The sequence below is a fragment of the Polypterus senegalus genome, chromosome 11 (genome assembly GCF_016835505.1).
Source record: "Polypterus senegalus isolate Bchr_013 chromosome 11, ASM1683550v1, whole genome shotgun sequence".
Lineage (NCBI taxonomy): Eukaryota > Metazoa > Chordata > Cladistia > Polypteriformes > Polypteridae > Polypterus > Polypterus senegalus.
In genome coordinates this window covers 14,624,302-14,696,390 of record NC_053164.1, presented here as the reverse complement: position 1 = coordinate 14,696,390, position 72,089 = coordinate 14,624,302, and the positions used below count along the sequence as shown (strand labels likewise).

The window sequence follows — 72,089 nt, the reverse complement described above, 5'->3', positions numbered from 1 at the left end:
CCGTAGTGGGTGGGTGTGTGTGTGTGTGTGTGTGTGTGCGCGCCCTGCGGTGGGCTGGTGTCCTGCCCGGGTTTTGTTTTCTGCCTTGCACCCTGTGTTGACTGGGATTGGCTCCAGCAGACCCACGTGACCCTGTAGTTAGGATATAGCGGGTTGGATAATGGATGGATGGATGATTAAATGTACTGCTTTGGAAAAGATGGTTGTTTTTTTTCTTTTTGCTGTCTGTGCTAAACAGTTGTTGGAATATTAATTAATTAATCAATTAATTAATAAATATTAATTAACAATATAATTTAATATTGTTGTTTTATTAGTATGCTTCAGTATGTGATTTTCCCCTTGGGATTAATAAAGTATCTATCTATCTATCTATCTATCTATCTATCTATCTATCTATCTATCTATCTATCTATCTATCTTTTCATTTTAGATATGATTATGTCATTGTATTCACTTTATGAAGAATTATGAAAATACAATTTCATTTTCAGCATGCATATATATATATATATATATATATACAGTGGAACCTCGGCTTACGAGTAACTTGGTTTACGAGTGTTTTGCAAGACGAGCAAAATTTATTAATACATTTTGACTTGATAAACGAGCGATGTCTTGCAATACGAGTAGTATGGATACACTTTGTCTGCTGAGCGTCATTTGATCACAACTGAGCTGATGGTTCTTTTCTCTCTTGCGCGCGTCTCTCTCTCTCTCCTTATCTCGCTCGCCCAGCGCATCTCTCTGTTTACTACAGCATTGTGACTGTGTGTGTGTGCTCTGTGAATTGTGAGTCCCCATCTTGCTCCCCAAAACACGAAGCTGAGTCTCAGTACTTTAACACCAGCTTTATTCAGCTTGAAACAGCAACAGTGCTGTTATTTATTGTAGCGGGATCTTTATAATGTTTCTTGTATCACCCATTGACAACAGGCGCTTATAGCATGTCTGCGATTTTTTTGGATGCGCTTATACGGCGAACTGCTACAGCGCTGGGAGACTGCGATTGCTTTGGGATGCTCTTCCACGTGTCAACCCGTTGGGTGGAATCCCACATGAGTTTAAAAACTCACACCAGCCATGATTCTTTTTAAAGGTAAAGTGCAGGTTAATTTGTTTTATGTATTTTACTTTATATTTTGTATTAATCATTTTTATTTGAATAGTTTTGGGTTGTAGAATGAATCATCTGAGTTTCCATTATTTCTTATGGGGAAATTCGCTTTGATATACGAGTGCTTTAGATTGCGAACACTTTTCCGGAAAGAATTATGCTCGCAAACCGAGGTTCCACTGTATATATATATATATATATATATATATATATATATATATATATATATATATATATATATATATATTGATTGTGATATTTGCCCGGACACCACCAGTCAGAAAGCACATCTTTATAAAAGCACACATTTATTTCTCTGCAAATAAACACAGGATCCAGTCCCAAACACTACACAATGCATAAAGCAAATAATCCCCACAATGAACCTTCTCTTCATCTCAGTCCTTCGCCGCCTCTATTCTCCTCCTGGGGGCTTCGTCCTACTCCCACTCCCAACTCTGGCTCCCAGATTGCTGGAAGGCGGCGCCTTTTATTCCTGCCCGGATGTGCTCCAGGTGTCTAATGATGTCCTTCCGGCAGCACTTCCTCGTGTGGTGGAAGTGCTCCCTTTGACCCGGAAGCACTCCGGCCGCCCCTGGCAGATTCCTCTGCCATCCTGTCAAGTGTGGCGGAAGTAACTATTTCTGAGTCCTACGAGGTTTGAGACACCCCCTGGCGGTGGCCATGGGTCCTAACAGGCCAGAAGCTCTTTGTTCTTCTCCCATGGTCTTCTCCTGCTCTAAGGCGGTTGCCCCCTCGTGGCCCTGAAGCTATTCTTGTGACCTTCCGGTCCTTTCAGGCATCCCTGCCGAGTCAGAACCCCAGTCGTCTGTGACATATATATATATATATATATATATTTTATTCATGGCATTCGTAGTCTGAATCACAATCTGATTGTATGGGTGGTTACCTACCAGTTAACGCTTGTGGTTGGTCAGCAAGTCAGCTAACATCCGCCACGGTGCCCTCTTTCAGTTGCGAGAAGCAGATCATAGAATGGTTGAAATAGTTTTACTGTCAAATAATGCAAAGAGTACGAGACATGTGTTTCACCCTAATTCTGGGCTCATCAGTCGTATACACTCACTGCACACCCTCTCGGGGATCGAACCTCGGACGTTAGCATCAGAAGCGAAGCCGCTTAACATTGCGCCGTGTGGCGTGTGGTTCATTTATTTGACAGTATGTAGATTGGGGTAATTACATTCATGCCATTCGTAGTCTGAATCACAATCTGATTGTATTGGGTGGTTACCTACCAGGTAACGCTTGTGGTTGGTCTGCAAGTCGACTAACATCCGCCATGGTGCCCTCTTTCACTTGCAAGAAGCAGATCAGAGGTTCGATTCCCAAGAGGGGGTGCAGTGAGTGTGTACGCCTGATGAGCCCAGAATTAGGGTGAAACACGTGTCGCGTACTCTTTGCATTATTTGACAATAAAACTATTTCAACCATATATATATATATATACATATATGACCCGGACACAGACAGACAGACGCATTAGTATTACCCCACACACGCTTATTGTGGTCTTCCATCCTTCACAACAAGTACTTACAAGCCCCCAATACCCCTCAGTCCAGGCCAACACAATGCCTTCTCTCTCTTTCCTTCAGACCACCTCCTTCTCTCCTCCAGAGACCTTGTCCACTTTTCCACCCGACTCAAGTCCAACTCTGAAGGGAGGTGGTCTCTTTAAATAAGCACCCAGATGTGCTCCAGGTGTGTTCCCGGTAATCTCCCACCGACACGCCCCAGTGTGGCGGAAGTGCCTGCTGTCTCCCCGGAAGCACTCCGGGTGTCCCTGTTCCTCTTCCCCCCAGCACTTCCTGGTGTGGCGGAATCCTCCAGGTATTGGGGTCCCCCTGGCAGTGACCATGGGCCCCTACAGGGTCGAGCTTCCCAGCTCTTTACCCGCGGCGCCCAGTGTGGTCGCCCCCTCAAGGTCTGGAGGAGTCACTAGCCCTCCTCTGGTCTTCTCGGGCATCCCGGCTGGGTACCAACCCCATCCGTGTACCACAATATATTCTTTTTTTTTGCACAAGTATACCTCTGTTGACCTCCTCCTTCTTTACCCCACTGACTCCTCGGTCCCACATACCCTTTTTGTCTGGTTAGATAAGTTCACCGGGGCTTTGACAAGAATTAAAATGTAACAAACTCTGTTGTGTAAAGTGCCCCTTCCTCCATTATGAGCCCCTGACCACCACTGTTCTTTTCTGAAGGCATCAGAGGAGCTCTTGAGAGCGATGCCATAGGGGAACCACTTTTAGTTCCTTATAAAACCATCCTCATGAAGATTCCAGAACGATCCTTTATTTATTTAGATCATCAGTAAGAAGCCCCATAAAGAGCCATGAAGAGATAATGGCAGCTTTATAGAATGCAAGAAGTTCCTGATTGTAAAAGGACTATTGGTGCGTATATAACACAGGCTAAATTCAGATTTCCTTGATTCGTTACCGTCTTGCTAGGTGCCCTACACTCTTAAAAATAATAGGACTTTAGAGAGACACAACTTTATTTGTCCTCAGGGGGAAATCTGACATTTTTACAGAAGTTCTTTAAATAAATAAATGAATACACAAACACGTGCACTGTGGTCTGAATGGTCCCCAAAAGACCCATCCACGTTAACATCCCAGAAAGTCCTTTTATTTATTTAGATCTGTAACAGGCTCCATACAATATTTGCCATGAACTGACAGGAACAGATTTGTGAAATGCCAAAATGATTTTAAATTAACTCTCACCACATAGAATAAATAACGCAGGTTAAGTCCAAGTTTTCATAATCTGTTAGTGTCCAGCTAGGTAGCCAGCCAAACATTAAAAAGCTCGTTTTCTTTCCTGCATATTAGGACGTTTTTCAAAGAACCTTCCCAGAATGAAATGGTGCTTTGATAAGCAATGGCTCTATGAGAAACCACAAAATATCATGAAAGAGCCAACAGCCTGTTTAATACATTGAAGACGAGAACCTTCTTAAAACCCAAAGCACCCTCCTTAGAATGAAGCGGCACTTTACCAGCCGCTGGTTCAATGAGGAACCAAACCACCCAGTTAAGTGCCACTGCAGAACCTTTAAGAGTGCGTGATTATGATCTTTATTGGCACTGAGGGGTATATTCAGTGCACTGTGCCGGGGGCCCAGTGTTCGTGAGTCCTGTGCCCTTACAGGTGGCACCGTGCGTGTGTTTGATCGCTGAAGCCTCGACACCCTGAGGCCATGCGCTGCGTAGGATGAAGCTGTGTTCGCGCTCGTCTGTTGCGTGTGAATTCTCAGCCTGATCCAAACGACTGGGGTTTTATGTTGCACTGAAATCACGAAACCGTCCACCGATGACTACACCACCGACCCCCCTCTCCCGAGTTTCCGCCACCCCATCTAACATAGCCCTCAGACAGATTCCAACACTGCTACTTCAGTGGTTTCATCCCTGACCCCATAAGCTTGCGTGTTACGTTGATCGGAGACTCCTAACAGGCACAGACGGGTCAGCTTATATGAGAAGAGCTTGAACTTTTCAGACAGCTTGCATATTTTAAATATTTTCCATCAATCGTTAAAAACACCCAAGACTAAATAACTTTTAGTAAGCCCGCATACGTAATCAGACAGATATGCAATCTCAAAAAAATGTTGTTTTATTTCTGTGCTTCCCACATTAATCTGCACACTCCACCCAAGTCTTCATAACATGGAAACTTAAAACAATTGGACAAAATTGTCTGAATCCGGGTTGAAATTACTGAGATGTGGCTCGCCAGCGAAGCTGAAAACCTCAAAACACACGCGCCTTTTTGTTTTTGGAGATGGGTGTCTATAAAGGATGAAGTTATATCGCCTTTCACGGTGCATTGTTAGAAGTTGGCACAATGGCATTTAGCGGAGAGCGCACATCTGACGTCTTTTTCTTTGCGATTCTGCCTGATCAATCCCCTTCTGCTATATATATATATATATATATATATATATATATATATATATATATATATATAAAACATGCGCGTCTCCTTTTTACCTTAAAATGTTGCAAAGTGGACCTAATCGATATTTCTATCTGGCGATTTCGTCGCACATTATGGGACCTTGCCAACACTAAAAATACCTGCCAATGTAAACTCGTTTTTATTGTAATCGGTGGCCCAAGATTAAAAGTTTTGTGTTATTTTCTAAATGACAATTACTGCCGACTGCTTTAAGTAGCGCATTCCACTGTGAGCAGCGCGCGCCGCAAAACTGTCAACGAAATGGTAGAATTTGGCACGACGACATCTCGGTTAGTTCGGTGGGCGTTGAACTGCAGCCAACTGCAATCACTTTCTCTGTGAAATCCCCGCGATCTCCACCCTAACACTTGGCTGGATATACAAAGGGAAATGGACGCAGCTTTTTTACATTGTAAAAATGACTTCCAAAGTGCATTTCTGTTCTGAGTATTTCAGGAATCGATGCCAGTGAAAGCTTTCTTCAATTCAGCTTGTTGACATAAAAACTAAAAGCTTTGTATCGTTTTCCCATAGGATCGAGCTTTATAAGTTTGAAGCCCGCTTTGAATCTCAAAATCTTCAAAAGACATGATACTTGTCATAATCCCATACATCTCAATCGATTTATTCATTTATTCTTTTTTTTTTTGCCCATTGATGATTGCTATTGATGACATTTTGAAAATGATTTCTCACATAAAGAGAAGCACATTTTAAGCCAAATCATGAAAAGCTTATCTGAAGAATGTTAGTGGTCTTCCATTTCACCTTTTGCCCTTAAGAAGAGCTGGCGTGGGGTCTCTCCGACATCCTGTCAAGCTCAGTACTGCATGGGATTGCGTGGAGCCCTCAGGCGGTTCTGGAACGCTGAGTCTGTCAGAGTTCAGGCGCTTCTCTGAATGCCTCCAGGCTAACGATCCAAAAAACACGCCAGCCAAGTTCTGAGAAAAAAAGAGGTGAGGATAAAAAATGAAAATGGGTTTAAGACACGGGCGGCATGGTGGCGCAGTGGTAGCGCTGCTGCCACACAGTTAGGAGACCCAGGTTCGCTCCCCGGGTCCTCCCTGCGTGGAATTTGCATGTTCTCCCCGTGTCTGCGTGGGTTTCCTCCCACAGTCCAAAGACATGCAGGTTGGATGGACTGGCAATTCTGAATTGGCCCTAGTGTGCGCTTGGTGTGTTTGTTTGTGTCCTGCGGCGGGTTTGGCACTCTGCCCGGGATTGGTTCCTGCCTTGTGCCCTGTGTTGGCTGGGATTGGCTCCAGCAAACCCCCGTGACCCTGTGTTCTGATTCAGCGGGATGGATGGTTTAAGACACGATATGGAAAAATACAAAGTAAGGTGTCAGCTGAAAAAGTATTGTAATTGTTATTTTCTAAATGATAATGACAAAAACTGCCGACTGCTTTAAATAGTACATTCCACTGTGAGCAGCGCACGGCGCAAAACTGTCAACGGTCTGTTAGAATTTGGCACGATAACTTCACGATTAGTTCAGTAGGCGTTGAACTGCAGCCAACTGCAGTCGCTTTCTCTGTGAAATCTCCGCGATCGCCACCCTAACGCTTGGCTGGATATTTAAAAGGAAATGGACGCAGCTTTTTTACATTGTAAAAATGAATTCCAAAGTGTATTTCTGTTCTGCGTATCTCGGCAATCGAAATGGATTTAAGACACGATATGGAAAAATACAATTACAATGAGAACTTAGACAACAGAGATGTCAGGCGACAGAACTTTTCTCTCGGGGGGGCTAATATGCGAAGCAAAATCGAGATTTACCTGAACAGGCCTCATTTCAATTTATAGGGGAATATTTTGGACACAATTGACTAAATAAATAATAAAATAATTAAAGCGAGATGAATGTTTCACATAATACATATTTTTCTTACTCATTCCTTCATTTTTTCAATTGTCTCTTTATTTATTATTATTTCCCCCCAGAGGGGACTGGGTGGTCTCATGGTCTGGAATCCCTACAGATTTTATTTTTTCTCCAGCCGTCTGGAGTTTTTTTGTTTTTTCTGTCCCCCCTGGCCATTGAACCTTACTCTTATTCGATTTTATTGTTGATTTATTTTGGTTTATAATTGTGTCTTTCATTTTTCTATTCTTTAATATGTAAAGCACTTTGAGCTACTGTTTGTATGAAAATGTGCTATAGAAATAAATGTTGTTGTTGTTGTTGTTGTTATTTATTGATTTGTTTCACAGACAATGCACACAGCATAAGATAAGCGAGGATATGTAAAGTGTCACTCTCACTCGTCAAAGTTGAGAGGGCGGGCTCTAGCAAGTACTATTGTTTGATTGGTGAATCATCCACCAAGTGAACGAGTGTGGCTCATGCGCATGCTCAACTTTGTGACTCTGCGAGTTGGAGACGAGTGCAATAAAAAGAAATTGCCCAAGAAGAGTAGAGAAATCTAAAAATGGTTAGAGCAACAGGAGAGCAAGGAATAGAGACAGATAAAATGGAGCAGAGCATGAGAGTAATGGAGGCCCAAAGAACTGCAATTGTGGGCCATTCCCAGAACTTGTTGAGAATAGTCTCTGGTGCATCAAGGGACCACTGGTGATAGAGCTAAAACATTCAGGAAAACCATTCTAAGGTAGTGGTAAACTCTATTAATACCTTTATATTGGATGTGTTGATGATTGGAATTTCTGGAGGAATTTTTTATGTTTTTGAAAATTGTGCTCCAGCACAATGGAGTTGTCAAGGACTGGTCAGTGATCCATTTCTGAGAGATGGCGATAGATCTATCCATTCATCCATTTTCCAACCCTCTGAATCCGAACACTGGGTCACAAGGGTCTGCTGGAGCCAATCCCAATCAACAGGGTGCAAGGCAGGAACCAGTCCCGGGCAGGGAGCCATCCCACTGCAGGACACACACACACACACACACGGGGATAGATGTAATTATTAAATCATGAAGCAACACAGATACACACATATATCTATCTATCTATCTATCTATCTATCTATCTATCTATCTATCTATCTATCTATCTATCTATCTATCTATCTATCTATCTATCTATCTATCTATCTATCTATCTATCTATCTATCTATCTATCTATCTATCTATCTATCTATCTAGCATTCATACTCACCCCATAGTTAACTTAAACTAGTTAGCCGATGATGCCCTTAAATAATTGACTTTATCACTTCCATGATAATTAAAGTAGGTTTCAGCATGGGGGTATGAACCAAAATGTTGAGTGTGTGTGCTGTCAGGCTTAACCTACTTGAAGGTGGCCTCTTTGGCGTCTTGTTGTCCTTTTATTATAAGGGATGTGCTTTTGAGTCACTCCTCAAGAAAGATAAGGCTACTAAAGATATAAAACCTCTTCACTGTGGCAGTCTCCAAAGTGAACCAAAGCATGCCATTTTCATTTTGTAAGTTATGTTTTCCCATTATAGTTCTACAGAGAACTTATGTGACACATTTTGGGACTATCAGGTACAATACAGGATGTTACCCTGGATGAGCCACCTCATCCATGGGAGTACTTAGAGCTGACCTTACACAGCTAAAGGAAGATACCAGAGTGCCTTGAGGAAACTCAAATGGACATAAGGGGAATGGCCAACTTCTACAATGATCAAAAGGTCAGTAGTTTTCATTCTGGTATCTTTTATTGGGATGATACTTCCCCCTAATAACTGTAGCCACCAGGGGACATTTTAGCTCCCAAAACCCCTGACACAATGGCTTGGGCACAAGTATAAAATGAACAAGAGATAATGCACAGATTTAGAGACGACTATAAGTCCTTATATTATACTCAGTTTAAAGAAGACAAGACACAATGTATTGTGTTTTTAATACATTACAGATGCCACAGCTAGATACTCTCAGTACAAAGGAATTGGATAAACCTCAGACATTATCAGAATTACTAGACGTCAGAGTGAGAAAGCAGCAGACCTTGATGGGTACCCTGTTGAATTTTATAAAAAATTTTCAATTAAGTTAGCTCCCCTTTTATTAGCAAAATTTACAGAAGCCGGAGACAATAAAATTCTACCTTTCAGCCATAATTAATCGCCACCTTTCCCAATAAAAGACTTATTACAATTTGCGTCATACAGACCAATCTTTCTTCTGAATAATGATGTTAAAATACTCTCCAAAGTTCTAGCTAGAAGGATTGAGAAAGTGTTCCCTTCAGTAATATCACAAGACCAAACCAGTTTTTTTAAAGGTAGACACTTAGCTTCTAATCTTCGATGCCTGTTTAATGTAATATAAAATGATAAAATCTGACACCCTGGACATGATATTATCATTGGATGCAGAGAAAGCATTTGTTATGGCTGACTGTAAATATATTATTTCAGACTACTTCAAATTAGAATGCAGTACTAGACAAGGATGCCTCCTGTCACCACTGCTACTTGCAAATGCCATTGAGCCACCTTCAAATGTGATTCTGTTACAAAGTGGCCTGTAATCAATATTCCTATCTGGCGATTTTGTTGCACATTATGGGACCTTGCCAACACTAAAAATACCTGCCAATACAAACTCGTTTTTATTGTAATCTGTGGGCCAAGATTAAAAGTTTTGTGTTATTTTCTAAATGATAATGACAATTACTGCCAACTGCTTAAGTAGCGCATTCCACTGTGAGCAGCGCGCGGCGCAAAACTGTCAATGGAATGCTAGAATTTGGCACGACGACATCTCGGTTAGTTCGTTGGGCGTTGAACTGCAGCCAACTGCAATCACTATCTCTGTGAAATCCCCGCAATCTCCACCCTAACACTTGGCTGGATTTTTAAAGGGAAATGGACGCAGCTTTTTTACATTGTAAAAATGACTTCCAAAGTGCATTTCTGTTCTGTGTATTTCGGCAATCGATGCCAGTGAAAGCTTTCTTCAATTCAGCTTGTTGACATAAAAACTAAAAGCTTTGTATCGTTTTCTCATAGGATCGAGCTTTATAAGTTTGAAGCCCGCTTTGAATCTCAAAATCTTCAAAAGACATGATACTTGTCATAATCCCATACACCTCAATCGATTTATTCATTTATTCTTTTTTTTTGCCCATTGATGATTGCTATTGATGACATTTTGAAAATGATTTCTCACATAAAGAGAAGCACATTTTAAGCCAAATCATGAAAAGCTTATCTGAAGAATGTTAGTGGTCTTCCATTTCACCTTTTGCCCTTAAGAAGAGCTGGCGTGGGGTCTCTCCGACATCCTGTCAAGCTCAGTACTGCATGGGCTTGCGTGGAGACCTCAGGCAGCTCTGGAACGCTGAGTCTGTCAGAGTTCAGGCACTTCTCTGAATGCCTCCAGGCTAACGATCCAAAAAACACGCCAGCCAAGTTCTGAGAAAGAAAGAGGTGAGGATAAAAAATGAAAATGGGTTTAAGACACGGGCGGCATGGTGGCGCAGTGGTAGCGCTGCTGCCACACAGTTAGGAGACCCAGGTTCGCTCCCCGGGTCCTCCCTGCGTGGAGTTTGCATGTTCTCCCCGTGTCTGCGTGGGTTTCCTCCCACAGTCCAAAGACATGCAGGTTGGATGGACTGGCAATTCTGAATTGGCCCTAGTGTGTGCTTGGTGTGTTTGTTTGTGTCCTGCGGCGGGTTGGCACTCTGCCCGGGATTGGTTCCTGCCTTGTGCCCTGTGTTGGCTGGGATTGGCTCCAGCAAACCCCCGTGACCCTGTGTTCTGATTCAGCGGGATGGATGGTTTAAGACACGATATGGAAAAATACAAAGTAAGGTGTCAGCTGAAAAAGTATTGTAATTGTTATTTTCTAAATGATAATGACAAAAACTGCCGACTGCTTTAAGTAGTACATTCCACTGTGAGCAGCGCATGGCGCAAAACTGTCAACGGTCTGTTAGAATTTGGCACGATAACTTCACGATTAGTTCAGTAGGCGTTGAACTGCAGCCAACTGCAGTCGCTTTCTCTGTGAAATCTCCGCGATCGCCACCCTAACGCTTGGCTGGATATTTATAAGGAAATGGACGCAGCTTTTTTACATTGTAAAAATGAATTCCAAAGTGTATTTCTGTTCTGCGTATCTCGGCAATCGAAATGGATTTAAGACACGATATGGAAAAATACAAAATAAGGTGTCAGCTGAAAAAGTATTGCAATGAGAACTTAGACAACAGAGATGTCAGGCAACAGAATATTTCTCTCAGGGGGCTCGTACGCAAAGCAAAATCGAGATTTACCTGAACAGGCCTCATTTCAAAATATGGGGGAATATTTTGGACACAATTGACTAAATAAATAAATAATAAAATAATTAAAGCGAGATGAATGTTTCACATAATACATATTTTTCTTACTCATTCCTTCATTTTCTCAATTGTCTCTTTATTTATTGATTTGTTTCACGGACAATGCATACAGCATAAGATAAGCGAGGATATGTAAAGTGTCACTCTCACTCGTCAAAGTTGAGAGGGCGGGCTCTAGCAAGTACTATTGTTTGATTGGTGAATCATCCGCCAAGTGAACGAGTGTGGCTCATGCACATGCTCAACTTTGTGACTCTGCGAGTTGGAGACTAGTGAAATAAAAAGAAATTGCCCAAGAAGAGTAGAGAAATCTAAAATGGTTAGAGCAACAGGAGAGCAAGGAATAGAGACAGATAAAATGGAGCAGAGCATGAGAGTAATGGAGGCCCAAAGAACTGCAATTGTGGGCCATTCCCAGAACTTGTTGAGAATAGTCTCTGGTGCATCAAGGGACCACTGGTGATAGAGCTAAAACATTCAGGAAAACCATTCTAAGGTAGTGGTAAACTCTATTAATACCTTTATATTGGATGTGTTGATGATTGGAATTTCTGGAGGAATTTTTTATGTTTTTGAAAATTGTGCTCCAGCACAATGGAGTTGTCAAGGACTGGTCAGTGATCCATTTCTGAGAGATGGCGATAGATCTATCCATTCATCCATTTTCCAACCCGCTGAATGCGAAAACTGGGTCACGAGGGTCTGCTGGAGCCAATCCCAATCAACACAGGGTGCAAGGCAGGAACCAGTCCCGGGCAGGGCGCCAACCCACCATCGGTCACACACACACACACACACACACACACACACACACACATACACACGGGGATAGATGTAATTATGAAATCATGACGCAACACAGATACACGTATATATCACTTCAGGTACAATACAGGATGTTACCCTGGATGAGCCACCTCATCCATGGGAGTACTTAGAGCTGACCTTACACAGCTAAAGGAAGATACCAGAGTGCCTTGAGGAAACTCAAATGGACATAAGGGGAATGGCCAACTTCTACCATGATCAAAAGGTCAGTAGTTTTCACTCTGGTATCTTTTATTGGGATGATACTTTCCCCTAATAACTGTAGCCACCAGGGGACATTTTAGCTCCCAAAACCCCTGACTCAAAGGCTTGGGCACAAGTATAAAATGAACAAGAGATAATGCACAGATTTAGAGACGACTATAAGTCCTTATATTATACTCAGTTTAAAGAAGACAAGACACAATGTATTGTGTTTTTAATACATTACAGATACCACAGCTAGATACTCTCAGTACAGAGGAATTGGATAAACCTCGGACATTATCAGAATTACTAGACGTCAGAGTGAGAAAGCAGCAGACCTTGATGGGTACCCTGTTGAATTTTATAAAAAATTTTCAATTAAGCTAGTTCCCCTTATTCCATCCATCCATCCATCCATCCATCCATCCATCCATCCATCCTCTTCCGCTTATCCGAGGTCGGGTCGCGGGGGCAGCAGCTTAAGCAGAGAGGCCCAGACTTCCCTCTCCCCGGCCAATTCTTCCAGCTCTTCCGGGAGAATCCCAAGGCGTTCCCAGGCCAGCCGGGAGACATAGTCCCTCCAGCGTGTCCTGGGTCTTCCCCGGGGCCTCCTTCCGTTGGGCGTGCCGGAACACCTCACCAGGGAGGCGTCAGGAGGCATCCTGATCAGATGCCCGAGCCACCTCATCTGACTCCTCTCGATGCGGAGGAGCAGCGGCTCTACTCTGAGCCCCTCCCGGATGACTGAGCTTCTCACCCTATCTTTAAGGGAAAGCCCAGACACCCTGCGGAGGAAACTCATTTCAGCCGCTTGTATTCGCGATCTCGTTCTTTCGGTCACTACCCATAGCTCATGACCATAGGTGAGGGTAGGAGCGTAGATTGACTGGTAAATTGAGAGCTTTGCCTTACGGCTCAGCTCCTTTTTCACCATGACAGACCGATGCAGAGCCCGCATCACTGCGGATGCTGCACCGATCCGCCTGTCAATCTCACGCTCCATTCTTCCCTCACTCGTGAACAAGACCCCGAGATACTTGAACTCCTCCACTTGGGGCAGGATCTCTCCCCCGACCCTGAGAGGGCACTCCACCCTTTTCCGGCTGAAAACTGTTCCCCTTATTATTAGCAAAATTTACAGAATCCAGAGACAATAAAATTCTACTTTTCACCCATAATTAACTGCCGCCTTTCCTAAGAAAAGACATATTACAATATGTGTCATACAGACCAATCTTTCTTCTGAATAATGATGTTAAGATACTCTCCAAAGTTCTAGCTAGAAGGATTGAGAAAGTGATCCTTTCAGTAATATCACAAGACCAAACCAGTTTTATTAAAGGTAGACACTTAGCTTCTAATATAAACCAACAAAATCTGACACCCTGGACATGATATTATCATTGGATGCAGAGAAAGCATTTGACACGGCTGACTGAGACTATATTATTTCAGACTACTTCAAATTAGAACGCAGTATTGGACAAGGATATCCCTTGTCACCTCTGCTATTTTCAGCTGCAATTGAGCCACTGGCAGGTCACTGTTGAAATGCTTATGTGATAAATGGAATTATTAGAGAAGAACTTGAACATAAAATATCAGTATATACAGATGATATGGTGTTCTATATATCAGATCCACAAAATACTGTGCCTGTAGTTCTGGCAGCACTAGCAGAATTTCAAAAATGTTCTGGACTCAGAATTAATTTGAATAAAAGTGTGCTCATCTCTAGCATACAATATTAGACTGGACACCTTCCCTTTTATCATCATAGATCAGTTTAAATACCTAGGGGTAAACATCACAAGTAAACATAAAGCTCCTTTTCAACAAAAATTTTGCTGTCTACACGGAAAAACTTAAGCAAGACTTGTATAGATGGTCAACCCTTCATCTCACTTTAGCTGGAACAATTAACACTGTCAAGAGGAATGTCCTTCCTAAGCTTCTATTTCTATTTCAGATCATCCCCATACACATTAACAAATCATTCTTAAGACGTTAGAGTCAATCATAACCTTATTTATTTGGAATTCAAAACATCCATGCATCTAAAGGGTGACCTAAGGCAGAAGGTGGGGTGGCTGTTCCTAACTTTCAATTTTAATACTGGGCAACAAATATACAAGCTATAAAAATCTGGACATTGACAGAAATAGATGGACACACCCAGGCTTGGTTTGCAATAGAAATAGAATCCTGCAGTACTTCTTCATTTTCCTTGCTTTGTACCCCAATAAATACAAGTCATCATCAATATAGTAAGAATTCAATAGTGCTTCATTCACTCAGAATGTGGAACCAATGTAGGGAGTACTTCACGACAGAGAAACTTTTATCTGTGGCATTTCTGCACAATAACCACCTTTTTCCACCTTCTTGAACGTTCAAGTCCACAGCAATTTAATTGGTGTTAAGGGTGGGATTTGTACTCTGAGCGGGTGGAGTGTAAAGGCAATGCTAGGCAGGGAAGGATAGGACTGTGTGGAAGAAAGCGAGACAGAAAACAACCCAGGCAGGAGGAAGCTTGTCAGTGCTTGTCATGGGAAGGGAGCACCCCTGTAGACAGCAGTGTAGCGGGTGGGATAGTCCCTAGAGAGGGACGAGAAACTCTTAGGGATTCTTTGAAGACCCTAAGAGATTCTTTCAGTATTTTAGTAGTAAAAGAATAGTCAAGGAGGAGGTGAAATGCATCAGAAATAGTAGCTTGGAATTAAAAAATACAGACAATGAAATGGCAGATACCCTAAACTTACATTTTTCTGAGGTCTTCAAAAGTGAGGAAGCAGATAACCTGACAGTGGTAAACTTGACAACTGGTACTGAGGATTTAGAAATTGTAGAAGGAGAAGTGCTTCTTAGATTAAATAAGCTGAAATCATACAAATCACCAGGAGCAGATAATATTTATCCTCGAGTTCTTAAGGAGGCTAGTAATTACAGATATAAACCCTCGACACGTATTTTTAGGAAGTCACTGCGCACTGAAGAGATTCTGAAATATGGGAAAATTGCAAATATCATCCCATTACATAAAAAGGGTGACAGGGCAGATCTAAGCACCTATAGGCCAGTAAGCTTAACATGCATCACAGGAAAATTAATGGAAGGAATTATTAAGGATAAGATTGAGCAACATCTGGCAAGGACAGGAGATTTACTGAACAGTCAGCATGGGGTCAGAAGAGGGAGGTCGTGTTTTACTAACAGGCTGGAATTCTATGAGGAGGCAACAAAAGGATGCGACCAGAATGGAGCAGATGATATTATTTATCTGGACTTTCAGAAAGCATTTGATAAGGTGCCACATGAGAGGTTGGGCATCAAATTAAAAGAAGTGAGAGTTCAGGGTGATGTTTTCAGATGGGTGCAGAATTGGCTCAGACACAGGAAGCAGAGGGTGATGGTGTGAGGAACCTCATCAAAACTGGCTGATGTTAAGAGTGGTGACCAGCAGGGGTCAGTGCTGGGGCCGCTGCTATTTTTAATAAATATAAATGATTTAGATAGGAATGTAAGTAACAGGCTGGTTAAGTTTGCAGATGATACCAAGATAGGTGGATTAGCAGATAATTTGGAATCCGTTATATCATCACAGAAGGACTTGGACAGCATACAGGCTTGGGCAGATTTGTGGCAGATGAAATTTAATGTCAGTAAATGTAAAGAATTACACTTAGGAAGTAAAAATGTGAGGTTTGAATACACAATGGGCGGTCGGAAAATCGAGAGTCCACCTTATGAGAAGGATTTAGGAGTCATAGTGGACTCTAAGTTATCAACTTCCAGACAGTGTTCAGAAGCCATTAAGAAGGCTAACAGAATGTCAGGTTATATAGCGCCTTGATGTTTGAAGTACAAGTCACAGGTGGTTCTGCTCAACCTTTATAACACACTGGTGAGGCCTCATCTGGAGTACTGGGTGCAGTTTTGGTCTCCAGGCTACAAAAAGGACATATCAGCACAAGAAAAGGTCCAGTGAAGAGCGACTAGGCTGATTCCAGGTCTACAGGGGTTGAATTATGAGGAAAGATTAAAAGAGCTGAGCCTTTAAAGTTTAAGCAAAAGAAGATTAAGAGGTGACATGATTGAAGTGTTTAAAATTATGAAGAGAATTAGTCCAGTGGATCGAGACGGTGACTTTAAAATGAGTTCATCAAGAACACGGTGACACAGTTGGAAACTTATGAAAGGTAAATTTCGTACAAACATTAGGAAGTTTTTCTTTACACAAAGAACGATAAACACTTGGAATAAGCGACCAAGAAGTGTGGTAGACAGTAAAACGTTAGGACCTTTCAAAACTGGACTTGATGTTTTTTTTTGGAAGAAATAAGTGGATAGGACTGGCGAGCTTTGTTGGGCTGAATGGCCTGTTCTCGTCTAGAGCAGGGGTCCTCAATCACAGTCCTGGAGGGCCATAGTGGCTGCAGGTTTTTATTACAACTAGTTTCCTAATTAGAAAGCAGTCCATGCTGATAATGAAACTTGGTATTGAACTGTTTGCCTTGTTAATGCTTTCATTCATCCAAAAGAAATTTTAATTGCACTGTAGAGTTTCCTTCTTTGAAAACATTATCCATGTGTTTTGTGGATCAGAATAGATTTAAACTTAATGGTCCTTCCAATTTCCCTTTCATTCATTTTTAAACTTTTTTTTTTATCAGAGATACTTCATGGTAAGCACGTTTGCTGGAGAGCTGCTGGGTTATTGGTTATCTGCATCTCATGATTAACTAATGTCTGATTAAGAAAACCAGCAACAATTAAATCTTAAATGCAGCTGCTCAAATCTAAAATGGGCAATTAAGGGCTCTTAATTGTAACAGGAAAGAGAAATAAAATTAAGCCCCAAAAACATATTGCTTTAGTAGTAAATAAAAGGGTTCTAATTAAGAAATTGGTTAAAGTGAAAACCTGCAGCCATAGCAGACCTCCGGGACTTTAATTGAGGACCCCTGTTCTACAAAGTAACTAAAATTTGTCTTTGATGAATGAAAGCACCAACAAGAATAGAGTTAAACACCAACTATCATTATCAGCAAGGACCGAGTTCTAATTAGGACACTGGCTGGAATGAAAACCCGTAGCCACTGCGGCCCTCCAGGACCGTGATTGAGGACCCCTGGTCCAGAGTGTTCTAATATCCACTTTGTTATCAGAATAGGCTTACATGATATGAACGTAACATTTTACTGATTGATTCTTTCAGAAGTACAATACTTTAGTGATTCACTTATTTCTTACATGCTGATTATGCTCTGTCCACTTTATCTCCTTTATTCTAAAGGGTTAAAGTCCGGACAGCGTACGTGTAGTTTAACATGTTTAGCATTCCATTCTTTCTTATCTTGTACATGTAAAAGACGGCTGGCGTCCTTACCTGGCTGGGATGCCCTCAGGATGGAAGGCCATGGGGAAACAGCTTATACAGGGCTTTATCTCCTCCAGGATGTTAGATGGCAATAAGCTCAGGCTCAGATTCCCACGTGGGTGCCCACACAGGACATGCTGGGTATTGTAGTCCCAGAGGACAGCCCTGTTGGGTCCCATGGGAGACCCGGATGGGGTTTCCGCCTCACACAGAAGTGCTGACAGACTCCGTTTGCGGGGCAGCTAAATTAAATGAAGCTGCCTGCCTCACGTCAGGGATCCTGAGTCAAGAGGAGAAAGATGAAGCTTGCGAGAGGAGCAGAAGAGGCAGTGGGAGACAGAGAGAGGAGAAGACAAAAGAGTGTGCTGTATTGTGCTTACTATACTTGTGGCTGAGGTGGTGGGAAACCCTTATAAAAGAAGAGTTTGCCTTTTAACCTGTGTCCGGACCTATTTGTGTTGGATTTGGGCAGTTGGAGCACCCCTTACTGTCCACACACAATACAATTCACGGAGACATTACATGTTAACCTTACAATTTCTTAGAACCAAACGAATTGACGTCTCTCACAGAGGCGACTCCACCTGGTTTCACTTTATATACAGAACCACGCAGTTCTAGATAAGGAGGTGGGCTAGCGGTAATTATCAGAGCAGACTTAAATATCAAACGAATCCCAATTGACTGTCCATTGTCTTTTGAGTGCCTGGCTCTTAAACTAATAACTGAAACAGGTCCTGTCTCACTCATCATTCTTTATTGTCCTCCAAAATACAATGCATCCACCTAAGCTCCTACTCTCAGAGAATTATCCTTCTTGGTGATTTCAACATCCATATTGACATTACTACATCTAAACTGAGAAATGAATTCCTATCCTTACTGGACTGTTTTGACTTGACACAACATGTTGATTTTCCCACCCACTCTGGTGGTCATATATTGGATCTGATCTGCACTTCTGGACTATCTGTTGCCAACATTTACAGCACTGATTTGGGACTCTCTGACCATAAAGCAGTATTCTTCACTGTCTCATTTCTCCTCCTCTTACCTGTAAATTACAAATTTCTTACAGAGACCTTAAAAATATCTGTCTCTCTATCCTTTCTGGATCCATTTCTGATCTTTTACTGTCTTCACCTATTCCGTCAACACTAGATAGTCTTGTTGACCACTATAACTCAGCCCTTCATTCAGCATTAGATAAAACAGCTCCTTTTAAAACATAAGGAGGTTTCCTTTAAACGTTCAGCTCCTTGGTATAATTCAGAATTGTGATCTATGAAAGCAGCTGGCCGACGCCTTGAGAGAATGTCACGTAAGACTGGCCTCACCGTGCACATCCAGGCTTTCTCTGACCACCAAAGAGCTTACAGAGAAGCACTAACTGCTGCTAAGAACACCCACTATGGCAGAATAATAGAAAGTGGCCACGATAACCCAAGGGTTTTGTTTTCTGTAGTTAATAAACTACTCAACCTGCATCTGGCCCAACTACCTCTTCTACTGAAGTCTGTGAGGAATTCCTCCACTTTTTCCGTAACAAAATTAAAGATCTAAATAATTCAACTAACATAAACACATCATCTGTTTCCCACTCCATCCTGCTCCTTCGCTAAGTTCTCACCAGTCACATCTGCTTTGTTAATAACCTGCTTTGTAAGATGAGGCCACTACTTGTGTACTGGACCCCATCCCAGCACACTACTTAAATCCTGTCTTCATGCCATAATCCCGACTGTTACAACAATAATAAACTCATCCCTTGACACTGGCTCTGTGCCTCTCACTTTTAAAATCGCTTCTGTAACCCCAATGTTAAAAAAGTCTGGTCTTGATGCTGACAATCTTAACAATTTCCGGCCTATTTCCCACTTACCTTTCCTGTCAAAAGCTCTTGAGCGTTTGTAGCTCCCAGCTCACCAAATTACTTAACCACTAATAATTTGATGGAACCCTTTCAGTCTGGTTTCAGGGTGCAGCACAGCTGTGAAACTGCTCTGCTACGGGTAACCAATGATTTGCTTATGGCAGCAGACTCTGGACAAACCAGCATATTAATTCTGTTAGACCTCAGTGCAGCATTTGACACTGTCAGACATGACATTCTACTGTCCAGAATGGAGAACATGCTGGGTATCTCTGGCACTGCCCTCCAGTGGTTCAAGTCCTATCTGACTGATAGGCAAGAGTTTGTTAGTCTTGGCAACAGCAGATCCAGCTTGCCAGTCACACAAGGAGTTCCTCAGGGCTCTGTCCTCGGCCCTCTTCTCTTCTGTATTTATATGCTTCCCCTTGGCCATATTATTCGTAGCTATGGACTGGGCTATCATTTTATGCAGATGATACTCAACTCTACTTCAATGTTAAAAGTGGAACTTCATCAGAGCTTTCTCAGCTCACAACCTGCCTTAGTGAAATTAAAACCTGGATGGAGCAGAACTCTTTAAAATTAAACTGCAACAAAACTGAACTCCTGCAAATTGGGACTAAAATGCAACTTAATAAAATGAGCTCCTTCCCAGTCCATCTTGGCGGTGATCTCATCAGACCTGCCTCTACTGCAAAGAATCTTGGTGTCATTTTTGATTCCTCCCTTCTTATTCCCCCACATAAATCACATTAAGAAACTTTCTTACTTTCACCTCTGTAACATATCCCGTGTTCGCTTCTTCCTCTCCTTTTCTAATGCTGAGAAACTTGTCCCTGCTTTTGTCACATCCCGCATCGATTATTGTAACTCGCTGCTGGCAGGTGCCCCTTCTAATCTTATATCACAGCTCCAGCTTATTCAAAACTCAGCTGCAAGAGTCTTTACTCGAACCAGCAGCAGCGAGCACATCACACCCATCCTGCTCCATCTTCACTGGCTCCCTGTGTCTTACAGAATCGAATATAAAATCCTACTAATAACCTACAAAGCCTTAAATAACCTCGCGCCAAACTACATCAGTGACCTTCTCCATCACTATGTGCCTGTCCGCCCACTAAGGTCCTCTGATCTTATTGTGCCCCAAACTAATCTACACTCCATGGGTGACAGGGCCTTCAGCTGTATAGCCCAGACTCTGGAATGACCTACCGAAATTAATCAGGTCAGCTGACTCCATGAATTCTTTTAAAGAAACAACTCAAAACTCATCTGTTCAGGAAGGCTTTTAGCTCTACGTGACTTTATTACCCTTCTCTCAGTTTACCTCTCTGTCAAGATGTTCATGTAACCTGAATGTGTGTGTGTGTGTGAGACCATCAATTCTGTTGTCTGTTAGGCTTTCTCTGAATTTACTGTCTTAATCTTCTTTATTTATTTATTTGGTTTGTACAATGCTATATACTGTATACCCTGCCATTCTTTCTTATATTCTGTAAGTGCCTTGAGCATTGGAAAGACACTATATAAATAAAATACATTATTATTATTATTATTAGAAGGCCATTCCACAGCACTAAAGCAGGCAATCACTTCCATTAAGGCCAAAACACTAACGTGTTTCTTCCACAGCTCACAGACTAGCTGGCATCACCAAGGAAGCGCACCACTCATAGTGGTCAGAGACGGACCCCGCCGGGGCTGACGGGTGGAGCTCTCCATTTAGTAAAGCCACAAAACTCAAAATGAGGTTTGCAGTTTTCACTGCAGTTCACAAAGTATAAACACAAAATCCTTAGTGAAATAAACAGTCAAGTGTATGCACACGGTCAACGCTGGCCTTGCCACCGGCAATAGCCGAGGGGTGAGCGAGTCATGCCCGTATTCCCACAGTCTCTTTTTTTCCATCTATCTGGATTGTACTCATAGATTAGGCTCCAAACCTAACGCAATTTAGCAAAATGTTTTTCAAGCCTGGCAAAACTGTAAAAAGACGAATTTCCATACTGCTGATAAAAATGGTTTACATTGTAAAAGTCATCATTTAAAATGTTTAATTTGGACTTGTTCCCAGAAAATAAGTGTAGGAAATTACATAAAATAAACAGTAAGGAGAAGAAAAATAAATCATGTTAGCAATGACCTGAGTAAAGAAGACATTAACATGGCAATACTTTAAGAGGATGAATATGAAAATAATGATAATGAAGTGTGACATGCTGAGAGACATGCTTACATCCATCCATTTTCTAAGCTGACTTGATCTAGTTATTGTAACACCAAGCCAGACCGATACAGGCAGCACTGGACGTGACACAAGGACCCACAACGAGCCAAGCTACAGTCCACCACTGGCACACATGAGAAAGGAAGAAGCTTGAGAGGACACCATTCAGTCCATCAAGCTCATTTGCTTAGCTAGTAGCTTAGGCATCTCATGATCTTATCTATCCACTGTGACGGATGGCCGGGGCCCATGCCTAGCTAGGACGTCCCTTCACCACATCTGCCAGGGGTCAAGGGTGGTAAGTATCTCCCCCTGGACGCTAGATGGCAGCCTCCCTGGGTTGCAGCGGTGCCTCGGACTCCCCCAGGGCTTTATGGGGGTTGGAGTTCTGTGCAGCTCTTTGGGGCTCCGCAGGCGCCGCCTTGGGTTGGGGTGCCTTTTGGGCACTGGTTTCGCCTTACCCGTTAGTGCAGTTGGATGTCGGCAATCAACCACCTGGAGCACTTCCAGGTACCCAATAAAAGGAAGCCAGCGACCAATATGCTGCGGCCAGATTTGGGAGGTGGAGGACAAAGCTTGCTGGGGAGGAGTGGTAGTGGAGTGGGAGAAGAAGGTGCTTAGTGCTTGGTGTACTTCTGGACTGTGTTTGGGACTGTGTTGTGGCTAAAGGAATTACGGGGAAGACGTACGCTCCAGCTGAAGAAGAATAAACAGTTTATTTGTTTTACCCGTGTCTCCCGTGTCAATCTGTGTCGGGTTGGGCGCTATATAGCATATTTCTTACACCACCTTAATATAAGGATAACTGTCTGCGTGTACATCCAGTTGGTATGTCTCTGTCAATCCAAAAGATGTCGCATCACAAACATTTGTAGTAATAAAATGCATTACATTTGTCATTCCAACAGATGGAGCATCACAAAGATTCCCATTCCAAATGGCAAATAACAGAGACAACTGCACTCAGTGGTGCACTGTAAACGTTACCGCTAAGGAGTACATCGATTGCGTAGATTTCAGCCTGTCTTAGTTAGATAGCGCAGCTAGTAAAATGATGATGTGTCTGTGTATCCATTCCATTGTTATGTCTCTGTCATTCCAAAAATATGGCACATCACAAACATCTTTAGTAATAAAATGCTTAACCTTTGTCATTCCAACAGATGGTGCATCACAGACATAACACTCACTTTAATGAATCACATAACAAATGGCACATAGCAGAGACTTATGCTTTGCTTGGTGCATTGTAAACGTTAACACTGAGGAGCACGTTGATTACTTCAGCCCATCTTAGATGGGTAGCACAGCCAGTAAAATGATAAGTGTCTGTGTGTCCATTCAGTTGCTATGTCTCTGTCATTCCAAAGGATGGCACATCACAAACATTTTTTGTAAGAAAATGCATGGCATTTGTCATTCCAAATGACGCCGCATTGCATACATTAACACTGCTTTTACAAATCCCATACCAAATGGCATATAGAAGGGCCATATGCATTGCTTGGTGCACTGCAAACCTTAATGCTAAGGTCTACGTGGATCACTTAGATTTCAACCATCTTAGACAGGTACAGCTGCTCACTTTAATAAAAGAATAAGTGCCTGTGCATCCTTCTGTGTGTCCATTTGGTTACTATGTCTCTGTCATTCCAAAAAATGGCACATCAGACATTTTTTGTAATAAAATTCATTGTATCTCTCATTCCAATGGATGGCATTTCTCCAACATTAACACTGCTTTTACAAATCCCATACTAAGTGGCATATCACAGAGACATATACATTGCATGGTGCAGAGGTCTTCATTGATTACTTAGGTATCAACCCATCATAGAGGGGTAGCACAGCTATTACATTCTATAAAGTTGTGAAAATACCCATAAACATGGCACCAGAGAGTGCCAATATGCTGCATACTGATTAGTCCATGCAAGTAAGAACTCTTCTCTGTACATGTGACAATTTAGATGAACCCATAACTCATCATGTGAAGAAGAGCTTTCAGAACTATGACCTGACTGCACATCTGCTAAGCCACCACAAGATGTCCTCTAGTTTATCATTCACTATTTACCTGAAAGAATTCCGAGGTTCAGCTTTATTGATGCTTTAGAGAAGTGAGAAGACTAGATCATCCACTGGCCTTCAGAAAAGAGGCTGTTGTTAGGATGGCAGGAATTATTGGTCATTTTCTTTGCCCTGGTCCGACATCACTTGGTGTAGATGTCCTCAAAGTGAAGGAGTGCGTACAGCAAGATTAGGTCCTCCACTGGCCTTCTCTCCTCAAAATAAAAAGGTTTCATTTCAATACTTTCCTCAGCCTGGCAGAGTAGGGTGTTCCTCTTAATCCAAGGTCTCGACTGATTGCTCTTTTCACACAGCATCTTGGAGGCCAAAAACGCATTCAAGACCAAAGATGTGGTGTCCCTTGCAAATTATTGTGGTCAAACACTCATTGAAATTCAAGATATTTTTGCAATTCATCCAATCATTTTATTTTCCTGATTAATTACTTTTCTGCATTGCCTGGTGTGAAAAGGTCAACCCAGCACAAACAGAAAGGGAGGCACACGTAAAAATAACACAAATTTATTGCCGTCTTTCCCGTGTCCCACAGGCACAGCACAGTCTCAAAAGCACAAAGTAAATACACCAAAACAAAACACACTGGTCTTCACCACCACTTGTCCCAGCAAGCACTGTCCTTGTTGTCGTCGTCGTCATCCTCGTCCTCCTCCCGACTCTGGCTCCCGGAGTGGTGGCTGCTGGCTCCTTTAATAGCCCACCCGGGAGTGCTTCAGGTGATAATTAACTTAATTCAGGCTGCAACAACAACAACAACATTTATTTATATAGCACATTTTCATACAAAGCTCAAAGGGCTTTACATAATGAAGAATAGAAAGTCAACATTAATTAACATAGAATAAGAGTAAGGTCCGATGGCCAGGGTGGACAGAAAAAACAAAAAAAAAACTCCAGACAGCTGGAGAAAAAAATAAAATAAAATAAAACTTCTGGGTGTGGCTGCTTTCCAGCCCACACGGGCTCACTAAGTCATGCGGCTGAACCTGGTGGTGGCCAAGGAGTCCAACAAGGCTGAGCTCCAAAGTCCCATGCCACCCAGGGGGGCTGCCACCAAGCGTTCTGGGAAAGTAGTGTGTAGCCCGTGGCAATTCACCGGGCCAAGTGTCAAAGGGGCGTCCCGGCTGTGCATGGGCTGTGGCCATCCATCACACTAGATTGAGGTCTGTGAAGTTGGAATTGGAGGGCTGCTTATGTTCCAACATGATTACTTAATTAAAAAGTAATTCTTCTCAAAAACAGATCTTAAATCTTGAATTTCATGACCTGTCACTGCTTTCATTCTACCATGCCAGGGGTATTCTTATATCACAGTTTTTTTTTTCCTTTTCTAAAATATCATCCAAATGATTTGTAGCCTGAAGTGGATTAGCACTTCTCAATCTATTTACTTTTTAGGTACATTTGCATATAAATCACGAAGCATCAATTGCAAAAGCCCATTTCTGTCTTTCTGTCTGCATGAAACAACCCGGCCCACCGTGGACCAATTATGTCGAGATATGGTGCACTTACTCTTCCAAGATATCTCAAACAGATCACACTGTACAAAGTTTTAAAAGTTCAACATTTCCCATTGAAAACCATCAGTTTTCAATTTGCAAACTGGAATATTTATAATATGGAGAAACACTGTGTGTGGCTTCAACTAAAATTAGTTTGCTGTTTCAATTTTACCTTGAGAGCAGTTACGTGAATTTGTGTATTTTATACATTTTCCTCTTTTAGACAGATAGATAGATAGATAGATGTGAAATGCACTATATAATAGATAGATAGATAGATAGATAGATAGATAGATAGATAGATAGATAGATAGATAGATAGATAGATAGATAGATAGATAGATAGATAGATAGATAGATAGATAGATAGATAGATAGATAGATAGGGGCGGCACGGTGGCGCAGTGGTAGCGCTGCTGCCTCGCAGTTAGGAGCCCGGGTTCGCTTCCCGGGTCCTCCCTGCGTGGAGTTTGCATGTTCTCCCCGTGTCTGCGTGGGTTTCCTCCCACATTCCAAAGACATGCAGGTTAGGTGGATTGGCGATTCTAAATTGGCCCTAGGGTGTGCTGGGTGTGTGGGTGTGTTTGTGGGTGTCCTGTGGTGGGTTGGCACCCTGCCCAGGATTGGTTCCTGCCTTGTGCCCTGTGTTGGCTGGGATTGGCTCCAGCAGACCCCCGTGACCCTGTATTCGGATTCAGCGGGTTAGAGGATGGATGGATGGATGGATGGATAGATAGATAGACAGATAGATAGATACTTTTTTAATCCCAAGGGGAAATTCATATAATCCAGCAGCATCATACTGATACAAAAAACAAAAAAACAATATTAAATTAAAGAGTAATAAAAATGCATGTAAAAGCAGACAATAACTTTGTGTAATGTTAGCATTTACTCCTCCGGGTGGAATTGAAGAGTCGCATAGTGTGGGGGAGGAACGATCTCCTCAGTCTGTCAGTGGAGCAGGACGGTGACAAAAGTCTGTCACTGAAGCTACTCCTCTACCTGGAGATGACACTGTTCAGTGGATGCAGTGGATTCTCCATGATTGACAAGAGTTTACTCAGCGCCCCTCGCTCTGCTACAGATGTTAAACTGTCCAGCTTTATTCCTATAATTTAGCCTGCCTTCTTAACAAGTTTGTCCAGGCGTGAGACGTCCTTCTTCTTTATGCTGCCTCCCCAGCACACCACCACGTAGAAGAGGGCGCTCACCACAACCGTCTGGTAGAACATCTGCAGCATCTTATTGCAGATGTTGAAGGACGCCAACCTTCTAAGAAAGTATAGTCAGTTTACTCATCCGACAACTGCTTGGATGCACAATGCAAGTGAGGCACAGGCCGGGCAGATTGAAGCGGACACAAAGAGCCAACACAGCAGCGCCCTCTCCTGGTGCTTTAGGTAAGTCAACTAATAGTGGACCAAAAAGTCATTTCTCTAGAAATAAATTGAAGGGGAAAGCAATTATATACAGTAAGCATATATGAGACTGTGTGAGATTAGACAGGAGTCCCTGTGGACTGTGATGTTCGCTGATGACATTGTGACCTGTAGCAATAGTAGAGAGCAGGTTGAGGAGACCCTGGAGAGGTAGAGATATGCTCTAGAGAGGAGAGGAATGAAGATCAGTAGGACCACCAAGACAGAATACATGTGTGTGAATGAGAGGGAGGTCAGTGGAATGGTGAGGATGAGGGGAGTAGAAGGTGGATGAGTTTAAATACTTGGGATCAACAGTACAGAGTAATGGGGATTGTGGAAGTGGGTGAAGAAGAGAGTGTAGGCAGGATGGAGTGGGTGGAGAAGAGTGTCAGTAGTGATTTGTGACAGACGGGGATCAGCAAGAGTAAAAACGAAGGTCTACAGCATGGTAGTGAGACCAGCTATGTTATATGGACTGGAGATGGTGGCACTGACCAGAAAGCAGGAGACAGAGCTGGAGGTGGCAGAGTTAAACATGCTAAGATTGGTATTGGGTGTGACGAGGACGGACAGGATTAGAAATGACGACATTAAAGGGTCGGCTCAAGTTGGACGTTTCATAGACAAAGTCAGAGAGGTGAGATTGTGTTGGTTTGGACATGTGCAGAGGAGAGGTGCTGGGTATGTTGGGAGAAGGATGCTAAGGATAGAGCTGGCAGGCAAGAGGAAAAGAGGAAGGCCTAAGAGAAGGTTTGGTGAGAGAGGACATGCAGGTGATGGGTGTGACAGAACAAGATAGGGAGGAGAGGAAGATATGGAAGAAGATGATCTGCTATGGCAACTCCTAATGGGAGCAGCCGAAAGAAGAAGATATGAGACTGCATTGATTGAGCAAATATTAAAAGCAGATCATTACTGTAAAGAACCAAAGTTAGCAACATGTACAGTAGCTAAATGGTGTTTGAACTCATTCTTAACATGGGAAAGGCGCAACTACACTAACTGATATAAGTATAGAGCAGGTTTAGAAATATACAGTGGCGTCAGAAATATACAGTGGGGGGCTTCAGTGGCTTGAGTGGCAGTGTAAATAATGGAGAGTACATCTTCCAAATTTGCTTTCAGCTCTGATGCAGCACTTCTAGTTTGATAAAAGAAAACCTAAAAATCACAATGTTTGGTTCATGCACAGTGAGACTCAACCAAGAAAAATGAACAATTGTGGGTGTGGTTTTACTCTGTCCATTAATGTATTTTAAGGGTAGGGAGGAGCCAAAGATTTGGACTGACTGTCCATCCATCATCCAACCTGCTACTGTATATACTAACACAGGGTCACAGAGGTCTGCTGGAGCCAATCCCAGCCGGCACAGGAACAAACCCCAGGCAGGGCGCCAACCCACCACAGGATACACACACCCACGCCAAGCACACACAAGGGACAATTTAGAATTGCCAATGCACATAAACTTTATGTCTTTGGACTGTGGGAGAAAACCCACGTAGACACGGGGAGAACATGCAAACTCCATGTAGGGAGGACCCGGGAAGCAAACTCAGGTCTCCTTATTGTGAGGCAGCAGCGCTACCACTGCGCCACTGTGCCGCCCTGACAACAAAAATACATTTACTTCTTCTATAGCCCAAAATCACACAACAAAGGTCTCAATGGGCTTTAACAGACCCTGTTTTTTGACAGTCCCCCCAGCCGTGACTCTTGAAGAGGACAAGAAAAAAATGTGTTGGGAACAAAATGGAAGAATTCTTGGTAATGGCAATTCAGAGAGAGACACCCTATTTCCAGATTGGTAGGGGTGCAGTGGGTGTAAAACAACAAATTGGGTAAATACAAAACACAAAACAGAACACAAGTAAACCTCTTCAGAGAACTTGATGGCCAATCTATCATGGCCACCTCAGGAATACAACACAACAGTACAAACTATGAAGGATTTGTTTCCTGCCTTGCGCCCTGTGTTGGCTGGGATTGGCACCAGTGGACCCCGCGTGACCCTGTAGTTAGGATATAGCAGGTTGGATAATAGATGGATGGATAAACCAAAGTTTGAAAAAACTTCTAAAAACCCAATATTCTTACAAGGGTCTCCTCTTGAGTTTCAGCAGAGATCTCAGCAAAGTCACACAATGGGCTCAGATTTTCCAAGCAGTGTCTTGACATTTTGTTTGTTTTGTTTTTTTTGCACTATGAATGTATTTGCATTGTGTGCTCAGTAATAAAACACTTTACTAAGGTTACTGTAGTCCTTGCTTTTGAATAATAGTTTAGCTGCTCTAATTTATACTGCTGTGCTCACCCTCCTTCACAACAAAAAAATCGAGAGTCGTCTCCTTCGGGCTTTCTTGTACACTCAGATAAGGGAATGGATATTTGAGGGGTAAACTGCAACACAATGATTACATTTTTATATTACGTACATTAAAGAACCATCAACAATAAATCAAATTAATAATATTGGTGGGCTGGCGCCCTGCCCGGGGTTTGTTTCCTGCCTTGCACCCTGTGTTGGCTGGGATTGGCTCCAGCGGACCCCTGTGACCCTGTAGTTAGAATATAGCGGGTTGGATAATAGATGGATTGATGTTGTGTATCTGTTGTTGTTGTCATATAAAAAATATTTTTTGAGCTTCATGTTAAAAGCCAAATTTCTCACTGGGGGAAAATGAAGTGCTATCTATCTATTGTCAGACATGTGGGAATGGGAGACGAGATCAGGACTCATCAACTGGTAATTCCACCCCAAGTTGAGAGATGGCACTGTCACTTAATGCCTCTCTTTTCTTTTTTCATTGGTGCAAAGGACCCTGATGTCATTTCCACTTCCACCTACTCATACCTTGCCCTTTCTCTGGGGCCAGCTGAACTAGGATGCCATCTCAAGAAGATCTCAGTCAAAAGACCTGCATCTGAGAAGACACTACCTCGCAGCCCTGGCTGTTATTTTTGTATTTTTTCAAACTTGCCAGTCTGTTTGCTTTCTTCATCGGTTATATGAAGTTTCATTATCTGGTACCTCAACTCTATATCGTTGTTCCTCCCTTTGGTCTGGCACTGTCTGTGTTGCTTACTGTAATGGTGTCCAGTGTTACGTGATCAAGGTGATGTCCTCTCTGTTTAAACACTGAGGTATGTTGCCCCTTTAAGAGGTAACCGCGTCTGAATTTCAAAGACGGTACTTTTATCTTCTCACTTTGATTTAAGGCTACTCTTACGGCTCTTGGAAAGAATGCCTTTGTTTTTTACCCTTATGTATTGCTTAACAATTCTTTGCTAGGCTCACCTAAAGAAAAATGCCTTTGATCTCTGTTGTCCTCAATTCCTAATTTTCTCAGAAACTTTTTTTTTTTGTATCTGGGAATTCCAGACAAGCTACAAGAAAAATGCAAGGAATGCTCAATTCCCTGCCAGAGGCCTGTAGCTGCCAAGACACATCCAAATGCCTTTACATGATGGAATCTTGTTCAAAGGAGGCCCAGCCAAACAATTCTACTGTGAGAGTTCCCTAAAGGATTTTTGTTGATGTTAAACAGGTGTCCTTATATCAAATAACTCTTTCAGAATATTCTTTTTACAGAATTTAAGGAGGACAGAGCCTTGCTAAGCGGACTATCCAATTGTAGGACACCTGCATAGACCCAAAGATCATTTCACATCATTTTAAAACCACTAAAGTGTAAGTGCCATCTGGATCCTATCCTACCAGCCTTGGCCTAAAGGTCAGAAACCAAGGAGATGCCAGTCCATTCCAGGGTAACTAGCTATAGCCAGTCTGCGCATGCATTCGTTTTTGAGCCCCTCTAAACAAATTAAGAGTTCCTTTGGTCTGAAACTAATTAACAGCATCCTTAAGTATAAGGCAGAAGAAACCCTGAATGGGACACAGATCCATCCCTTACAGCTTCCAGCACTGAGACAGCATACAACACCCCCAATTCCAAATATTTAGGAAACCTTTAATGTTCCAGGAACAAGAGAAATGTGACAATATCAGATTGACTACAAATAGAGTGAATATATTATACTGTGTGTGTATGTGTGTGTATCTATATTATGCAGATTGCATGTAAAGATTTTAAAGAAATTTCCCCTTGGGATTAATAAAGTATCTATCTATCTATCTCTTCTGTTTCTTTTTCCGGTTTCTTTGTGGTGGCGGCCTGCGCCACCACCACCTACTCAAAGCATCATGATGCACCAACATTGATGGACTGAAAGCCAGAAGTCTACGTGACCATCATCATCAGGTCCTTCCATGAAAACCCTAAATACAAAGAGGACTGTTTGATTTATGTTAGGTAGATTGCCCAGAGGGGACTGGGCGGTCTCTTGGTCTGGAACCCCTACAGATTTTATTTTTTTCTCCAGCCTTTGGAGTTTTTTTTTGTTTTTTCTGTCCACCCTGGCCATCGGACCTTACTTGTTCTATGTTAATTAATGTTGACTTATGTTTATTTTTTATTGTGTCTTCTATTTTTCTATTCATTTTGTAAAGCACTTTGAGCTACATTTTTTTGTATGAATATGTGCTATATAAATAAATGTTGATCGATCGATCTATCTATCTATCTATCTATCTATCTATCTATCTATCTATCTATCTATCTATCTATCTATCTATCTATCTACAGTGAATTTTTTGCCTATACACTATATGCTGACGAAGATGCAGCACATCATCACTTCTGGGTGCCATGATTAGTAACTGGAACTACCTTATTTCAAAACATGTCATCCTTACCTGAAAAATCTTGCAGGAATGACCCATTTAACTTATAAATATATATATTGTGGTAAACCAGCCCGGACACAACACAGACAGACACAGGAAGTCCCGAAACACACATGTTTATTTATATTATAAATTATCCCGCACACAACACAGTGCCCCTGCACCAAACACCTTTCTTAAGTCCGGGCCTCTCAATGGTCCTTCCTTCACTGCCTTTGTTCCTCTCTCCCGAGCTTTGTCTTCTTCCTCCCGACTCTGGCCCCCAACTGGAGGAAGATGGCCTCTTTTATTTCCACTGGGTGTGACGGAAGTGCTGACATCCAGGGCTCCTCAATCCTCCGGGTGCCCCCTTGTGCTGGCCACGGACCCCAATAGGGTTGAGCTTCCATGCTCGGTTCCCGTGGCCCCCATACAGACCAGGGTGGCTGCCCTCTCGTTGCCCAGGGGATGTATAATCCCTCTCCCGGTCCTTCCAGGCATCCCGGCTGGGTATAAGCGCCCGGCCAACCCCTGCAATATATGTAAAGTGGGTTTAGAAAAGAATCCACCCTTCGAAATATTCCCATTTTTTTGCTTTATAGCCTTAAATGAAAACCCACACATAAATATTCCTTCCCAGCTTTACTTACTCAATGCAACCTAAAACATCCAAGTGAAATGTATCACAGCTACAGTTCAGAAGAATAATAAAAAAAATAAAAACCAAGACCTACTGAGATTAATAAAGGATCACCCCCAATGTCAATGTCATTTTGTTGAACCCCTTTTTGCTTTAATGACAGCCTCGAGTCTGTTGAGATTTTTCTCTATCAGCTTTGCTCCTCTAGATTGTGTGATATTTGCCCCCCACTCTTCTTTACAGTTCAACTGTTCAAGTTCGGTCACATTGGATGGTGAGCGTTGGTGGTCTGCTATCTTCAGATCTTTGCACAGATTTAGGTCTGGGCGCTGACTGGCCACACCAGGACATTCACTTTTTTCTCCTTCAGCCACTGTGTGGTCAGTAGCAGTTTTTCCTCCAGAATTTGACGGTATTTTGCCCCATCCATTTTTCCTTCTGCCCTAATGAGAGCCCTCAGGCCCTGCAGCAGAGAAACACCCCCACAACAGTATGCTGCCCCCTCCATGCTTTATTGTAGGTATGGTGTGTTGTGGATGGTGAGCTGCATTGGTGGACTGTTTGGTGTTGAGGCCAAATAGTTTGATTTTGGTCTCATCTGACCATAAGACCTTTTTCCACTTGGCATCAGAATCTTCAAGGTGCATTCTGGCAAAGCTCAAACGAGTCTTAATGTGGCCTTTCTTGAGAAGTGGCTTTTTCCTTGAGACCCTCCTGAACAAGCCACAATTGTGGAGCGCTTGTGAAATTGTTGTCACATACACACAATGACCACTCTTTGCCATAAAAACCTGTAACTCCTTCAAGGTGGCCATTGGCCTCTTTGTAGCCTCTCTTACCAGTTTCCTCCTTGCTCTTCCATCCAGTTTGGAGGGACGGCCGGATCCGGGGAAGGTCCTAGTAGGACCAAACACTTGTCACTTCTTTATAATGGACTTTACTGAGCTCCTTGGGATTGATAAAGCCTTTGAGATGTTTTTGTCTCCATCTCCTGCCTTATGTCTGTCCGCAGCTCTATCCCTGAGATCTTTTCAAAGTGGCTTGCCACCCAGAGTCAGTTGTTTGCTGTCAGTTGCACTGCCAAGTAAGGGAATGAGTGGACCAGGAACAACTTCACTAGTCACACTTATTACAACTGATCACAGGTGGAAGGAAGCCAGTAACTGCAATGGGAATGGTGGGCACTGACACCTGATTGAGTTTAGGAGGGGGTGATCCTTTATTTATCTAAAGACTTCTTGTTTTATTTTTTTTTAAATTCTTCTGAACTGTAGCTGTGATATCTTTCACTTGGATGTTATAGATTGCATTACGGAAGTAAGGATGGAAATAATATTGGTTTGTGTGTTTTCATTTAAGGCTGCAAAGCAAAATATTTCAAAGGGGGTGATATTTTTCTATACCCACTATATATATATATATATATATATATATATATATATATATATATATATATATATAGTCACACACGTGCGCTTAGAAAGCAGCCAACAAGTCCTAAGGTAAGTGATGTTTCGTGAGATAAAGGGTTGATTATAAGTACTAATGTCTCTCTCACTCCATTTACAGAAACAAAGAAGAAAAACAATAATTCACTGACCATATTTCCTGGTTCTCAAAATGCCCACAATCCCATAATCCAATCCATAGATGACATCACTGCCGGCACCACCATAACGACGTCACATCCGACCATCCTTAATGAAGTCACTTCCAGCTCCTCCATAAAGATGTCACTTCCAGCCATCCCTGATGACATCCCTTCCAGAGCCATTTCCATGATGTCACTGATGTCAGTTTTTGTCATTTCCTGCCACCATTTTCTGCTATAAGAATGATTGTACCTGTTTGGTTGAATGCCTCATATTTTGATTATCGTAAACACCATAAAGTACTACTCAAGGAGTGATCTGGAAATTCTCATCACCTTGTCCTATATTGAAAGCAATACAACAATGTATTACAGTGATCCCTTGCTAAAGCGCGCTTCGACTTTCGCGGCTTCACTCTATCGCGGATTTTAAATGTAAGCACATCTAAACATATATCACAGATTTTTCGCTGGTTCGCGGATTTCTGCGGACAATGGGTCTTTAATTTATGGTACATGCTTCCTCAGTTTGTTTGCCCAGTTGATTTCATACAAGGGACGCTATTGGCGGAAGGCTTAGAAGCTACCCAATCAGAGCACGTATTACATATTAACTAAAACTCCTCAATGCTATAAGATATGCTTCCCGCGCGGTGCTTGTTTGCTTCTCTCTGTCTTTCTCACTCTCTCTGCCTGACGGGGGGTGTGAGCAGAGGGGCTGTTTGCACAGAGGACACGGACGCTCCTCTACAAAATGCCGCTTTATCGCGGTGCTTCTGTATACTTAAAAGCAGGTATTGATTTTTTGATTGTTTGCTTTTCTTAGCGAGCTCTCTCTGACATTCTCTGCTCCTGACGGCGCTCCTTTGAAGATAAGATATGTTTGCTTTCTTTTAATTGTGAGAAAGAACTGTCATCTCTGTCTTGTCATGGAGCACAGTTTAAACTTTTGACTAAAGGGTGTTATTTCATGTCTAGAGGGCTCTAATAATGTTAACAGGGTGGGAGAGTTTATAAGGGCTTAAAATATATAAAAATAACCATACAAACATATGGTTTCTACTTCGCGGATTTTCACCTATCGTGGGGGGTTCTGGAACACTACTCCCGCGATCGAGGAGGGATTACTGTATTTAATGTTTTACCTTTAATTGTTTTTTCAAAGTATACAGTATTTATTTCTATAGCACGTTTTCATACAAATGATGTAGCTCAAAGTGCTTTATAAAATGAAGAAAGAATATATATATATACTATATATATATATATATATATATATATATATATATATATATATATATATATGTGTATATATGAAAATAAGATTAGGCAATGCTAAGTAACAAAGAATAAAGTAAGGTCCGATGGCCGGGAGGCAAAAAAAACTCCAGAGGATTGGAGAAAAAACAAAAAACTAAATCTGCAGGGGTTCCATGGCCACAAGACCACCCAGCTTCCCATGGGCATTCTACCTAACATCAATGATCTCAGTTAGTCCTTTCAGGCTTCACATGGAAGAATAAGATGATGATGGTTATGTGGACATCTGCCCTTCAATCCATCAATGTAGGGACTGCATGGTGCCCTGATTAGGTGGTAGAAATACTTATTAAACATTTAGGCACTGAAGACACAAAATGATTAAGCTTTGCAATCCTCTGTCCTGCAAGTCTTTACCTGCACAAATGTATGGCGTCTTCATTACTGTATTTTGCACTTCATAATGTGCCACATGTTCTCAATCTAAGACTGAGCAGGACAACAGACAGGCCAATTGAGTACCTATGCTCTCTGCTTATTCAACCATTCACCTCTTATCCTGCCCATTTCTGATTGACATCATTACATATTAATTTCCATTTCATTATATTTAAAGAGTTGAGAGTTCAACTGTCTCTTTGTTTTCTCTGAATTGCCCCACTGGGAGTTATCACATCAGGCTTTCCCATCAAGTTTCTCAGTGGGGATGCTCGTATTTCTTGTCTGTTCCATTGAATGTCAATACAGCATATGTAGCCGGCTTTTTTTCTCAGATCACACTTATCTGTAGTCCATTGTATTGGCTGATATTACAAAAATGGCATTAGTTTTGCAGTGGATCTGATAATGTAACATTTATTTCCAGATACCTGTTGTTATTCTCTATACGGCCAAAATTTCTGGTGCTGCAGCCGTGCATTGTTAACAGGTTTAACAAATAAAGCACATAGCCTGACAGTTTCCATTGGCAGTAGAATGTGTCATACTGAAGACCTCAGTGACTGTAAAAGTCGCCACTGGATGCCAACTTTGACAAAAGTCAGTATATGAAATTTCTGCACTTCTACATTCATCCTGTTCAACTGTATGTGATATTATTATGAAGTGGAAGTGACAAGGAGGAACAACTTCTCTGCCATGAAGATGTCAGTCAGTTTCCAACCCACTATATCCTAACACAGGGTCACGTGGGTCTGCTGGAGCCAATCCCAGCCAACACAGGGCACAAGGCAGGAACAAATCCCGGGCCGGGCGCCATCCTACCGCAGGACACACACACACACAGCAGGGACAATTTAGGTTCGCCAATGCACCTAAACTGCATGTCTTTGGACTGTGGGAGGAAACCCACGCAGACACGGGGAGAAAATGCAAACTCCATGCAGGGAGGACCCCAGGAAGCGAACCCAGGTCTCCTTACTGCGAGGCAGCAGTGGTACCACTGTGCCACCGTGCTGCCCGCAATGAAGATGCAAACCACACACACAGAGTAGGGCTGGCAAGTGCTGAACCACATTGTACATACAAATGGCCTATCTTCTATGGCACCACTCACAACAGAGTTCTAAACTGCCTCTGGAAGCAACATCACCATAAGAGCTGTGTGTCAGGAGCTTCATGAATTGAGTTTCCATAGCCAAGCACATGCACGCAAACCAAAGATCACTATGCACACAAGCGTTGGCTGGAGTGGTGGAAAGCACACCACCACCACCATTGGACTCTGGAGCAGTGGAAACTATTCTTTTGAGTGATGAATCAAACTTTGTTATTTGGCAGATGCCAGGGCAACACTGTCTTTTGGACTAATTAGTACCTACTGTAAAGTTGTTAAAGGAGGGCCAATGATCTGGGGTTTAGGGCTTGGCCCCTTGGCTCCAGTGAAGGGTACTCTTAAAGCTACAGCATACAAAGTCATTTTAGACAATTGTGCTCTTCCAATTTGGTGGTAACAGTTTGTGAAGGTCCTTCCTGTCCCATCATTACTGTGCCCCGGTGCACAAATCCAGGTCCATAAAGACATTGTGGAACTCGAGTGGCCTGCACATGTCCATGACCTCAACCATACTGAACACCTTTGGGATGAATTGAAGTGTAAAATCTTTACTTCCAACATTAGTACCTGACCCCACATACAGTGCATCCGGAAAGTATTCACAGCGCATCACTTTTTCCACATTTTGTTATGTTACAGCCTTATTCCAAAATGGATTAAATTCATTTCTTTCCTTAGAATTCTACACACAACCACCCATAATGACAATGTGAAAAAAGTTTACTTGAGGTTTTTGCAAATTTATTAAAAATAAAAAAATTGAGAAATCACATGTACATAAGTATTCACAGCCTTTGCCATGAAGCTCCAAATTGAGCTTGGGTGTATCCTGTTTCCCCTGATCATCCTTGAGATGTTTCTGCAGCTTAATTGGAGTCCACCTGTGGTAAATTCAGTTGATGTGACATGATTTGGAAAGGCACACACCTGTCTATAGAAGGTCCCACAGTTGACAGTTCATGTCAGAGCACAAACCAAGCATGAAGTCAAAGGAATTGTCTGTCGACCTCCGAGACAGGATTGTTTCGAGGCACAAATCAAGGTTACAGAAAAATTTCTGCTGCCTTGAAGGTCCTCATCATCCGTAAGTGGAAGAAGTTCGAAACCACCAGGATTCTTCCTAGAGCTGGCCGGCCATCTAAACTGAGCAATTGGGGGAGAAGGTCCTTAGTCAGGGAAGTGACCAAGAACCCAATGGTCACTCTGTCAGAGCTCCAGAGGTCCTCTGTGGAGTGAGGAGAACCTTCCAGAAGGACAACCATCTCTGCAGCAATCCACCAATCAGGCCTGTATGGTAGACTGGCCAGACGGAAGCCACTCCTTAGTAAAAGGCACATGGCAGCCCGCCTGGAGTTTGCCAAAAGGCACCTGAAGGACTCTCAGACCATGAGAAACAAAATACTCTGGTCTGATGAGACAAAGATTGAACTTTTTGGTGTGAATGCCAGGCGTCACGTTTGGAAGAAGCCAGGCACCACTCATCACCAGGCCAATACCATCCCTACAGTGAATCATGGTGGTGGCAGCATCATGCTGTGGGGATGTTTTTCAGCGGCAGGAACTGGGAGACTAGTCAGGATAAAGGGAAAGATGACTGCAGCAATGTACAGAGACATCCTGGATGAAAACCTGCTCCAGAGCGATCTTGACCTCAGACTGGGGCGACGGGTCATCTTTCTGCAGGACAACGACCCTAAGCACACAGCCAAGATATCAAAGGAGTGGCTTCAGGACAACTCTGTGAATGTCCTTGAGTGGCCCAGCCAGAGTCCAAACTTGAATCTGATTGAACATCGCTGGAGAGATCTTAAAATGGCTGTGCACCGACGCTTCCCATCCAACCTGATGGAGCTTGAGAGGTTCTGCAAAGAGGAATGGGTGAAACTGGCCAAGGATAGGTGTGCCAAGCTTGTGGCATCATATTCAAAAAGACTTGAGGCTGTAATTGGTGCCAAAGGTGCATCGACAAGGCTGTGAATACTTATGTACATGGGATTTGTCAGTTTTTTTATTTTTAATAAATTTGCAAAAACCTCAAGTAAACTTTTTTCACGTTGTCATTATGGGGTGTTGTGTGTAGAATTCTGAGGAAAGAAATGAATTTAATCCATTTTGGAATAAGGCTGTAATAACAAAATGTGGAAAAAGTGATGCGCTGTGAATACTTTCCGGATGCACTGTATGCTCTTTTGGCTGAATGGTCACAAATTTCTACAGACACGGTCCAAAATGTTGTGGACAGCGTTCCTAGAAGAGTGGAGGTGATGCCTCCTTCTAGGCAGTTGTGCTTTTGAGGTCTAGGTGACCAGAAGGGGCTTAGTCAGTTGCTCCCACTGGAAGGTTTCTCAGTACTGTGGAGTAAAAGGAAGACAATACAGTTAGCTGCAGTGCCCCATCTCTTTCCGGAGTGGAACTACATACCTGGGAGGAATGTGGAAGGTGACCATCTGATGTGTATATGTGACAACCGTTACTCTTCCCGATCATCTTCCAAAGTCGCTTGCTGTGTCCTTTTCCATGATCCCCCCCATCTTCTGTAAGGTGTAAGACGCTAGAGGTTGCTGTCTCCACTTTCAACCCAACAGACAGACACACTGAACTCAGGGTAAAATCACCAGGAATGTACTGTATTTAATTGTTCTTCTTGTTTTCATAGTGCCCCAAAGCACCTCCGCCACCTTAAACAGGCAAGTCATAATAGTAATTGCAATAAATCAACACAAATCTCTCCTCTACACCTCCCAGCAAGATCTGTCCTACTACCTCCCAACTTCAGCTAGCTAACTGGGTCTTCAGTTGTCTTTTATATAGTCCTTCTTTCTTTCCGTTCTTCCATCCTCATGACTTGCCAGCACTTCTGGGTCAGATGGAGTTACTTGTGGTTTTCTTCAGCCCAGAAGTACTTTGGGGCTTCTGTCCCTGTGAGTTGGGAGTACTTCTGGGCTATACAGAAAAAAATCCCCAGATCTTCCTGCAGCTTCTCCTGGCGGCACCCACAGTACCAAGCAGGGCTGTGATGCCAAACTACAGATCCCATGATGGCCTGGGGCACCACTATGCTGCAGGGAACTCACCATGTGGTGTCTTAGTGGAGGCAGTGTCCCTCAGTAGCTGCCTTCCCCCATCCGTCAGAAACGTTGTATTCATGCATTGCATCAGAAGTCTCTGCCTTTCTTCTTGACCTTACCCAGACATTGAAAGTGTTACACAAATGTTACAGAGCTTCAATGAATGCAGAGTGCAGCATACCTGTGTGACTTCAATCATCCATTCAGCCCCACCTATTTTCAGGGTAATATGGTGACTACTGCAATACAACACAAAAGGGTTAGGTAAGCCCCAGGTAGACTTCCCTACATTATCTGTGAAAAGAGGCCTACGTACTGTACAACATAATGGGCCTTCCTGTGTACCTAATGTTAACTGTGATTGTCCACTTGTTAAGGTTCTGTAATCTATTCTCAGTTCCAGTTGTTATAAGGTCACAGGCTGAAGGATTCAAGAATAAAAAGAAACTGCTACAAATCCTTCTTCATTCCAATGGCTTTCAATCTTTTAAAAAAGTTCAACTTTACTTCCACAGACTTAAACTGGGAGAGTGAACTGTTATCATTTAAATCAATCTTTAGTCAAATCTAAATGTTGACTTAATTTTAATGTATAGCTAGGGGATTTTGCTCGCCAACCCCTTTCCCCCCTAGCCAGCGCCACACGCCGTTGTGAAGAATGTGGCTGAATGCATACCTAGGAGACTCGGTCGCTCCTCTAAAACCCCTCTTAAACGGTGATACAATGGGAAACAAATAACAGTTGGTTTTTTTTACCTCCTCTTTGCTCGATCAGCCGCGTGCTCTGCATTTTGTGCGGCGCTTCGAATGTTTAAAAGCCTGTACAGCGCCTAGACTTTTGTCCTCAAACACCATGCAATCACTTTTCGCTGTTCCGCTATTTCACAGAGTACTATTTTCCATTTGCTTGTGCTAATGGGATCTTTATTAACCTTTTTTTGAGACTTTCGAATTTTCCTACTTCCATTATCTCTAACCTGCTCTGCATGTGTATCACAGGACTTGCTTCCAAAGGTTGTAAGTATGACGTGACTTGCCTGTCTCGTGGGACGTAAAAGTGTCTCTCTGTCTCTCTTCAAAAGATCACGTCTCGTCGCCAGAATAAAGTCTTGTCCCAAGTTTTTTTTCATAATAGAGAGATATGTTTGAACTTAAAATTTTACAGTAAGTGTTTGCTGCTATATTACATTTATTTGTAATAAGTTTATGTTCTATGTGATGTGTTTTTAGTATTATGTTGGGGTGTCTCCGTAAAACATTTACATTTACTTATTTGGCTGACACCTTTATCTAAGTAGACTTGTAACATTTATGATATGCTTGTTTCCCTTTCTTTTGGTTTTTCAATCAGAGCACAGGCAGGTCCAGTGACTTGTTCATGGTCACACAGTGGTGTCAGTCGTGGGATTTGAACCCACAACCTCAGGGTTTGAACTCCAAAGCCTTAACCGCTACACCAAGCATAATTATTGAGACTATAAAAGTCAAATTAAACAGCTATAAAATGAAAATATTCTCTAGTGATAGACAAGAATTTAAATAGCAACAAATGGTTCAGGTCATAATTAAAAGCAAGTGAACAGAGTGCAGTGAAAACTTACTTACATGTCTAACATGTCTTATCAACACTAAACATCACCAGCGTCTTTTATGTGTCCACTCCTCATCTAATATGAATGTTTTTATTCACCCATATTGATACAGTGCTATTGTTAATTTTTATAACTCTAAAAAAGGAAATACACTTTTTCATACTTTTATAATGAATAAATACATAGTATGTTTAAAAATAACAAAAGTGAAAGATGTAGGAACAATGTTTCTCAAAATAAAAAAAAAATATATATATATACAGTGCATCTGGAAAGTATTCACAGCTCATCACTTTTTCCACATTTTGTTATGTTACAGCCTTATTCCAAAATGGATTAAATTCATTTTTTTTCCTCAGAATTTTCATAATGATGATTATAGTCATGATTATTTTACTTTGATCTCCTGAAAATGGGGGCTCATACAATGTTTTTGTTAGACCCCTTAAATAAAAACTGTAAGTCTACACTTCAATCACATCTTAATTGTTTTATTTCAAATTTCATGACGTCTTCTCTTGATTGTAGACTTCGGCCATGATAGGCCTAGCTCCCAGAAGGTGATCTTGGTTTGACTAAATGTCATGAAGGGGTTCTTCTTCACCAAAGACAGACTTCTGCAATCGTCCAGCACAGTTGTCTTCTGTGGTTGTCCAGGCCTTCTGGTGTTGCTGAGTTCACCAGTGTGCTCCTTCTCTTTAAGTATGTACCAGATGGTTGATTTGACCACTAGTGGTGTTTCTATTGTCTCTCAGGTGGGTTTGTTTTGTTTTCTCTTCCCAATGATGGCCTTTTTTACTTGCATGGACAGCTTTAGATAGATAGATAGATAGATAGATAGATAGATAGATAGATAGATAGATAGATAGATAGATAGATAGATAGATATGAAAGGCACTATATGATAGATAGATAGATAGATAGATAGATAGATAGATAGATAGATAGATATGAAAGGCACTATATGATAGATAGATAGATAGATAGATAGATAGATAGATAGATAGTGAACAGCACTATAATAGATAGATAGATAGATAGATAGATAGATAGATAGATAGATAGATAGATAGATAGATAGATAGATAGATAGATACTTTATTAATTCCAAGGTGAAATTCACAGCAATAGCTTCCAAGTGAAAATTCCAAACTTGGAATCAACTACAGACCTTCTACCTGCTTAATAGTTTATTTCATTAACTTTAAAATTAACATTAACTTGAGGGACCTGCTCACACGTATGGCAAGCCAAATTATCATTCAGAGATATCATTAAAACATTTAAAGATATCTCTAAATCTTTAAAGATATCTCTAAATATTTCCAGATATCTTTAAATCATTTGAGATATCTCTTAATCATTTGAAGATATCTATAAATGACTTCAAGATATCTTTAAATGATTTGCAGATATCTTTAAATGAATTACAGATATCTTTAAATAACTTCCTCTTTATTTAAAGATATCTTTAAATGAATTACAGATATCTTTAAATCACTTCCTCTTTATTTAAAAGTTGTACTCATTATTCAAAAATCACATCACTTCCTGTGAAAGGCTTCCGTTAATCGTTCGTGTATTATAGAATTACAAATATACTTGCATTTCTGTTTTCCAACGTGCGAGTAGTGCAGTGTCACAATCACGCCCCAGAGGTAATGCTCAACATTCATTTTATAGTAATTTTTCAGAGTTTTAATCATATATAGCACCGTTTCACACAAAATATCAATGGCAGCTGCGCGTTTGGGTTTCTTAGTTCGAATAAAGGCGGTCGTTTCCAGTCCGACTCCTCGATATTTTACCTTTTTATTCTGGCGTTAGGATTTTTTTCCATATTTTTTGTCCATGTGTGTAAAATATGAAATATGAGAACGATTGTTTGCGCCGTTTATGTTTGCTGTGCATAAGTTTCTCAGCGCTTGTTATTTACTTATTTATATGAAAGTCAATTTCGACATGTTCATCATGCGGCTTTCCAACGTAGACGACATTTAGATAAATGTGTGCTTATGTGTACTGTTTAGCTTTCCTTTTGCAGATCACATGTCAAGAGAGAGGGGTGAAGTCCAGCGAGTGTTAGCCCAGGCGCTGACATTCGTACATCAAGCAGAAGAAGAACTTGGAGCAGACATGGAAGGGCAGAACTCGGCTGCAGATTCTGAAGCGGCCGCATTTGTTCGCGAAACTAGAGCCTTATTTCAAAGACGTTCAACTGCAGAGACGAATCACAGAAGAGGAGGTGATGACTAAATAACTTCCAAGTCGTGATACGGAATAATTCACTTCATAATTAAAAATTGCCCGTTTATCACGATTAATTCATGATGGAACCTTATATCCACTTTCCTTTGCAAGTTTGTCAGTCAGTCAGTCGGTCATTACACAACCCGCTATATCGTAACACAGGGTCACGGGGGTTGTGTATTTTAATTATAATAAGCGCATACTAACAAACATGTGATGTATTAGTGTTAAACTAATTCGTGAAACATAACCTCCCACTGTATTTTATAGGCAGAAAATATAAAGGACGGGTTAGAGGCGATATTTGGAAAAGTAACTTGTTTCTGTTACAAAAACACAATGAAGACTTTGTCCCTCCACCATTAGAAATGGCCAGGTTGACAAGAAATGGTTTAGGTTAGTAATTTTAATTTATAGTATAGGTGTCTATATTTTGGCAGGTAAAGTATAAATTGTATTAATTATGAAGTGATTTCAACATCTGTAATTACACAGTCTATAACTAAAATCTCAAAAGTGTTGTAAAATGTAATATTACAAAGAAATGGCTGTAGTTAACAATTTTAAATATTGCAGGTGTTCCTAAACATGAACAGCCTGGTTCTACTGAAAGATATGGCTCAAAGTCAATAATTCAAAGGAAATGGAATTTTTCTCGTTTTGAGAAGTTTGTACAGGATAGCTTTCCTGAAGCACCATTGCATTTGACCGGCTTCACCTTTGCAAAAGCAGAAAAAGGCAGACGTCTTAAAAAACTTGCTGCAACAACAATACATGATTTAGAATTGGAAATTGGAAAAGGGAAGATTTTTGTAGTTCCTGGACGAGATCTACCTCTACCAGTTCAGGTTTGTTTTGTAAGCAAACTTGTATTATAAATTAATATTGATAATATAAGTGTGAATATTTTTTTATTTGTTTCATTTTCACAGTACCATTTTGCAAAAGAAATCAACAGGCATCTATCTATCACATATAGTGCCTATTTATCCACAAACATGTACATGCATTATATAGCTGCTAGCATAATTTTTATATTGTCATACAGCTGACAGAAGCAGGAATGTCCTCAGTTACTTTTGCTGACAGACCTGAAACCAACTTGCAAAATGAAGGTCAGACCCAATTAGAAGAAGTGCATGATGCTTTGAGCTCAGAAATTCATCATGTAGGGAACAACCAGGAGAGGCTAAATGTCAATGTACAGACTATAGAAGACAGTCATCCCCAACATGAGGTAAGGGTATATTTCACAGTACTTCTTTAAGAAGTTGATAAAGTGTGCCAGCAGCTGGCAGGAGTTTACCAGGCAAAGGCACCACTAAAATGAAATATGGTGGGTGTTTGCAGTTGAATGTACTTTGACAGTAGGAGTGGTCCCAATCTGTATATACTTATAATGTATAGATGTCTTGTACAGCATTAGAGGGGGTCATTTGCAAAAGGAAGCAAAGGTTGTGGCCTAGTGCCGGCCCAGCCCCTGGAAACTACCTGCTAGTCAGGGCCACCTCATAAGTTGCATACATTTCTCTATACTGTAATACCAAGATTCATTATTTAAAATTCTAAGATTAATAAGAGGATATCTCTTGTATGTTTGTTAGATAGAGAATGCAAGTGTGGTTTATGTATTCTTTACAGATGAAGCATTACAATGTGAATGTTATACTGTATTGCAATTACTTAAAATGTGTTTTTACTATACCTAGACTGCATTTTTTCTAAAATTGTATTTAGTAAAGCAAAAATGTATTTTAGGGTTATATACACTATTTATTTTTAGACTCCTGTCTTAGATGTTGAAGTTAGAGAAGAGTCAGTTCAGAGAGTAGCAGATGTTACAAACCAACCAGAGGTATGCAAACATTTTCACATTTTTGTTTAAATATAAAAGAATATGATAAAAACATAGTGCCTGTTTGTTTGTATTACAGAATTGTACAAATTTACCAATCTAAAGCAAGTTTAATTTGAAAATCACTTGTGTATAAATAGAAAAAATGTGTACATTTTCACATTGTGTTCCAATGTAAACCTTAATGTAAAAATAGAGAGAAATTTCAGGATTCTTTAACCTGATATTAATTAAAAACATCCTTTTAATAACACCATAGGATTAGGTTTTACAGTAGGAGCTGCAATTCTGAAACCAAAGACAAAATACTGTACTGTAGTTCTAGCAAGAGGTATATATCTTTAAGCTCATAAATTCTGGTACAGATATAAAACCTCTATGGTTTCCAGCATTTAGTTTCTTATTAATCTTTATTTAAGTTTATAAGTACAAGGATTTATTAATAAACCATTCTACTTTAGGTAAAATTTGGGGTTTACTTTTTAGTTTCAGTTGTTATCTCTGACTACTGAGGCAGCAACAGCAACACCACCACCTTCTCCTTTTGCATATGTAAATACTGGGACTCCAACAGTACGTATCAAAGTTCATCTTTTCTTTGTCACATTCTGTTCTTGTCTACTGCAGTGTTTTCTAGTGCACCAGGATAAACTAAATGGTCTTTTATAAAAGAGAAGAAAAAACTATATTTATTAAATGATGTGTTTTTTTTAGCATATTCATTTTTTGTTAAGGAGAGTTATACATTCTTTTAACTCATTGTGTAGTAAATTTACTAAAACAAAGAATTATGAGAGGGGTGTAGGGTGCAGTTTGGAGGTTAGTTTTCCATCAGAGCTGTGGTTATTAAATAATAATTAATACTGTGCTTCTTGTGTGGTCTGCATTTTCAGTTTATTTATTTATTTATTTGTTTATTTATTTTTGTAAGATCCAAATACACCAGTCACATTCTGAGGAAAAGGAGTTGGATCTTAAACAAGGTAATATTACCATTCACTCAAAATGTTTTAGCTCTTGAGTGATAAAAGAAAGAAGAAAAAGGTAGTATAGCAAATAATACAAATGTATTCTAAGACCTTAGTTTATACTATTTTTCTGTTAGGGTAAACTGAATCTGTTTCCCTCACAAAAAACTTTAGTTGACTTCTCATTTTTATAATAATAATTTTAAAGTAACAGCAATTTCAGCATATTGCTAGATATATTATTTTGGCTTCAGTTCCACCTCAACAAATGACCTTTAAGAATACCTTTAGAGCAGGTTTCAAAGTTCTAATTACAAACCTTGAAAGATACCTATGCTACGCCATGTTCTGTCATCTTACCACTTCCTACTGATCTGATGATACTGTTACATTGTTATACAACTCAGAACTTTTTCTAGCCAGTCTTCAAATAATACAAGATATGAGGTAAAAAATAAACAGCTTTTTTTGAGATGCACTTTTCACATTGTTTTTAATGTGTTGAAGGTTTTTCTGAATTGGAATTGCTTGTTGAAGATGAAATTTGTATCAGCATAAGAAGAGAAAAATCTTAGAAGATGTTCAAGCAATCTATAGTAAAACTGACATTCTGAACAAACGTTTACGTGTAAAGTTTATGGATGAGGAGGGTGATGACTTTGGAGGCTTAACAAAAGACCTTTTCTCTTCCTTTTGGAATAAGGCTTTTACTGAATGGTTTAAAGGGGAAGATGCCCTTGTTCCTTGTCTTCCTATAAACCAGTTCTCTGAAGCTCCTGGCATATTCTCTGTTGTTGGCAAAGTACTGTCACATATGTGTCAGCTCATCCATTGTATACCACCTCGGTTCTGCAGGTCAACTCTGCTTTCCATTGTGTTTAATACCTCCACTATAGACAGTGGAATACTGTTAGATGATTTTTTGTTGCATGTAACAACAGCAGAGCGTAGCCTACTGTGGAAAGCTTTGAAAGATTTTACTGCAGTCAGTGCACCTGAAAAACAGGACCTGCTTAATTTTTTCAGTTCATGGCATGTATACTCTTCCTTCTACATCCAATTTTAAAAGTCAGCTGCTTTTAGTTGCACAAAATGAACTTATTATAAAGCCAATGTATTTGAATACATTCATTCGGCAATCAATACCACAAGTACACATGGCAATATTTTGGTCACAGCTAGACACAGACCTCATTTCTTATTTGTACTGGAAGGAGATGCCAACTGTAGATCGTGTTTTACAATGCCTTACTACATGTGAACCTGACTTAAGACCTGAAGAAGATGTAGTCTATTATTACCTCGTGACTTTATTAAGTCACTGTACCTAGATGACATGTGTAAATTTCTTCAGTTTGTAACTGGTTCCCCACTGTTACCATATGATGGGATTAAGGTATCTTTCAATAGACTAAGTGGCACACAACGTAGACCTATTGCACATACATGCAGCAATATAATAGAAATTCCTGTAACTTACACATCTGTGCAGGAATTTAGACGGGAAATGAGGTCTGTTTTGTATTCGGATGAAGCATTTACAATGACAATGTTGTAATTTTTTTTTTTTCTTAAATATAGTAACTATATAGTAATATAGTTCCAGGTGCCTGTTTCAGCAAACTGCAGTGCTGAAAGAAACAGACATAATATATACTTAGATTTCAGAAAGATTAAAAGGTTTTGAAAATCACACATTATTGTAATAATCTCAAATAAAAATGTCCAGTTTTTCATGTTTATTTGTTACACACATTGCTAAAATTACATATTTCAGAAACAACATTGTGTTGTTTAACTACAATTGTCATTATTACAATGTTGTTTCATAAAGTTGGAAGTCAAATATGTATAGTTTTTGCTGTTTGTATTACCCTCAAACAAACTGTATCTCTTTCAAACTGGAAGTGATATGTAATTTTTACAAGAATAATGTGAAGTTTTATGTATGATACAATTTATAATTGTTAATATTTTTGGTAAAGTGCTTAATAATATTGTTTTAAATCCAAATAAATTGGTATCTGACAACAATGCACAACATTATACTGAGTAATTTTTTGGAAAAAATGTTTGTTTTCTTCATGTCTGTCGGTGAATTAAAGTTCGTACTGCTGCCTGATAGCACCACACCATATTGAGTGGTAACTCTGAGCTGGCCTTGGGTGTGTGTGTGTGTGTGTGTGTGTGTGTGTGTGTGTGTGTGTGTGTGTGGGGCCCAGCCTGTAAAAGGCAGACATCCAATTCAAGTGTTGTTTCTATGTTGTTCTCATTTCTTCTGGTGGTACAATCAAATAACAAATTTAAATGCATTGCCTATGCAAGCTTGGATCCCCTGCATAACTGTGGAGTAGTTCACCCTTACCACTCAAATAAGATTCCCCCTCTTCCCTTCTGTGACCTCTCCCTCCTGCAGTTTTAACCTTAAACACCAACCTTCCTCCAGACTCAATAAACTCTTGTTGTAAAGTGGTTTTAAATCCGGTCATGGTGTCACAGACAACTTGCAGTAGCGCCAGGTGCAGCAGACTAGAAAAGTCTTTGGTGGGTTTTTGGATCCTTAAACTCTAGGGTGTGCAAGGAAGGGCCTTGTCTGTCTCCTTAGGTAAAAGGGTTAGAATGGCCCCATATGTTACTTATAGAAATGTTTTTGCTTTTCAAGCATTCTTTCCATGGTCACACTCTTGTTTCTGATGAGAAAGCTAGGTATCCTAGTCTACTGTTAGGAGGAGCTCCATACTGTATGCTTCTATCCACATCACCTCTCAGTTACATTGAATTTATTGTCGTAATTTACTTTCATTACCTGAGTTTTATTGTGCAGTTCAAAATGGAACATATTAAACTGAAAGACTACAGACATGCATCCTAACATTTTACATCATGAAAACTACGTAAACAGTTGAAGTTACCTACCTCAGACATGTGGTGAAAACAGCACCTCATCCAAAGCACTTTGCCTGTTAGATGCACATTTGTGTAGGCAACATCAATCTGTTATACAGGTCCTTCATTTATTTGGATCGGGCATGCAGACACAAGGCCCATGTTCTTCACCTATGTGGTGCCTTTCACAACACTACTGTAATATAAGCTAAGATCAGTGAAAATGGGTGGTTGCTGTGTGTCTTGGATTTCTGACAATAAATGGAGCACTATTTGAGGCTACATAACAGTGTGCAAGGTTAAATGTTTGGTAAGTGACACAGGGACTCTCTGAAGAACTCCCAGATTTCTTCCTGCTTACCCTATTGTAATACTCTGAGACTAACTGCTGAGATTCTTGTGTGGGTATGCCAGTGTGGGCTGTACAGGAGGCCTGGTGGATGACTTCTTTTAGTGAGGAATTGAGGAAGCATATGCAGCTTAATGTTAGCAAAACAGATGATGATGATGTACTACTAGAATTGACCAATTCCTTAATCCAAGAAGAAGGTGTATGTAACTGGACAAAATCTGTATTGGGCTGCAATCACTGAAACAATATACAAAATTGGCTAACTGTGTTTCCAAGGGTTGCTGAGGTCATTTGACATGAGTAGAATAAATCTGTATATGTTGCATGAATTTAAGGTACCAAGTGTGCTCTTTTAAAACAACAATTGTCAACAGACTGGATAAGTTAATCAATAAGACCAGTTCTGTTTTAGGACCAGGCCCTGGAGTGGTGGCTCTGAGGCTAGGGATCTGCACTGGCAATCAGAAGGTTGCCAGTTTGAATCCCATAAATGCCAAAAGCGGCTCTGCTTTGTTGGGCCCTTGAGCAAGGCCCTTAACCTGCACTTGCTGAGCGCTTTGAGTTGTGAGAAAAGCACTATATAAATGCAAAGAATTATAAGCTGCTGGCTATCAGGAACAGTGCCTCATACCTGCTGATACCCTGGCAACCTGTGGATCACCTTTAATTCTTGGCTCTTCTACTGTGGTGCAGTGAGTGCTATTGGATATCTTTCTTTTTTACTATTTACCATTACATGTTAAAACATATACCTTGAATGGACAATTTGTTTTCTGACATTTTAGTAGGTTAATGTTACATTTAGTATGGTCAAGTTAATATTTTTTTGCTCTCGGTCTAGTATTTAATATGACTAATAACTATTCTAAAGTAACATTTTCTTTTGCACAGTTCATAGTTTAAATTTTCCAATCCCTTCTGTTACATACTGTTTAACTCAAATTTCTTTTGTCTATTTAAAGTGTTTGCTGAATGTTTTTTTTTTATTTTTAACATTTACCTTTCCTTGATTTTATTTTTTCTATGACTCTGAAATTACATTCTGCCCTACTGTCCACTGTACCTAAACATCAGACATTTTCACAATTCTTTTGCAATTTAGAAACTGAAAGTAAAGTTGATTTTTTTAATGCTTGTGCATGTGTATTTTAAGGCAGTATTTTACAGCATCAGAAAATATAAGACATACAGTACATTCAATTAAAGATACAGTCAAAGAAAGAGACTGTTTACTAAGCATAATTGTAAACCTATTATATTTACTGCCAGCACAATAAAAAACATAGAAAATTATAAAAAAAATGGAACATGAAATTATATGTTTAGGGTTCTTCCAATAATACTAAAACTGAAAATGAAATCATGGTTGACAACTCTCTTAATTCTTTTTCCAATATGATGTTAAGCTGATGATGCAGTGCTGTCTGCATTAGATTGTAAAAGCTGAACAACACAACGGACACATCGAGAATAGTTATCCTGTAATCCATCTCCATGCTGAAATTCAGCAGAAAGCATTTCCATCTGCTGATTAGTTAAATTTAATGTGTTGGATGACTCTTCTTCCTCAGTCACATCAGAAGAAATTAAAGCTGGCCCCCCAATTCTTTGTAAGTTTTCTAATAAAAGCTGTTCAATAGTAGCATCTGATGGAGCAGAATTTGTGATGAGAAGCCCATCTGACCAAATCTGTTCTGGTGTTCGGTTTCCTTCTGTTCTAATTCTGTGCATATTCCAACCATTTCTAAATAGTTCAAGTCGTTTGTTAATTTCATTAAGGTACACTAAATGAAGACATGCTATGTGTACATTATTGTCTGGATTCAGAATACGAAGATCCTCCATTTCATAGAATTCCTTGTAAAATGGTTCAATGACCTGTGAGAATACGTCTTTCCAAAGCCTTTCAATTCTTTGGTTGTGTACTGATTGTCCAGTAATATGGCTACCACGCTGCAGTCCTCTCAGGATATTCATGAGTAGTGCTACTTGAGTATTTTCTCCTCCATGATCTGATCTTACTCGAGATGGTAAGCCATACTTCACAACAGCCTTGCAAAAAACTTTTAAAACTGTGAATGATTTGTTATCCAATGCACAATTTAAATATGGAATAAGACGCGAGAATCCATCAATACATCCATGAACAGTAAATCCCCATCTACAAAAAAAAATATTTAAAGGAAACCAGAACATAAATTATATATCCTAAATATTTTTTGATCAGAAAATTGATATTCTATTACTTTTCTCAAATGAATGAGATTACAATAAACTGGCTTACCTTGCTCAGATCAAATTCAGTAATAAATAATGCAGGTAACTAAAAGTGTTAGAGCTACCTAATATACCATACAGCTGTACAAGAATGAATTACCTTATCAACTTCATGTGGCTGTCCATGTGCCAGAGACTGTTTGGGGATGCAACTCGGTATGATCTTCTTTGGATTACCTGGGCCCATCTTCCTGCAGTACTCATAGGGTCAATTCTCATTAAAGAGCTGCGTATTCTTTTTCTTTGTACAATTAATCCCTTTGCTCTAAGATATCCACTGATCATCTGTTAGGAATTCATACAGCAGGAATGTTTTAGTAAGCTAAAGTACACTAATATGTTGGTTTGTGTGTGTGTGTGCACACGTGTGTGTGAGTGTATAATCACAGGATTAATTAATGAAAGGCTTCTTCTAACTTTTTAAAGTTCTGCATTAAAATACCACCTCAAACAAACTTAATAAGTGATTGCAGAGAAGCAGAGGTCACTGGGGCAGAACTACAGTAGGTTAAAGAAAGGAAGAGAAACTGAACCCAAGCCAATGAAAGAGTAGAGCTAAACACATTTACCCATAATATTCCAAAAAAGATTAATGTAATATCCTTGGCCTTTGCATTGTGAGAAAAAAATATTTCTGCAGAGACAACACAAACATGGGGGAAACTTGTACACTCCACATTGTTACTACATATAAAATATGCAAATAAAAATAATTCAATTTCTAGAAGCAAAAAAAAACTTACCTCTGTCCCAGAATTTGGATATTGAGAATGGAGCAGTTTTACTTCATTATCAAGTTCATTGTCAGTAATGCCACTGAATTTACTGCGTGGGGACAGTCCTTCCTTTTTAAGTCTCTTGTAGATATATGACACAGAACAACCTAAGTGGTCAGCAATCTTCTGTCCAGTATATCCTCGTAAAATATAAATTTGAAGTTGTTCTCTAGTAATCAATATCTTTGGTAAACCATGGCCACCTGTGTGTTATATTGTTGTTTATTGCATAAACCTCACAACCATTATAATATTCATCTCTTTTTAAAATGAATATAGAAGATAAAATACCTCAATTTTGTGGTCTAGTTTTGACTGTTTAAACTCACAAATTGTAACTGACATATTTAAAGTTTAATGTGAAATGGATGTACAGTAAATATTACTAAAAACTTACATTTAATTTTGAGATTACATATAAAAACATATAAGGAAGAGTGAGGTAGACTGACTGTCACATCCCAAATAGTGATTTGGAATATTTTTTAAGATGAAGTAGGCTATTACCTTAGGTAATTAGTCATTCAAACCTAAGCTATTTACACATATAAAATCTTTTGGTGCCTTTGAATCAAAATTATTTCCACTTCCTTCACCACCTCTTGAGCAACATTCTCCTTGACTAGAAATTAAGAATAACTAAATATCCTGAATTTGCATTGTTTTATTTCCTTTTCTCAAGAGGGATACTTAGAACAAAATATTAAATTAGCTTTTGTTCCTCTATATATAGGACTTATGCAGTATACACATTCCATTCATTTATTTTAAGATAACATACCTTCTCGTCTGCGTTGAGTTGTAAAAGTACTACTGCTTGACTGAGAATCTTCCATATTTTCAAAGAAACTCAACAAATCCTCTAAAGAATGTGATATTTCTATACGAATGTTCTCTGGTATTTGTACTGAAATTCTGTCAAACTGTGTTTTGGTCATTTGAAGCAACCTCAAATTAGAATTGTTAATTTCCAAAGAGCCTTCTTCTGCATTTCGCTGAAAGGTTCTAAGGATATTTTTGACTTCCCTGAGAACAGAACGTGCTCCTGATGTTTCTGCCATGATTACTGGCTGCTAGAAAATAAATATGATCCAGAGATGTTGTTAGTTCAGCAGGAAGTGATGTAAACATATATTTAAATAAGGAGGAAGTGATTTAAAGATATCTGTAATTCATTTAAAGATATCTGTAATTCATTTAAAGATATCTGTAAATCATTTAAAGATATCTTTAAATACAAAGTGTTCATTTAAAGATATCTGTAAATCAATTAAAGATATCTTTAAATACGCAAGTTCTCATTTAAAGATATCAGTAACAACCTTGACTAAAATATTCTAAGCCAAAGTGACATTTGGAGATATCTGTAATTGATTTAAAGATATCTGTAATTGATTTGAAGATATCTGTAAATCATTTAAAGATATCTTTAATTGCTTTAAATCATAAAGATATCTTTAAAGGATTTACAGATATCTTAATTGCATTTAAAGATATCTTTAAAAGATTTAGAGATATCTTTAAATGTTTTTAAGATATCTTTAAATGATTTAAAGATATCTCTGAATGATAATTTGGCTTGCCATACACACGTGGCTACAGAACAACTTGTCAGTTAATTGTTCAAATACTTTTGAGCCCTTGAAAATGGGGGCACCCTTATAAAAATGGCTGTTATTCCAAATCGGCTCATACAATGTTTCTGTTAAACCCTTTAAATTAATGCTGAAAGCCTACACTTCAGTCATGTCATTATTTATTCGTTCCAAATCCATTATGGTGGAGTACAGAGACAAAATTATGAAACATCATAAATGCATTTTATCCTGGGGCCCGCAGCTACTTTGGGGCTCTAGGCACTTGCCTACCATTGCCTAATGGTTATGTCCGGCCCTGGTAATCAGCCTTCCAAGTGGCTGAATGGATGCCTGTGTACCCAAACCCCGAGCCACAACTGGATGTCCTTTTCTTCTGCTTATAAGATTCCCAATTTGAGACAATGTGCATTTCATCTTAGATGTGTTATTTCTACAGGTAAGACTGCTAAGGTTTTCAGTTCCATAAGTAATTTATGCAGAATTCCTTCTAAGGCCTCCCCATATTTATTACTCCATTTGTAATATTTTGCTGGCTTGAATATTGTCCTCTATGTTTGCTCTCTCTGTCCAGTAACTAACGCTGGCTTTTTCATTTTAGACAGGAGGGGTTCAGTGTGTGAATCCTCACAAACACAGTGACTGAGGCACATCAGTACCAGAAATAACAAAATAGGGCAGTTGTTCCATGTTGGGGTGGCACGGTGGCGCATGGAGTTTGCATGTTCTCCCCGTGTCTGCGTGGGTTTCCTCCGGGTGCTCTGGTTTCTTCCCACAGTCCAAAGACATGCAGGTTAGGAGGATTGGCGATTCTAAATTGGCCTTGGTGTGTGTCCTGTGGTGGGTTGGCACCCTGCCCAGGATTGGTTCATGCCCTGTGTTGGCTGAGATTGGCTCCAGGTGACCCTGTGTTTGGATTCAGCGGGTTGGAAAATGGATGGATGGATGTTCCATGCTGCAAAATAACATTTATTTTCTTAAGTTACTGTGCTTTGTTTTTTTGGTTATGAAAGAACTTAATTTTAGACATAAATAAAGCTAAGGCAGGTGGATGGAACTGCACCTGAGCACATCGTATTTTAGATCAGCAGAGATTGTAGCACAATCTGAGAGTTCACAGCGACATCTTCCAAATGAAAATTCCACACTTGGAATCCACTCCAGACCTTCTACCTGCTTAATTGTTTATTTCTGCTCACATCTGGCTATGGAACAACTTGTCACTTAATTGTCCAAATATTTTTGAGCCCCTGAAAATGCAGGGTTGGGGAGGTAATGTATAAAAAGTCTGTCTTTTCTATGTGATTCATACAATGTTTTTGTTAAACCACTTAAATTAAAGCTGCAAGTCTAGACTTCAATCACATCTTTCAAATTTCATGACGTCTTCTCTTGATTGTAGACCTTGGCAATGATAGGCCAACCTCCCAGAAGGTGATCTTGGTTTGGCTAAATGTCATGAAGGGGTTTTTCTTCACCAAGGACAGAATTCAGTTTTTGCTAAATGCCTTAAATTAAAAAATGCAAGTCTAAATTTCAATCACATCTTAATTGTTTTATGTCTCATCCACTGTGGTGGCACACAAAGCCAAAATTATGAACATTGTATCACTGTCCAAATATTTATGGGCCTGACTGCATCAAACTTGCGGTTCTTGCTGTTTATTTTCAATAAACTTTTGTCGGCATGGGACTCCCCTGTTCAGTCCCGACTACAATGGACTCTTTCGTGTTCCTGTCACACTAACTGCACAGTTGGAAGTGAAGCCCGAAAGAGTATACTTACAGCGTGCCTAAGAAAAGAGGCTTTTAGTGTAGCGACGTCGATCACGTACAGTATGTACCAGTATGTTCTACAAAAACAAGTCAATGACTAGAAAATTAAACAAAGTTACGCAAGTGGAGCAGAAAAATGAAAATGCAAAAAATAAAATAAACGACTTAAAAAAGCCGCAAAGCTGCCAAAGGTACTTTTTTTTCTTGGAATAACCTGCATCTTGATTCCAGACAGCCTTTTAAATGTTTCTACAAATGAAAAAAAAGCAACTGGATGATGCGCTGCCACTGTCAGAGTATCAAACACCCACCATCACCATGTCATCCACTTCTGATGGTGATGATGAAAGCGCCTCCTTTGTACGGTCAGGGTGGGCAAAGGATGACCTGTGGCGCAGATGCAAACAGCCCCTCATATCTTAGTGTTCCATACCTCATGAGGTGCTGTTAACAAAATGTTGCTGCAGATTGCAATGCAAGTACAGTGGTATGAAAAACTATTTGCCCCCTTCCTGATTTCTTATTCTTTTGCATGTTTGTCACACAAAATGTTTCTGATCATCAAACACATTTAACCATTAGTCAAATATAACACAAGTAAACACAAAATGCAGTTTTTAAATGATGGTTTTTATTATTTAGGGATAAAAAATCCAAACCTACATGGCCCTGTGTGAAAAAGTAATTGCCCCCTGAACCTAATAACTGGTTGGGCCACCCTTAGCAGCAATAACTGCAATCAAGCGTTTGCGATAACTTGCAATGAGTCTTTTACAGCGCTCTGGAGGAATTTTGGCCCACTCATCTTTACAGAATTGTTGTAATTCAGCTTTATTTGAGGGTTTTCTAGCATGAACCGCCTTTTTAAGGTCATGCCATAGCATCTCAATTGGATTCAGGTCAGGACTTTGACTAGGCCACTCCAAAGTCTTCATTTTGTTTTTCTTCAGCCATTCAGAGGTGGATTTGCTGGTGTGTTTTGGGTCATTGTCCTGTTGCAGCACCCAAGATCGCTTCAGCTTGAGTTGACGAACAGATGGCCGGACATTCTCCTTCAGGATTTTTTGGTAGACAGTAGAATTCATGGTTCCATCTATCACAGCAAGCCTTCCAGGTCCTGAAGCAGCAAAACAACCCCAGACCATCACACTACCACCACCATATTTTACTGTTGGTATGATGTCCTTTTTCTGAAATGCTGTGTTCCTTTTACGCCAGATGTAACGGGACATTTGCCTTCCAAAATTAAGACGAGCCCTAATGTTCTTTTTGCTTAACAGTGGTTTGCGTCTTGGAAATCTGCCATGCAGGTCGTTTTTGCCCAGTCTCTTTCTTATGGTGGAGTCGTGAACACTGACCTTAATTGAGGCAAGTGAGGCCTGCAGTTCTTTAGACGTCCTGGGGTCTTTTGTGACCTCTCAGATGAGTCGTCTCTGCGCTCTTGAGGTAATTTTAGTCGGCCGGCCACTCCTGGGAAGGTTCACCACTGTTCCATGTTTTTGCCATTTGTGGATAATGGCTCTCACTGTGGTTCACTGGAGTCCTAAAGCTTTAGAAATGGCTTTATAACCTTTACCAGACTGATAGATCTCAATTACTTCTGTTCTCATTTGTTCCTGAATTTCTTTGAATCTTGGCATGATGTCTACCTTTTGAGGTGCTTTTGGTCTACTTCTCTGTGTCAGGCAGCTCCTATTTAAGTGATTTCTTGATTAAAACAGGTGTGGCAGTAATCAGGCCTGGGGGTGGCTACGGAAATTGAACTCAGGTGTGATACACCACAGTTAGGTGATTTTTTAACAAGGGGGCAATTACTTTTTCACACAGGGCAGGTTTGGATTTTTTTCTCCTTAAATAATAAAAACCATCATTTAAAAACTGCATTTTGTGTTTACTTGTGTTATATTTGACTAATGGTTAAATGTGTTTGATGATCAGAAACATTTTGTGTGACAAACATGCAAAAGAATAAGAAATCAGGAAGGGGGCAAATAGTTTTTCACACCACTGTATATTACGTTGCCAAGCAGTGCCATCCAAAGGAACCCAAGCTTTTACCATTGGAACAGGGATAATCTGCAAGGAGGATAATTGTCCATATTTTTAATTGGTTGCTTGCTGTTGTCTTGCATGCTCATTTTTAAAGAATATTAGTGCATGTGATTTTATCAATGACTGGCTGTCCCCCGTGGCTCTGCCCGCATAGTAATGAAACTTTAAAAATCAATAAAAAATTAAGTTAATTTGCATTGAGAACAATTTATATTGATAGGTTTCCTATCCGAAGGCCTCTTTATATACAATATTTGGTTCACCGACAAAAGCGCGATAGACATATGCACCCTGACAAAACCGCGACCGACAAATGAGCGCCGACAAACCCGCTAACTGGTTTCTGACAAATGCGTGCCGACAAAATCGCGAGAGAGGCCAAGAGAGTGGGACGACCGTGTTGCAATTCTTCCTACATATTGTAAAAGATTCAAAAGCAGGCAGCATAAAGGTTTGGGGTTTTCCGGCCCCGTATACTGTAGAAATATCCACAATTCAATAAACAAAATAAGGGCAAAATATAAATACAAATTGTTCATATGCGCGACACTGAATGATGGTGTTGGCGGCCATTTTATGAAGGAGAAGCCGGAAGTGGAGGAATGCTGGGAAGGAACCGTGGGGGAAGATGGGATCGATGACGTCAGGAACAATGGAGGAGGAAGGGCGGAAGTAACGTGCTGCGGGAAAATGAGGCTTATGGTGGCGGAGCGTCTTTTCTTCTGTAGGAAAGCAAAGGAGAAAGGTTAGTACCCCGCCATTCCCTGCCGGCGAATGTCTTCCCAAGTGCGTTAAGATCCGTCCGCGGTGTCCTACTCGCGTGTGCGTGACAATATGCAGGGCGTGATCATAAGGACTATGCGTTCCGTGCTGATGGCATGCCGTGTTTCATAATATTGACTTCTAAAATAAACATTATTATATATGCTTTAAACTAGTAATTCATATTTAATGAAACCTTGTCAGGCGATTTTGTCAGGGCGATTTTGACGGCACAGTTTAATAGCCGCTATTTTGTCGGCGCGCATATGTCAGGTCACACAATATTTTGCACTTTATCAGGGACAAGGACATATAGGTGTACCGCTCTTAGAACTGGCACAATTAAAATATGCGCTGCACCCCTAGAGCGGCAGCAAAGGAAAAAGAAAAAAAAATAATCCGTGGCACGAGTGACCAACACTACTTTCCTACTACACCACTCCAAGTATAGAGACACACCAGTGAAAGCAGGGTTAAGTAAAAAATGATTATTGGAAGTCACACTTAAGGTAACAAAGAACCCTAATATACATAATATCGCAGTGCAGCGCTTCCCACCCAGTGCAAATCACGGCGCCAAACACTTAAACATATAAGCTACTAATACAGAAATTTGAGCAAGAAAAAAAAATGTATTCGTAGTCCTTTAAATATTATTTGTACGGATCTGCGGTGAGGAATGAAGCGCCAACCATACCTCCTATTCCGGGAAACGTGCAGATTAACAGTTCTTTGTGCTGGCCGGTCAGGTCCTCTCCCGAAAGCCTTTCTCCAGAAAGTAAAATTAATTCATCTTGAAATGAATTAAAGGAATGGATGAATGAGAACTACTTGTCTTTAAATACAGATAAAACAGAGATGTTAATTGTTGGGGGGAATGACGCTGATCACAGCAATATTTTGTCGTCATTTAACTCAGTTGGAATCCCAATTAATTTTACTGAATCAGCCCGCAATCTAGGAATTATCTTTGACTCTAGCATGTCATTTAAAGCACATATTACACAGTTGTCCAAATCATGTTTTTTCCATCTTAAAAATGTTAGGAAATTAAGGCGCTTTCTAAATAAACAGGATTGTGAGAAATTAATTCATGCATTTATCTCTAGTAGGATTGATTACTGCAATGTGGTGTTCACTGGATGTTCAAACTGTTCTTTATTCAGCCTCCAGTTAATCCAAAATGCGGCTGCAAGAATTATTACAAGAACAAGAAAATACCAACACATAACTCCAGTTCTTAAATCTTTACACTGGCTCTCGGTTAAAGTTTAGGGCAGATTTCAAAATCCTCCTTTTAACATATAAAGCATTAAATGGCCAAGGTCCAGCTTACTTGTCTGAACTTATTATGACTTACAAACCTGAGCGCACATTAAGATCTCAAGATGCCGGTCTGCTTAGGATTCCAAGGATTAATAAAATAACAGTGGGAGGTCGAGATTTTAGTAACAGGGCCCCTAAACTGTGGACTGGTCTTCCTGCTACTAAAAGAGATGCCCCTTCAGTCTCAGCCTTTAAATCCCGGCTGAAGACTCACTACTTCAGTTTAGCATATCCTGACTAGAGCTGCTGATTAACTGTACAGACTGCATCTCTGTTGTTAGTCATTAGCACTAAAACATAAATTACATGATAATTATATTTGAATACTAACCCTCACCTATTCTGTTTCTCTTCTCGGTACCCAAATGTGGCAAATGGTGCCACGGCCCACCTGCCAAGTTGTTTGCCTGCCTATGGTAAAGTCATCCCTGACGGAGGATCACAGGAATCATCAGAAAGAGGAGTCCTTTCATCGGAGCAACGTTTCAGCCATGGAATGGCCAAATGGGGAGGCAGCTTGATGGATGAGGTCTCCAGAACTCTAAAAATATCCAAATCTTATTATGTGATATCATCTACTGTTAAACCGTACTTCTAAACTTTTTATTATTATGCTGTCTTAAGGAATTGTTCTGTTCTGTGTATTGTATTGTATTGACCCCCTACTTTTGACACCCACTGCACGCCCAGCCTACCTGGAAAGGGGTCTCTCTTTGAACTGCCTTTCCCGAGGTTTCTTCCATTTTTCCCTACAAGGTTTTTATTGGGAGTTTTTCCTTGTCTTCTCAGAGAGTCAAGGCTGGGGGGCTGTCAAAAGGCAGGGCCTGTTAAAGTCCATTGCGGCACTTCCTGTGTGATTTTGGGCTATACAAAAATAAACTGTATTGTATTGTATTGTATTGTAAATGAACCCGGGTTCACCTGACATTTTCCAGGTGGTGTCAATCCTTTCCCTCTTGCTTTTTCCTGTGATGGCATCCACTTCTCTCTTGGCTCTGTGCTTCTTCTCTCCTTTTTCTCACCTCCCGCCTCATTTGATGAATGAGTTCATCAAATGAGTTCATCAAGAACACGGGGACACAGTTGGAAACTTGTTAAAGGTAAATTTCGCACAAACATTAGGAAGTTTTTCTTTACACAAAGAACGATAGACACTTGGAATAAGAGACCAGGTAGTGTGGTAGACAGTAAGACGTTAGGGACTTTCAAAACTCGACTTGATGTTTTTTTGGAAGAAATAAGTGGATAGGAGTGGCGAGCTTTGTTGGGCTGAATGGCCTGTTCTCGCTTAGAGTGTTCTAATGTTCTAATGTCCTCCCTCCTTGTACAGTCTGTTGGCCCTCCAAGCCAGGTGCTTCCCTCTCTGTATACAATTGGCCAGCCATTCCACCAATAACAGGAATGGGAAAAGGTACAAACTCACAGTGACACACACATATTCCAGACGACCGTTACATAGGTTTCTTGGGGAACTAACCCAGGAGAAAGCAACATAAAGCTGACGATGCAAGAAACCTAATGAGCTAAGATCAAACCCTGCCAACTTGAGTGTCTGTGCCTGGGCCTTGTTAATTGAAATTGCAAACTAAAGCTTCACAGGGAGCTGTAATCTCTTGAATTGAAAGGGCATGCCCGTTGGTATTAGAGGAATGCAAGAGATTAAAACCCTTTCACTGAATTCACATCCAGTGATGATTATCACCTCTATGATGTTGTTCTGAAGCTGACAGACCTAGAGATGGGCACCATTGCAAAGTTTGGGTGAGCTCAGGTTTCTCAAAAGGATAATCGGTGTTCCTACTTTCAATGCTAAATTGTGGGGTGGTGTGCCAGGAGGATTAATGGAATTTAAAAATTCTGTAGGATAATGAACTGAATTGTTGTGTTCTAATATGGTATTTATTGAAATGTATGTCTGAGACAGCGTGTCAAATAATTGGAGAACCAATTGATTAATTTTATGCCTCCCTCTCCCCTCAGCCCACAGCCTTTCTCTTCGCTATGTGCTTATAAATCGCTGCTGCAAGTGAACTATGATACTTAGCTCGATGAGAGAAGTCACAAAATCAACTGGAATGTTCATACAAATTCTAGAAAAAAAAACCCTGGAGCATGCCTGAGGATGGCTCCGCCCACCTCCCTACTCCTGCGGTCCTGCCTCCCCCTCCCTCGGCCCACAGTCTCTATCTTGGATTCGTGCTAATAAATCTGTACCGCAAGTGAACTATGATATTTAGCTCAATGAGAGAAGATGCAAAATGAACAGGAAAGTTCAAGCAAATTATAGAAAAAAAAAAGCCCGATCTAAATCCGTTAAGTAGTCCTCTCGTTCGCTGGCTAAGCAGATGTAAGATATACTTCGAGGCTGGCATGTGACTGAGTATATATAAATATACATTGTGGACTATACCCGGCAGTTTATCCCGGCCAAGTCCCCAAAGCCACCATATGGAGCCATCCCTGCAATGTGGAGATGCCCCGAATTCCAGCAGGGCATCATGGACTTTGGAGTTGTAAGACACAGCCCTGCTAGATAACGTCGGGGCCGCCAGGGGATGCTGCAGGAAGACACAGAGACATTGGCTTTTCCTACAGCCTGGAAGTACTTGCCAGTCATGAGGCTGGAAGGAATAAAGTGCTACCGGGCTGATGAAGCAAGAAGACTTTTAATTTGACCCGGAAGTGCTTGGAAGTCACATGGACTGCAGGTCAAGGAGCACTTCCGGGTCGTAGATTATATAAAGGACAATGAAACACCAGAGCGTTGAGCTGAGCTGGGTGGTAGAAGGGCAACGCGTCTGGGAGTGGAGGATTGTGATTTATTATTGTAGTTATTGGTTTATTTATGAGTAGTGTGGAGTGGGGGGTGCTTAGTGCACGTAATTCTTATAATAAAAAAGAATAATTATTGCACTTTTACCTGGTGTTTAGCGTGGTACCTTAGGGTTCAAGGGAGCACTAGCACCCCCCTACTGCTACAATATATATATATATATATATATATATATATATATATATATATATATATACAGTGGTGTGAAAAACTATTTGCCCCCTTCCTGATTTCTTATTCTTTTGCATGTTTGTCACACAAAATGCTTCTGATCATCAAACACATTTAACCATTAGTCAAATATAACACAAGTAAACACAAAATGCAGTTTTTAAATGATGGTTTTTATTATTTAGGAGAAAAAATCCAAACCTACATGGCCCTGTGTGAAAAAGTAATTGCCCCCTTGTTAAAAAATAACCTACCTGTGGTGTATCACACCTGAGTTCAATTTCCGTAGCCACCCCAGGCCTGATTACTGCCACACCTGTATTCAATCAAGAAATCACTTCAATAGGAGCTGCCTGACACAGAGAAGTAGACCAAAAGCACATCAAAAGCTAGATATCATGCCAAGATCCAAAGAAATTCAGGAACAAATGAGAACAGAAGTAATTGAGATCTATCAGTCTGGTAAAGGTTATAAAGCCATTTCTAAATCTTTGGGACTCCAGCGAACCACAGTGAGAGCCATTATCCACAAATGGCAAAAACATGGAACAGTGGTGAACCTTCCAGGAGTGGCCGGCCGACCAAAATTACCCCAAGAGCGCAGAGACGACTCATCCGAGAGGTCACAAAAGACCCCAGGACAACGTCTAAAGAACTGCAGGCCTCACTTGCCTCAATTAAGGTCAGTGTTCACGACTCCACCATAAGAAAGAGACTTGGCAAAAACGGCCTGCATGGCAGAATTCCAAGATGCAAACCACTGTTTGAAACGCTTGATTGCTGTTATTGCTGCTAAAGGTGGCCCAACCAGTTATTAGGTTCAGGGGGCAATTACTTTTTCACACAGGGCCATGTAGGTTTGGATTTTTTCTCCTAAATAATAAAACCATCATTTAAAAACTGCATTTTGTGTTTACTTGTGTTATATTTGACAAATGGTTAAATGTGTTTGATGATCAGAAACATTTTGTGTGACAAACATGCAAAAGAATAAGAAATCAGGAAGGGGGCAAATAGTTTTTCACACCACTGTATATATATATATATTGTCACACACATGCACATGGGAGGCAGCTAAAGGGCTTGAATGAGGGCAATTCTGAATCTAACTGGGATGTGGCAGAGTGCACTGATTCTTTTTCACGCTTTCCTGCAGACCATTCACGGAAAATTCCACCTGGCCCTGGTGACATCATTTCCGGGTCCAAACCTATGGAGGAAGACCCTTCTGATCCTGGCCCTTCTGACCTCACTTCCTATTCTGACCTTTAAAAGCCTCCACCTTTTCCCTATTCTCTCAGTTCTGTTTTGGACTCCTGTTTGTGCACATTAGTGCTATCATTTATTTACAATTTGCAGCCAGGCAAATAATATAGGGGAGGCTGCCCCAAACCTTGTTATGACTCTTTGTGAAGAATATTACAATATTATATTCCATGTCAGACCAGGGGATGGCGAGTTGTACTAACTCTCTATCTGCAGTCCATCCTTGGGGAATCTTACACAGTTCCGCCCCCATGGATGACGTTACTTCCCTTCTCGGCCTTTAAAAGTGCCATATTTCTCATCTTGAGTTGGTTCTCTTTTGGATTTAAACCTGTTAAGAACTATATACAAATTACCCATTACCCAGGTCCCCTTTTTTGATGTCTTTTGAACTCTTTTGTGTCTATATCTATCTATCTATCTATCTATCTATCTATCTATATATATATATATATATATATATATATCTGCGGTGGGTTGGCACCCTGCCCAGGATTGGTTCCTGCCTTGTGCCCTGTGTTGGCTGGGATTGGCTCCAGCAGACCCCCGTGACCCTGTGTTTGGATTCAGCGGGTTTGAAAATGGATGGATATATATATATATATATATATATATATATATATATATATATATATATATATATATATATATATATATATATATATATATATATATTACAGTGGTGCTTGAAAGTTTGTGGACCCTTTAGAATTTTCTATATTTCTGCATAAATATGACCTAAAACATCATCAGATTTTCACTCAAGTCCTAAAAGTTGATAAAGAGAAACCAGTTAAACAAATGAGACAAAAATATTATACTTGGTTTTTATTTATTGAGGAAAATGATCGAATATTACATATTTGTGAGTGGCAAAAGTATGTGAACCTTTGCTTTCAGTATCTGGTGTGACCCCCCCAATAACTGCAACTAAACATTTCTAGTAACTTCTGCTCATGTCTGAGCCCATTCCTCGGTACAGAACAGCTTCAACTCTGGGATGTTGGTGGGTTTCCTCACATGAACTGCTCGCTTCAGGTCCTTCCACAACATTTCGATTGGATTAAGGTCAGGACTTTGACTTGGCCATTCCTAAACATTCACTTTATTCTTCTTTAGCCATTCTTTGGTAGAATGACTTGTGTGCTTAGGGTCGTTGTCTTGCTGCATGACCCACCTTCTCTTGAGATTCAGTTCATAGACAGATGTCCTGACATTTTCCTTTAGAATTCTCTGATATAATTCAGAATTCATTGTTCCATCAATGAAGGCAAGCCGTCCTGGCCCAGATACAGCAAAGCATGCCCAAACCATGATACTACCACCACCATGTTTCACAGATGGGATGAGGTTCTTATGCTGGAATGCAGCGTTTTCCTTTCTCCAAACATAACGCTTTTCATTTCAACCAAAAAGTTCTATTTTGGTCTCATCCGTCCACAAAACATTTTTCCAATAGCCTTCTGGTTTGTCCACGTGATCTTTAGCAAACTGCAGACGAGGAGCAATGTTTTCTTGGAGAGCAGTGGCTTTCTCCTTTCAACACTGCCATACACACCATTGTTGTTCAGTGTTCTCCTGATGGTGGACTCATGAACATGAACATTAGCCAATGTGAGAGAGGCCTTCAGTTGCTTAGAAGTTACCCTGGGGTCCTTTGTGACCTTGCTGACTATTACACGCCTTGTTCTTGGAGTGATCTTTGTTGGTCGACCACTCCTGGAGAGGGTAACAATGGTCTAGAATTTCCTCCATTTGTACACAATCTGTCTGACTGTGGATTGGTGGAGTCCAAACTCTTTAGAGATGGTTTGGTAACCTTTTCCAGCCTGATGAGCATCAACAGCTCTTTATCTGAGGTCCTCAGAGATCTCCTTTGTGTCACATGTGTTGTGAAGAGCAGACTTTGATAGATCCTGTTCTTTAAATAACACAGGGTGCCCACTCACACCTGATTGGCATCCCATTGATTGAAAACACCGGACACCTGACCTTCAAACTAACTGCTAATCCTAGAGGTTCACATACTTCTGCCACTCACAAATATGTAATATTCAATCATTTTCCTTAATAAATAAATAACCAAGTATAATATTTTTGTCTCATTTGTTTAACTGGTTTCTCTTTATCTACTTTTAGGACTTGAGTGAAAAGCTGATGATGTTTTAGGTCATATTTATGCAGAAATATAGAAAATTCTAAAGGGTTCACAAACTTTCAAGCACCACTGTATATATATATATATATATATATATATATATATATATATATATATATATATATATATATATATATATATTGTGGCAGGAGGCAGGGGGCCACACCCAGTCAGGATGCCTGGAAGCACCAAGAGGTGGTCTATATGTCCCCCGGGCCAAAACAAAACAAGCCCCCAGCAGCAGTGTATGTGAATTAAAACTGAGATATCTATTGCCAAAACAGTCTAAATGCTATAAGCATAACAAATAAAAAATGAAAAAAAATAGAAAAGAAAATCTTCAACATTCTTGAAACGTTAAGCTAGTAAACCCAGGGAATGGTGTTAAATAGTGGCCCTGGATAAGCATTGTAAACCCTAGTGTAATAATAACAACAACAATAAACCAAAGGTATGATGTTTAACAGTCTCCTTTAGAATGATAAAAAAAAATAAAAAGAAATAAATAAAAAAGAAAAGGGTTAGTAATTTAATTTGTTCCACCCATACATACATAAACATGTAAAATTGTAATTAAAACAAAAGCAGAAAGCTACCAAGAAGGGAAAAGAATGTATAGTTACAGTACCAGTGTCACTGCAATCGGATCAGACAGCCAGTGATATCTTCTTTATGATGCCATGACAGGGTTCGACTCACGGTCGTATTTCAGGAAAGTGTCGGGATCAGCTTTCTTAACTCTTTATCGGCTTCCTTCCTACTGGTATATATGTAATGTTTGCCTTGAATCTCCACTTTCAGTTTGGCAGGATACAAGATGCTGTATCTGACACATTAAGCTCGATTCACTCCTGAAAGAGACTTATGTTTGTTTGAAGTGTTTGAATAACGTTTCTGTCTCTAGAATCTCCTGTGTATCTGTGCAACTCTGTGACCCAAGCGTGACAGCGTATGTGGATTTCACTTTTACCAAACAACAAATCTTTTAATTCTTGCGGATATGCCTCTTCATTGGGAAGAAACACTACTTTTCCCTGATAGCAACACAAATTAGAAGATCTACAAGTCTCAGACTTCAACTTTAAATCTGTTTTTGCTGTTCCATTATTTAACCGAGTAATAATTTCCATTTGTTTGCGCTAATGTGATCTTAACTATCATTTTTTTGAGACTTTTAAATTACCGTCTTTATCCTGCTCTGCATGTGCATCACGCCAACATTTTTGAATTCTTTAAGACATTCTACTTTGTCATCTACTCTTTGTCTTTTATTTCCAGCCTCAGATGTGGTTAAATCTCTTGGCACAAAGTCTCATCTCGTGGGACATGAAAGTGTCTCTCTTCAAAATATCACATCTCGTTGCAAGATAAAAAGTCTCGACTCCCAAGATTTTTATATTATAATAGATATACTGTATATTATATATAAACATCTTTGTGTGGAAGTGTGTGTGTCTGTCTGGCCCGGAATTGAGAGGTGGAGTCGGGTTAAGGGCTCCGCCTCCAAAAAAACCAAAAAACTCGCTTAGCCGCTAATAACACAAATGAGGCAATCACATCGGCAAAACCTCAGAAGAAAGACAAAGTCGCTTAGCCGCTAGTACACAAACAATGCGAGCACCGTCTGGAGTTTTTTGTTTGTTTTTTTTGTCCTCCTTGGCCATCAGACCTTACATTTATTCTATGTTAATTAGTGTTCCCTAATTTAAATTATTTTTTTCTCTTTCTTCATCATGTAAAGCACTTTGAGCTGCATTGTTTGTATGAAAATGTGTTATATAAATACATGTTGTTGTTGTTATATATATATATATATATATATGTATATATATATATGTATATATATATATATATATATATATATATATTTATATGTGTGTGTATATATATATATATATATATATATATATAAAACTGCTCAAAAAATTAAAGGAACACTTTGAAAACACATCAGATCTCAATGGGAAAAATAAATCCTCCTGGATATCTATACTGATATAGACTGGGTAATGTGTTAGGAACGAAAGGATGCCACATCGCTTGATGGAAATGAAAATGATCAACCTACAGAGCCCTGAATTCAAAGACGCCCAAAAATAAGAGTGAAAAATTATGTGGCAGGCTAGTCCATTTTGCCAAAATTTAATTGCAGCAACTCAAATTGTACGCAGCACTTTGTATGGCCCCTGTGTTCTTGTATACATGCCTGACAACATCGGTGCATGCTTCTAATGAGATGACAGATGGTGTTGTGGGGATCTCCTCCCAGATCTGGACCAGGGCATCACTGAGCTCCTGGACAGTCTGAGGTGCAACCTGGTGGCATTGGATGGACCAAAACATAATGTCCCAGAGGTGTTCTATTGGATTTAGGTCAGGAAAGTGTGGTGGCCAGTCAATGGTATCAATTCCTTCATCCTCCAGGAACTGCCTGCATACTCTCACCACATGAGGCCAGGAATTGTCGTGCACCAGGAGCCACTGTACCAGCATAGGGTCTGACAATGGGTCCAAGGATTTCATCCTGATACCTAATGGCAGCCAAGGTGCCTTTGTCAAGCCTGTAGCGGTCTGTGTGACCCTCCATGGATATGCCTCCCCAGACAATCATTAACCCACCACCAAACTGCTCATGCTGAATGATGTTACAGGCAGCATAATGTTCTCCATGGCTTCTCCAGACCCTTTCACTTCTGTCACGTGTTCAGGGTGAACCTGCTCTCATCTGTAAAAAGCACAGGGCACCAGTGGTGCATCTGCCAATTCTGGTATTCTATGGCGAATGCCAATCGAGCTGCATGCTGCTGGGCAGTGAGCTCAGGGCCCATTAGAGGACATGGGGCCCTTGGGTCACCCTCATGAAGTCTTTCTGGTTGTTTGGTCAGAGACATTCACACCAGTGGCCTGCTGGAGGTCATTTTGTAGGGCTCTGGCAGTGCTCATCCTGTTCCTCCTTGCCCAAAGGAGCAGATACTGGTCCTGCTGATGGGTTATGGACCTTCTATGGCCCTCTCCAGCTCTCCTAGAGTAACTGCTTGCCTCCTAGAATCTCCTCCATGCCCTTGAGACTGTGCAGGGAGACACAGCAAACCTTCTGGCAATGACACGTATTGATGTGCCATCCTGGAGAAGTTGGACTACCTGTGCAACCTCTGTAGGGTCCAGGTATCGCCTCATGGTACCAGTAGTGACACTGACTGTAGCCAAATGCAAAACTAGTGAAGAAACAGTCAGAAAAGATGAGGAGGGAAAATGTCCGTGGCCTCCACCTGTTAAACCATTCCTGTTTTGGGGTCATCTCATTGTTGCCCTCTAGTGCATCTGTTGTTAATTTCATTAACACCACAGCAGCTGAAACTGATTAACAACCCCCTCTGCTACTTAACTGACCAGATTAATATCCCATAAGTTTCATTGACTTTATGCTATACTCTGATTAAAAAGTGTTCCTTTAATTCTTTTGAGCAGTATATGTATATAAATATATATTTATATTGTCGCATGCGGCTGGGAGTAGAGCCCAGCCGGGATGCCCAGGAGGACCGAAGGAGGGCTTCTGCCTCCTCCAGACCGTGAGGGGGCGACCGCCCTGGTTGTGTTGGGGGCCACGGGTAGAGGGCTTGGAAGTCAAACCCTGTAGGGGCCCGTGGCCACCGCCAGGCGGCGCCCCGGTGCCTGAAGAAACCTGGAGCCCAGCACTTCCGCCACACCAGGAAGTGCTGGGGGAAAGAAGACTGGGGACACCTGGAGGGCTTCCGGATGTGCAGCCGGCACTTCCGGCACACAGGGGTTTTTCCGCGGGGAATTACCAGGAAAGCAGCTGGAGCCCATCTGGGTTGCTATTTAAGGGGTCGTCTCCCTTCTGTCAGCAGCTGGAGTCGGGTGAGGAGGAGGACAAGGTCGAGGCAGAGGAGGCGAGGAGAGGCCCGAGTGTTTGTCTAAAGAGGACTGTGTTTAGTGACTTTGGGGAACTGGGGGGTTTGGTGGCGGTGCACTTACCATTTGTGACTTTGTGTAAATAAACGTGGGTGATGACTGAAACGGTGTCCGCCTGTGTGTGTCCGGGCCGCTATATTTCAAAATATACATATATATATATATATATATATATATATATATATATATATATATATATATATTAGAAGCAGATAATTTTCCATACAGTCAAGGCACATTTAACAAATCTAGGGCAAAAAAAAGAAGAGCTGATCCAACAACTGCAGCTACTCTATATAAAGAGCAAGAAAAGAAGTGTATCCTCTTCCTTGAAATGGAAGCTTATTCTAAAATGATATTCATTAGATCCTGCAATATTTAAAAAAAAAAGTTTTGAACAGGTCCTCTAAGTGAGAATCAGATTTTTTTTTCCAATTTCAAGTAGTACAGAACATCAGTTACCCACTGACTTAAGAGTGGTAGGGTGGGTTTCTTCCAGTTGAGCAAGAAAAGTCAACATGCCAGTAGTGTAGTAAAGGAAATTATAGTTTGTTTGTCCTTCTCCACTTTAAAGCCATCTGGGAGCCCACCAAACACCGCTATTAATGGGTTAGGAGTAATTATGACCCCAAGGCTGTCTGATAGGCATGTAAAGATTTTTTTCCAAAATGTCGTTAATTTGGTGCACCCCCAGAACATATGGCCAAGTGAGGCTGGAGCTCGATTGCAATGTTCACAGACTGAATCTTGCACTGGAAACATTTTGGACAATTTTAAACGAGATATATGCTCTTTATAAAAGATTTTAAGTTGAATGACTGAAAGCTTTACATATATAGAACTCGAGTGTATTCTGTGAAATGGCTGCCTTCCAGTCCTTTTATGAAATATTAAGTGACAGATCCTTTCCCCGAATGTACTCCATAGTCTTTGAAACATAGAGACTTTAAAATATTTTTTATAAATTGTAGAGATGCTATCTGAGTCTTCAAGACTGATCAATAATTCTTCTGGAATATAACAAGGTGGGAGGTGAAAAAAATTAGCAGGTTCTGTTTAGCAAAATGTCTAGCTTGAAAGTAGTGGAGGAATTGCGTTTATGAGAAGTTGAATTTGAAGCGTAATTGTTCATAGGAGGCAAAGATATTATCTATGTACGAGTCTCTAAGTGTTTTACAAGTACGAGTCTCTAAGTGTTTTAATCCCAGGCATTAAATAGTGAATATGTTTGAGAGGGTGGAAAATGGTGGTTGTCATGTAGAGGTGCAACAGATAAAAGCTCTTCTGTCTGAGCGGGCTTCCTACATTGGTTCCATGGACAGTAAATATTTTAACAATAAACTCTGAATGTAAATGCTTCATATTCCGAAACCCCTATAAAGACAGAAAGAACATAAACTAAGCACAAAATGAATCCACAAATTATTATTTCCACCAGGCCTTATGCACTATGAATAGTTGTGAACAGATTTTTGTGAATTTCCCCTTATCTATCTAT

At 40.6% G+C, this 72,089-nt stretch overlaps 2 protein-coding genes across 2 annotated transcripts; one reads left to right on the top strand and one right to left on the bottom strand.

Moving 5' to 3' along the window:
- Positions 1-43,302: 43,302 nt before the first annotated feature.
- Positions 43,303-47,000, top strand: LOC120539716. Its single transcript, XM_039770099.1, has 8 exons — positions 43,303-43,597; positions 43,873-43,998; positions 44,179-44,450; positions 44,651-44,839; positions 45,386-45,457; positions 45,944-46,030; positions 46,389-46,440; positions 46,933-47,000. The coding sequence occupies exons 1-8, from the start codon at positions 43,402-43,404 to the stop codon at positions 46,998-47,000; spliced, it is 1,062 nt and encodes a 353-aa protein (XP_039626033.1). The 5' UTR covers positions 43,303-43,401.
- A 3,944-nt stretch (positions 47,001-50,944) lies between these two features.
- Positions 50,945-53,854, bottom strand: LOC120539739. Its single transcript, XM_039770121.1, has 4 exons — positions 53,498-53,854; positions 52,684-52,919; positions 52,041-52,225; positions 50,945-51,824 (listed from the first exon to the last, which is right to left on the bottom strand). The coding sequence occupies exons 1-4, from the start codon at positions 53,775-53,777 to the stop codon at positions 51,065-51,067; spliced, it is 1,461 nt and encodes a 486-aa protein (XP_039626055.1). The 5' UTR covers positions 53,778-53,854; the 3' UTR covers positions 50,945-51,064.
- Positions 53,855-72,089: the final 18,235 nt, after the last annotated feature.

Coding starts and splice junctions, on each gene's coding strand:
- LOC120539739 (XM_039770121.1), bottom strand. CDS start 53,777: ATGGCAGAAACATCAGGAGCACGTTCTGTTCTCAGGGAAGTCAAAAAT. Junction 52,920..53,497: donor AACTCAACGCAGACGAGAAG/GTATGTTATCTT, acceptor TATAACACACAG/GTGGCCATGGTTTACCAAAG. Junction 52,226..52,683: donor ATCCAAATTCTGGGACAGAG/GTAAGTTTTTTT, acceptor AATTCCTAACAG/ATGATCAGTGGATATCTTAG.
- LOC120539716 (XM_039770099.1), top strand. CDS start 43,402: ATGTCAAGAGAGAGGGGTGAAGTCCAGCGAGTGTTAGCCCAGGCGCTG. Junction 43,999..44,178: donor GTTGACAAGAAATGGTTTAG/GTTAGTAATTTT, acceptor TAAATATTGCAG/GTGTTCCTAAACATGAACAG. Junction 46,031..46,388: donor TAAATACTGGGACTCCAACA/GTACGTATCAAA, acceptor TATTTTTGTAAG/ATCCAAATACACCAGTCACA.